The 68,817-nt window shown below is 51.9% G+C and overlaps 3 protein-coding genes and 1 long non-coding RNA gene across 6 annotated transcripts; all 4 read right to left on the bottom strand.

Annotated features, from left to right (window-relative positions):
* Positions 1–5,118: 5,118 nt before the first annotated feature.
* Positions 5,119–7,723, bottom strand: LOC137148280 (melanoregulin-like). Its single transcript, XM_067540924.1, has 5 exons — positions 7,653–7,723; positions 6,597–6,756; positions 6,073–6,163; positions 5,539–5,702; positions 5,119–5,334 (listed from the first exon to the last, which is right to left on the bottom strand). The coding sequence occupies exons 1-5, from the start codon at positions 7,721–7,723 to the stop codon at positions 5,119–5,121; spliced, it is 702 nt and encodes a 233-aa protein (XP_067397025.1).
* A 3,019-nt stretch (positions 7,724–10,742) lies between these two features.
* LOC137148435 (uncharacterized) lies at positions 10,743–11,992 on the bottom strand. The gene is made up of 2 exons (XR_010918523.1): positions 11,816–11,992; positions 10,743–11,326 (listed from the first exon to the last, which is right to left on the bottom strand). It is a non-coding gene; the product is annotated as an uncharacterized lncRNA (long non-coding RNA).
* Positions 11,993–13,082: 1,090 nt separating this feature from the next.
* STARD3 (StAR related lipid transfer domain containing 3) lies at positions 13,083–40,788 on the bottom strand. Its single transcript, XM_067541220.1, has 15 exons — positions 40,707–40,788; positions 27,942–28,223; positions 25,348–25,425; positions 24,955–25,032; positions 24,804–24,857; positions 24,591–24,708; positions 23,302–23,400; positions 22,519–22,574; positions 21,550–21,642; positions 20,702–20,764; positions 19,624–19,719; positions 19,001–19,080; positions 18,479–18,583; positions 16,816–16,909; positions 13,083–14,471 (listed from the first exon to the last, which is right to left on the bottom strand). The coding sequence occupies exons 2-15, from the start codon at positions 28,155–28,157 to the stop codon at positions 14,367–14,369; spliced, it is 1,335 nt and encodes a 444-aa protein (XP_067397321.1). The 5' UTR covers positions 28,158–28,223; positions 40,707–40,788; the 3' UTR covers positions 13,083–14,366.
* Positions 40,789–43,313: 2,525 nt separating this feature from the next.
* On the bottom strand, positions 43,314–66,923 carry PPP1R1B (protein phosphatase 1 regulatory inhibitor subunit 1B). Of its 3 annotated transcripts, none has more exons than XM_067541216.1 (9): positions 66,632–66,923; positions 62,465–62,525; positions 61,569–61,591; positions 59,491–59,566; positions 53,240–53,407; positions 50,060–50,212; positions 47,640–47,711; positions 46,591–46,740; positions 43,314–45,249 (listed from the first exon to the last, which is right to left on the bottom strand). In XM_067541216.1, the coding sequence occupies exons 1-9, from the start codon at positions 66,710–66,712 to the stop codon at positions 45,146–45,148; spliced, it is 888 nt and encodes a 295-aa protein (XP_067397317.1). In that variant the 5' UTR covers positions 66,713–66,923; the 3' UTR covers positions 43,314–45,145. The 3 variants fall into 3 exon arrangements, with proteins under 3 accessions (XP_067397317.1, XP_067397318.1, XP_067397320.1); XM_067541217.1 differs by having other exon boundaries at positions 50,060–50,170; XM_067541219.1 differs by having other exon boundaries at positions 50,060–50,140.
* Positions 66,924–68,817: the final 1,894 nt, after the last annotated feature.

Genomic DNA, 68,817 nt, shown 5'->3' with positions numbered 1-68,817 from the left:
TTTTAAACACTGGACACACAGGCTGCCCTATCTGCAGGCAGTCCAGCTGGTCCGCGGCAAGCCCTCTGAGGCCAGAAACGCTGTGTGGTGGATTTTTCCATTTCCCGCACAGAGACCATAACCTTCTTTCATTCTGTGACTTTGTTTCTGATTTTATAAATCCCTCCGGAGGTGTGTATGTTGCTTTCTTCTTCCCCCGAGATATAAGTGCATCCCTGTGCACACGTCGCCACCGAGTATAAACGGGAGAAATAAGTACTAGTTTAAATTCTAGAATAAGGGCTCGAATCAGGTTCACTGACCTGTTCTTAAGAGGACAAAGGCCAAGGCTGTGTTGACACAGAGAGAGTGTGTGTGTAATTGTGTGCAGTGATAGTGTGGTGGACAGAACATGGGGCTCGAAGAAAGTAAAATCCCCAAGGACAGTCCCTTAGGGACGGTGTTAGCAGCATGGACTGCGGGTAAATTACCGGTACAAAAGGGATTGTGGTGAACTCCCCAAGGTAAGCCCATTTTACCTTTTCTCTTATTACAACCCATGTGCCAGCAGATTCATAGCCAAGGGCACTATGGGGCGGCGGCCATCGCAAGTACCATCCTGCGTACACGGTTCGCTCCTAAAGTCCACAGGTGGCAAAAGAACTAACCCAATCCTGTCCCACTTGCCAAGCCTTTAATGCGGTACCAAAAAGCTAAAAAAAGAAGCCCAACCATAAACGGTTTTACCATTTAAAAACTTGCCATTAAATGTTATCTCCTTGCCGGCCTGCCAGGGTTACAAATATGTGCTGGTAATTGTTAATCAGTTAACCCACTGGGTAAAAGCTGCCCCTGCCAAAAATGCAACTGCAACAGTTGTAAAACATTTTCTGTTAAAGAAAATCATCCCTAGGTTAGGGCTCACTCAGGTAATAAACTCAGACCAAGGCAGCCATGTCACTAAAAAAACCCTAAACAAAGTGTATAAAGCTTTTAAAATCACCAAAAAACTACACACCCCATACCATCCACAAAGTTCAAAACAGGTAAAAAGGGTAAACCAAAAAATAAAAACCCTATTAAAAAAGCTTTGCCGTAAATCACAACTAAAGTGGCCCCAGGTTCTACCAATTGTTTTGTTTCAACTGCAAAATCGACCAAAAAAAAATATTGGTCTCAGCCCATATAAAATGTTGTTTGGGCACCCTCCTCCTATGGCAAAGCAATTTCAGTTCCTTACTAAAACTCTTATAAAAAAAAATCACCGATTATATAAGTATGTTAAATCCTTGCATAAGAGTTTCTTATCCTTACAGAAAGCAGGAGCTCTACTCCAGCCCGTTCCCCTAAATTGCAAGGTGCAGCCATACCAACCCGGTAACCAAGTGTAAATAAAAACGCCCGAACGTTCCAGTTCCCTAACACCAGTGTAAAAAAAACCTTTCCAGGTGCTGCTAACTACCCGTACCGCAGTAAAGGTTGCAAAAAAGTCCGCCTGAAACCACCATTCCCATATCAAGCCAGCTGTGTATAATAACAGTACCCCAAGTGTGGTGCCACCCTTGAAGCTAACCCAACAGCCAAACTGTAAACTGTTGCTGTATTAACCTTCTAGTTCTTAGGTTATGCTTTGGTGTCAGAAGGTTATTCTTATTATTGTTGTGGCTGTGTTGTTTGGTTGTATTATACTCATACTGTGTTAAAAAAATCGGCATAATAACAAAATCCCAGGCCTCCAGCTCCTTTGCCCCCAGTAAAGTATTAATTTTCTGTTTCTGTCTCATGCCCACCATGGTAATCGGTGCCTTACGGGATAAAAATGCGGTTATTAAACTGGCCAAGCAGGTGGCCGCTGCTTCAAATCGGTCTCACTGCTGAATTTGTATGGCTAAACCACTAGCACTCACAACCGCACTCCCCCTTTTAAAAAACCCCCTAAATTTATCTACACTTGCAACTGGTCTTAAGCCACAGTTTTAAAATCAGCCTAAGCCCACACACCCTGTTCCCCCGTGGCCCATCATAATGGCACACAGTGTGTCCGGTGCTTGTCTTAAACACAATTATTCTGCTTCCGGTGTCCTTGTGAAAAATTTCACTTTTTGTAACGCCTCCGGGGACTGAACCAACACAAACTATACTCCTGGGTGGTTTAGTAGAAAGTTGCGTGGGTGGTTTTGGCTATGTGGCACAAATGCTTACAAGCACCTGCCTCCCCCTTGGTGAAAATGCTGCACCATGGGGGTGGTTCTTCCCTTCATCACCATTTACAACCCGGACCAACTCCAGGGTTGGACAAGGGGCCCCCTCAGTTAGTAAAGCAGGCCCCTAACTCTTTAGTAAAAAGGTCAACGGGGTTTCATTCCTTTACGAGGTGGTTTCTCCCTTGGTTAAAAGTTAGTAAGTTAAAAAAAGGCTTAGTCAATGTGTCAGCTGCCTTAAAAACTTGGGCCAATAACACGGCAAATGCCCTACAGGCCCTACAAAAAAAAGTCACTCAATTATCAAAAGTAGTGGCCCAAAAATCGCATTGCTCTTAATTACCTCTTAGCCGCCCAAAAAGGGGTATGTGCAGTAATAAATTCATCCTGCTGTGCTTCTGTTAATCAGCAGGCTAGGGTGAAAACCAATGTTCATGTTATATAGCAGCAAGCCTTATTGTTTCATGCAGTTACTCTAAATAACACAAATTTTACCTTTCAAAATATCCGGCATTGGTTCACCTCTTGGCTACCCAACATATCTTGGCTGCAGCATTTTGTAGTGGTTATCATTTCGTTTGTTGTGTTTTTAATTTGTGTCTGTTGCTGTTTTCAGTGCCTAGGTACTTTACCCTCTGTTTGCTCTGCTTTTAGTCAAGTTGTAAAACCCCGGGCTCCTGCCGTGCAAATGTTAACTCAAGTTAAAATTGTTAAACTTAAGCAACAAGTAAATCGGGCTTATAAGTGAGCCAAACTGGTAATACAGTTATGGCTCAAAGGGGGGATTGAAGGAAAATACTTATTTGCTGAACCATAGTTACTCCATTTTAGTTCTTTAAGTGTGCTGCTCTCTGCTGAAATCACCCCCCTTCTCCTTTGTCCTTACAGTGCTTAATCTTCTGCCAGGGTCAAAGAAAGATTTCCTAGAGAAGGCAAGAAAACAGCCCCAACTGGTTTTAATTAGTCACACAGCCTTGAAAGATAGACCAGGCAACTTTAACAAATAAGCTGAAATCTTCTGTTAACATGTTTTCTGTTATGCACACCTTTATAATTAGTCAAAGTAAAAAAGTATAAGCCAATCGTAATAGTAGTAATCATTTAAATATACCTATACGCATCAAAAATGTATGCATGTGTAATTTCTTTGTCTTGTTTGTATAAATATGCAAAAGAGCATGCCTTCGGGGTCTCACACTGACCACGTGTTGGGAAGTGTTTAACCTCTGCACAAATAAAGTTTAAAAACTGCCTCACTACCCGCGTGGATCTCTTTTCGGTGCAGGGTAAACAAACCTCAATTAAAATCTTTTTCCAACAGCAGGCAGATTGACCCGCTCCCTGCCCACCCTGCCCCTTTCCAAGGAGAGGGCCTAGCGGGGGGCCCTGCCGCCCCCCCCCTCAGCTCAATGGCCACCCCTCGCCTCAGCAGCCCTTCAATTGGATTCACTGGGCTATGAGCGGGGCGCAGAGCACTGCACTGGCCCCGCCACACTGCAGCTCCGCCTGCCCAGGGACAGGCAGAGGCACGTCCAGCTGTGAGTGGTGCCCCCGCAGGGCTAGTGCCACGCCCGTCCAGCTGTGGGGTTCACACTCGGCGCAGGCCGCCCCCGCCCGCCAGCGAGCGCCCGCGCCTTTCAAAGGATGGGAGGAAGCTGGGCCGAGGCTGGCGTTTTATTGCAGGACAAGGATTCCCCTTCAGCTCCCCTGTGGTGGCCGCTTCGCTCCATCGCTTCCTGCATCGTCCTTCCCAGCAGGGGTGGCATCCCCCGTCCCCTGGGCACAGCCTCGCCTGGCCCTTCCTGCTCCCCTCCTGTCTGAGACCCCCATCATTCCCCTGCCCCCCACTTTCAGCCCTGCCCTCCCAGATCACAGCAAACAGGCTGGCCGCACTGAGGTGTCTAGCCTGGTAATGCTGGCTGCCCCATCCCTGCCGGGCCTCGACCCACAGCCTCCCACCGGCTCCCGGGGCAGCTGCTGCGTCCGTGATCTGGGTGCTAATGCTGCGCACACGTGCAGTGACACAGGCTGCCCGGGGGAGGACACGCGTGGGATCGCAGCTATGCATGCCCCCCACGCGCCCTCCGATGTGACTGCGCAGACACAGCCCGGCAGTGCCGGCAAAACTGGCCCCGGCTGCCGAGCGGGGCCGAGTTCCAGCGGCTGCAGGGGACCCCGGGTCGGACACTGGAAAAGATGCCAGTGGCTGAAACTTTTCTTTGCACCCGTGAGGGCTAGAACTACTTTGCTTTCCCAAGCCAGGCGCTTGTAATCCCCTCTGCCCCCCGGTTCCATGGCCTCAACACACACCAAACCCCCCCCGAGAGCGAGCCAGCCGCCGAGGGCCCCCGCCCCCACGTCCCCCGAACTGGCATTTGCGGGTAATATTTACACAGACCCAGCTGGTCCAGCACCGGATGAAAATCAACAGCAGGATCTGCGAGGACCCTTCCCACGGCGAATCTCCAGCCCCTCTCCCCGCAGAGAGCACGGAGCCCAGCTCTGCCTGTCACGGCGCTAGCAGTCCCTGCCTTCACCCTCGGGCCACTGCAGGGAGCGTGCGAGGACTCTCTGCTGCACGGCTGAGTGGCATCGCTGGTGTGCAGCTGCTGTGTTCCAGCCCAGAGCTGGCTGCATTGGCGTGGGGACGGGGTTGGAGTGAGTCCTTTGCCCAGAGCTGGATGAACAGGGGCATCCCCACCTTTTCCGTACTAGGGCCACCGCCGGCCCCTTGGCCCCAGCGAGTCGGCAGCTCGCCCAGCTTGGCAATATGGGACGGGCCAGGGGGCCGCGAAGCCAGCGTGGGAAGTGTGGGGCGGAGAGGGGCTCTGCAGGGGGGCGAGAGGGCAGCAGAGGGTAGCACCAAGGCAGCAGTGGGTGCGAGTTGCCAATGGGCCCCATTGCAGTGGGGGGCAGACGCCCCCCTGCTCAGTGCCGCTCACTCCATCAACTTGACCAACAGCGACTCTTCATCCATCACTGCGCCCTCCTCTTCTTCCTCCCGCGCCTGGGGCGCCGGGCTCAGCGTCACCAGCACGGGCTCCTGGCTGGGGAGCTCCTCCTCGCTGGGGGGGCCCTCCTCGGCCCCCAGGGGGTAGTAGCGCCGGGCAGCGGAGAGGAAGTCATCGCCCACATCCAGGACGAGCAGCCGGTCCTGGGGGGGAGGGGGAGGGAGACACAGTCAGGCTGGGATGTGGGGGGCAAGTGAGGGGCCATGAACCGAGGGGGGGACCCCCGGCAACTCAAAGCCCCTGTGAGGGGGGGAAGCAGCAATTACCCATCATCCCTCACTGCAGCGGCAAACACTGCACCCACAGCGGGGTGAAGGGGCGCCCAGGGGTGGGGGGGGGCCACGCACCAGGATGAAGAGGTAGCGCTCGGGGAGGCTGCAGTGGCGGTCGAAGAGGCTGGTCTGCTCGGCCAGGCTGGCGAGGAGCTGGCGGGCCCGCAGCGGGTGGCGCAGGGCGCTGTAGGAGGCGGTGGAGGTGATGGCGAGCAGGCTGTCTGCCTCGGCGCTGAACCCTGCAGCGGGAGGGGAGGGGAGAGGCCTTTAAACCCTGGCCCAGGCTCCTGCGTGGAGCGTCGCCTTGAGAGGATAAGAGCCCACTACTGCTGCCAGCCAGTGGGATTCCTGCCCCAGCCCCGCGATCACCCTGACTAGTGCTAGGAGGGGCCCGTCTCTTCGAGGGGATAAGAACCTACTGCTGCTGCCAGCCAGAGGAGTCACTCCCCCACCCGGTGCGCAGGAGAGGCAGGCCCAGCCGCGCTGCCTGCTGGGGAGAGGGCCCGGTCTAGCCCCACGCCCCTGGCTAGGGCTGCCATGCCGGGAGCGCCCCGGAGGGCAAAGCGCGCCAGGCGCCCCTCTCCGCCCACAGGGATGCGGGAGCTGTACCCAAGGCCTCCAGGATCTGCCTCCATCGGTCCTTCACCTCCCGGCGGATCTGGCGGTGGGCGCTGATGTCGAAGCTCAGGCGCCGGTAGCCCTGCGGGAGAGGGGCTGAACGTCAGGTCCCGGAAACCACCAGGCAGCAGCTCTCCCCCTCTGCCGCTGTGCACCAGCGCCACTGCTTGGCCCACAGCCGCGGTCCCGGCCCGGGGATGGAGACCGACTGGGAGTGTCACAGGCCAGTGCTGCTTTGGGGAGCAGAGGGCCCGGGACCCAGGACACCTGGGTTCTAAGCAGAGCTGAGGCACACGGGAGGTGTGGGTGAAAGGGATTTGCCAAAGGTCACAGCACAAATCAGTGGCACAGCCAGGCACAGCGTTCAGGTCACCTGGGCCCCAGCTCGGGGGGGGTCTACATGCCGGGCCAGCTTGGATCTCCAGCCCCAGGAAAGAAGAAAGTTCCCTGCAGTTGGGCGTGTAAATTGGGCCTTCGCTGAGTCTCAGGGGGCAGCCTGGGCAGGGGGCACCGACCTCCGAGCCCCGGCGCAGCTTGGCCCGTCTCTGCAGCAGGTTGTAGAGCTCGCGGTCATCGTCCCGCTCCATGTGGGTGTCGTCCGCCGGCTCGTTCCACAGGTTGGTGGCCTGGGCCCGTTTGCGTTTCCCCAGCTGGTCGAAGTACCGGAGCATCTCACTGCAACAAGAGGAGAGAGGCCCCAGGAGAGACAACGCGGGGCCTGGCTCTCCCTCCAGCCCCTGGGCAGCACCAGCTGGCGGCATGCAAACAGGGGCCACTTTCCTGGGCAGCAGTGCCCAGACCCCTTGGGGTGGGCCCAACACACCAGTCGTGGCCCCTCCCATCCTTAGAGCAGGAAGGTGAGCAAAGGGGGACTTCACAGAGGCGTCTGCCCGAGCGCGTCTTTCCCCAGCCTTGTTTTAACCCCTGCGTGGCCGCCCCGGCTCCCTGTGCGTTGAGGACTTCTCCTGAAACACACTCAGTGCGGGGAATCGCGTCACGGAAATGCACGTGGCCCTGCTACAGAACACGGCGGCTGGAACCGCGTCACTGCGTTCAGCAACCAGCTCAGGCCAAGAGGCGAGAGCGAGAAAACGCCTGCCCCACGTGTGGGCTGGGAGCGGTGAGGCAGCGTGTAATGAGCCACGCTGGGATCTGGCCAGGAAAACCGGCTAAAGATCTCTCCCCTTGCAAAGAGCAATACAGGATTTTTAACACAAACCCTCCACGTGGGTTGCTGCAGCAGGCTGTGAAGACAAAGAATTTTGTCTCTCAGGTTGCTACCCTAGCGCTGACACAGACACTGAATTCAATGTAGCACAGAGGGGAAGGCTGTGGTTTAAGGCACTGACCTGGGACTCAGGAATCCGACTCATAGCGCAGCCACAGATATTGCATGTCACCCTGGGCACGTCACATCCTTGCTCTGTGCCTCAGTTTCCCCATTTTCAAAATGAGGAAAATAATGCTTCGTTTTGCAGCCAATTCTTTAAGGAAGGGCCTGTGTCTCGCTCCGTGCAGCACCAAGCACAACGGGACGCCAACCTTACTACCCGCATAACATTCATAAATACCTGATGAGTGGATTGGTCTCTGGCTCGTCTTGTTCACAGCAGCAGCAGCAGAGCTGATGCCAGACACCCATTCTCCTCGTCTTTAAGGATGGATCCAATGCCGTGGAGCAGCAGCGCAAGTGTCATCAGGGGGCAGCCAGCTCGCTGCGCCTGCAAAGCCCTGGCTCTGAAGAAGAGCGAGTGAGCAGTTCTGCGAACTCTATAGTGCAGAAAAATGTGAGTCATGAGGCCTGATCATGTGAGATTCCCCCCGATCAGGACTCAGCCTCGAGCAAGGGGGACGGCGGCCCTGCTGAAAAGAGCTCGTCTCTGCAGCGCTTGGGGTTACTGAGCAATGAAAGCAGGTTTGTTTCTTTCCTCGCAGAACACAAACCCGTGCTCCATAGGGGCTGTAAAGACACGCGGGCCCAGGCCTGGCACATGATGCCGACGGCCGGGAAGGCGTGTGATGGGGTGCAAGGTCAGCGCTGGCACCTCTCCCAGTGCCCCTTGGGGGGCATTGCTCCGATCCCGGGGGAAAGGGGCTGCTTTAGCCACGCCAGGTCGTTCAGTGCTTACCAGCCGGGCAGGTGTAGGCGGGCTCAGCAGAGAGCAAGACGTGAGTGCGCCATTGAAACGGAGCGACCCCTCAAGAAGTCCTCTTCCCTGCTCGGGTGGGGCTGAGGGGGTGCATGGGGTGTGATAAACTGAGCTCTGCATGCACCGGGGCTGTCCCGTTAACCCCCATCACCAGCAATCGGCCTCCTGCTTATGGCTGTGAACACGGCCACGCGTGAATGTACCCCGGGCTAGCATGTCACGCCAACAGCTCCATTAGGCAGCTTTTATGAACATGGGGTCACAACCTTAGAGTCCCACAGGAGCCACCTTCCTTTGACCGATCTGTCCAGCCAAATGGACCTGCCAGTCATGCGCTACCGGACTGAAATGTCTCCTGGAGTAAGGCGATCCTTCTAGTTTAAACCCTTCCCTCCCCAGCACCCTGCCTGCATGCTCCACGGCTGGCACTATGTGAACCGGGACAATGCAACACGCTGGATGACTCGCCAGTACTCGCGGTGGATGCTATTTCTCAACCGGGAGAGATCTTAGCGCACTAGCACCAACTGAGGATCAGGGGAACTGTTATCTGACTAGTCACTTACCGTGGACAGAGACACAAGCCCTCGCAGGTTGCCCTGCCCGAGGGTCCAATCCCCTGGAAGACCCATCTATGTCCACAGAAGTTGAGAATTGCACCAAGGCCTGGGCCTGGGAGAGACAGACTCAGACCCACAGCGAGCATTGCCTCTTTGTACTCACGGCCCAAGGTCATGAGCATCTCCGCACGGTATCCATGATTCTTCCCCGGTGCCCACTCGCTGTCTGTAGAGGCACGGTGTGAAGGGGGCTCACCACCCGCTTGATGCCCCATCTCCCAGTGGGGCCCTGCCTCACAGCTGCCATCAGGCTTCGGTCAACTGTGTGCTCTGGGAGTGGTCATGGCTGTACCCATTCCCCGGTACGTGGGGTCCCTTAGTGTCACCCAAGCAGCCTGTTGTAGGTGGGGCCGGAATCCCAGCATGCCGAGGCTCTGCCACAGATGGGTCCCTCACCCGTGTTGGCATGAAGGGTGTTGGTGACGGCAGCTGGCTGCTCTCCCTCCTCCACCCGTCCCCTACCCTCTGAGCAGGCAAGGACCCCGCTGAGCTCCTGGCTGGGGGAGACAGGCTGGCATGGAACAGGCCGCTTGGCAGCAAAGGGGAGCAAGATATGGGGTACAGTGGAGCTGGTGTCAATCACCTAGCAAATGACGTGGCAGCAAGTTACTCCAACTGCAGATCTGGCCCCAGAGGATTGGGGCCTGTTGGGAGCAGCCCCCAATTTTCAGTAATCTTGGTTGGTTTGGGTTTTACACACACACAATTATGCAGTTACTAATTCAGGCCTAAATGGACAAATGGCGCTAACGCCTCCGTTCTGTTTCTCTAAATATCCCTCACTACAGGTCTCTCTGTCACCAAATCTGTGTTTCACCAAATAAGTTTAGAACGATTAAACCCAGTTCTAACCAAAACTCTCCATGGCTTGATAACCCCAGCGCCTGAATTTTCTGGGATGTTTGGGGAAAATCCCATGAGGTTTTGGAGTTGAGAGAGGGTGAGGGAGATTCACACATGCAGGGAGCAGGGCTCACCTCCACCCCCCAGCAGAAAGCAGGAGGGACACAGGCACGCACTCTGCCTTCCATGTGAGCTTCTCAGAAATACTGGCCATCAACAGCTCAGCTTGCCCAGATTGGGGCTCCTAAACCGATGCCCCCTACATGCTCTTTGACCTTGAGGCCTGGGATTTTCTGCCCCATCTAGGGGCTAGAAGAGGCAAAGCCTGCTGTGTGGCCTGATTTACATGCCATTTTCCCATAATCCCACCTGCCGAGTTTGGCTGTTGTGCTTAACCTGTGTTCACATGTTGGTGTGTAAATGTGACAATAGTTTATTATCCTTGCTGGGTCAGAGATGGGGCACAAGACTGAGGTGTGAAGTGGCATGACTGAGGGGTTGGCTGAGTAATGGAAATGAGTAAGGCAGGGGCAGGGGGGAAAGGTCTGGAAATGAGGGAGTGGATGGAGATTTGCCTAAGACAGATGGGCTGAGGATGTTGAACTGTTCGATAGCTTAACTCAGCATCTTGTGTTCTTGTTTAAATCCAATCCTTTGGGACCGTAGCAGATGGCGGCTCGTCCCTCTATTTTCCATTTTCTTTTAGTGAGATTGTGCTGCCATCCTCCTCCTCACAACAAAATTTCCTTTATTCAATATTTCAGGTGCATGGAGTCTATGGTGAAGAGCATCGTCTATATCCCTACCTAGAACCTGCTCTGAATATCACATACTCCCACATTCACAGACTTTAAGGCCAGGAGGGATCATTAAATCATCTAGTCTGACCTCCTGTAGAATTACAGGCTATAGAATTTCACCCATTCACCCCTCAATTGAGCTCAATAACTTGTATTTGGCTAAAGCCTATCTTTCAGAAAGGCATCCAGTCTTGATCTGAAGTCATGAACACATTGAGAATTTCCCAGGCCAGACTAGGCCCATCACCTCACTATAAAACAAAACTTTATTTACAACACCCCACCAATCCACCACACTGGCACAGAGGCAAAGGTAGGGGGAGGGAAGTGACATCATCTGGCTTGCGTCTGCAGCCCTGTCATGCCACCTTTCATGGGGAGGGGGCCAGCTCAGCCCACGGTTGAGGCAGAGACGGAGTTCAAGGCCTCCTTCCTGAAGGGATGCCTGGCCTAGGCAAAGGCGTGACTCCCATGCAGCCCCTCTGGGGTGGAGCGAAGCCCCCCCAAGCACAGTCTTGGGGTCACTGGAGCTCACAGAGCAGCTGCAGCTCAAAGACCTGGAGCTGCTCCTTGAGTTGGTGCCGCATGTATGGGGCCGCCTGCCACTTCTGTGGCAGCTCGCAGACGCAGGACTCTGTCCAGGAGGAGGTGCAACAGGCTGGCCAGGATGTCTTACTGGTCCTTTAGTTCCATCTCCTGGGGAAGGGGCCCAGGCAGGCTGCGATGTTCAGCCATGGGGGCGGCCGTAGGCGTGGCCAGCTCAGACTCTGCCTCCTCTGGGATGCATCAATGTCCACCTGGGCTGGGGCATCCTGCTCCCCTCAGCTCACGCCTGTGGGGACAGGAACAGGGTGGTCAGAGCCCATCCCACAATGCACTGCAGGGGGCAGAGTCAGCAGGACCCCAAACCCCCACAACCCTGACCCAGCCCCAATGCAAACTTGGAGCAGCCCCTCCCATACCTTGACCCTGACCCCACCCCCAAGACAGCTCCACCCCCAACCTAGCCCAGGGGTCAACATACAGGGGCAGCCCTGGCTCCTCCCACCCCCAGACCCTGTCCCTTCAATCTAGCCCAGAAGGCCACATCCAGGGTTGCCCCACCCACCCCAGACCTTGACCTCACTCCCTGACCCCCAGATCTGGCCTCCAATCCCAGCTGCTCACCCACCGCCCCGACACGACCGAGCCCGGATCAGCCTCCCGGGCCCTTTTGAGCCAGTCTGGCCCACACAGCCCCCTGCTCTGAAGCTCTGTCAGGAAATGACCCAGCCCCTGCCCCCTCCCAGCCCAGCAGACAACACACAGGCCGGGCACACACCTCCACCTCCTCCAGGCCCTGGCAGCCTTGGGGACAGCGTTCTTCTGCTCTGGAGGCCTCACCTTCACCACCCGGCCCCTCCTTGAGCCGGTGACAGCCGCTGGCCAGAGACATGGGCAGGCATGAGCCATCTGTAGCCCAGCTGTAAGGGGAGGCTGTGGGAGCAGGACCCGGGCGGCTCTTACCGAGGGAAGCAGATTCCTCAGCTGCGGGTCTCTCGGGCGTCCCGGGGGCAGCAGCCGGCAGCAGAGCCGAGCCGGGCACCTGCAGGAGACAGACGGAGGCGGGGAGGCCCCGAGAACCGCTCCCCCTGCCCTAGCGCCACGGCCCAGCCAGTCACCCCCGGACTGTCCAGGGCAGGAACCCCGGGGCCAACCCCCGTCACAGCCGGGACAATCCCCGCGGGCTGCCAGCCTTCCCCAGCCGCGCCCCGGGGCTCCCCGCCCAGCTCCGCCTTCCCCCAGGACACCCCCACACCCAGGGCACCGCCCCGCCCCCACAATAGCTCCCCCGCCTCACCCCGGAGCCGGGCCCCGCTGCCGACACAGCTTGGCCCCGCCCGTTCGGGCCCCCCCATCTCTGAAGCCCCCCGACCCGCGCTCACCCGCTGCGGCGGAGGGGCGGGATCCGGGTGCGGGGGGAGGGGCGATGCCGGGGAACGCGGGGGGCAGGGAATCCCCCAGGGAGGGGGGCGCCTAGCAACAGAGGGGGCTGTTGGCAGGGAATCTCCGTGCGGGGCGGGGTCCCGGGGCAGTGACGCAGCGGGGGGGGGTCCCCGGGCCGGTTCCGCTCTTACCCTCCCGCTCCCGTCACTCCCCGCAGCAGTACATCCGGGTGACCCAGGCTGTCGTGTTGGGGCCGTAGCGACCGGTGCGACCTCCAGGCGCAGGCGCAGCTTGTCCCTTTTCCCACGCTCTCGCGAGAGCTAGAGGCCGGTGCAGAGCGAGTGGCGCATGCGCAGTTTGGCCTCTTGCCTCGTTCCCGCGAGAGCTGGAGGACACCGCCCCCAGACCGAGCGCGAGTTCGCCCTGCGCCCGACACCTCGGGCAAGGGTGGGCGGGGTCGGCAGCGGCCAATCGGATTTCGGCCCCCTTCCCTATGGGGGAAACGTCGCTCTCCTCCGAGGAGCCCCGCCCCCCGCCACGGCTTCGGAGCCCCGAGACAAGCCGCGCCTCTTCCCGCCGTCATACCCCCCGCCACGAGCTCCGCCCCCCCAATATCTGCTACAGGCCCCGCCCCCTCGGGGGCGTTGCAGATCCCCCAGGGCAGCCCCTCCCCCCAGGGGCCTGAGGCGGCTCCCGTCTCTGCTCCGGTGCCGGGCGGTGACACGCCTCGGGACGGAGGCTCCCGCTCACCCGGCGCCGGGGTTCGCCGACACGCCAATCGGCCCCGCCCGCAGCGCAGCTCCTGCCCCTCCCGGCGAACGGCCCAGGCTGGGCAGCGCTGCTCGGCCCTGGTCCGGCTCAGGACCCGCGGGTGTCCGGCGCTGCTCACAGAACAAAAACTCCGACGGTTCCTCCCCTGGCCCGGCCCCGCACCGGGGATCTTTATTTCCGCACAAAGGCCCAGCAGCTCAGCCTGCGGCGCTCAGCAGGAATTAACCGGGGCGGGGGGGGAGCATGGCTGTAGGCCCCAGGACATGCCAGGCGGGAGGGACTAATGAGTCCACCGCACGTGGTAGCCAGGCTCGGGAGGGGGAGGCCCAGCTGTTCCAGGGCTGGGGCCAGCTGGGGGCTCCAGGGAGGCACTTCACCCTCAGCCCTTTTCCTGCTGGGCTCAGGGGTGGGGGCCGGGAACCTCTCCGCCTCCCCACTCTGCCCCCCCCCCAGCAATACCCTTATCAGGGTGCTGGCACAGCCCCATCGCTGGCAGCTGAGGAATGACGAGGGGTAGCCAAGTGCCCCCAGGGTGCGACCTACCAGCCACGCCACGTAAAGCAGGGCCCGGCAGCAGAACCGCAGCCAACGTGTCACACGCAGCCTGCGGGGGGAGTTCCTCCATCTCCCCCTTCAACCATCCTGCCCACCGCCCTCACTTTGCAGCAGCAGCAACATGAACAAGGCACCTAGCCTCACCCTTCACTCTCCTCTGACATGTGTACAGTAGTTCTAGATGGATGAAAGTCACACACAATTATCAGAAAATTTAAAAAAAAAAAAAAAGGAGGGAGGCAAAGGGGGTTGGGGTGCAGGAGTTTCCAGCAGAAACTGCCCGAAAGATTCCACTGATGCTCGCATTTGCTCAGTTAATTTGATCGTTGATTGGAGATGTGAAGAGGAAAGGTTCTGCGGGAGAGACTGAGCACCCATCCCCCTTTCTGCATTCCCGTCATGTTTGTTAGTAGCATTGCACTTATAGCCACCTTCCTCCCCCGCCCTGGTGCAGGGTCTGGCTCAGCCCTTCTTTCCTGGAGGGAAGAGGTTTCTGCACGATTCCACTGGCAGGTGGCTAGGGGCAGCTCTCCAGCTCCTTGGAAATTGTTCCTCACTCTCTGGCCATGCGTTAAGGAGAGAGGCAAAGGAATGTCACGCGGAGCGTCAGGCGCTGCTGCTCAAAGCCTGCCCAAGCCCTCGCTGACCCGCTGTCGCAGGTGGAACGCAAACTCGAACATGGTAGCTGCCAGGCTTTGATGTATAAGATAACGGGGAAGCCGACCCTACAGAAAACACAAAACAAACACAGGGTTTATTTTGCCAGTTAAGATCATGCCTGGTTCCTGTCATGCATCCAAATCCTGGGGAAACCCACACTAAGGATCGTGTCTCAGAGGCACCACTCATTTTAAATCCAGCCCCATGTTTCCAGCAAAAACCTTTGCAGCTGCTCAAGATGTTTCACTGAGTGTTAACCAGAGCATCTCAGAGCCAGCTGCTTTCTAAACACGACCACGTCTGTGCAGTAACAGGACGGGCCCTGTCTAGCAGATTGGAGAGAATCACAGCAAGGAGCAGTGGCAACTTCCACTTGCTTCCAGTTACTTTTGGGTATAATTTAAAGTATTTTGAGGTCTTAAAACCCCCCAAGTGGTTTGTGTTCTGAGCTGCTCTGGGCCATACTGCAGCAGTAGCAAGCAGCAGTGGCATTAAAGCCAGTACTCTCCCAAAGGAAGGGGGGGCAGGGGACTGGGGGCAGAAGGTGAGGCGAGGGCGATCTTTCTTCTGTGTTTGTGCAATGCCTTGCAAAGGGGGGGGGGGGGGCTGGTCCATGACTGAGGCGTCTAGATACTAGTGCAACACAGATGATAATTCACCAATGGATCCCGCCTGGATCCCCGACAAAGCCCAGGTTTTGTAACTTTGAGGGCATTCTGAAAGGTCCATTTTGCCAGCCCGTCCCCCTGGGAACTGCATGGAAAGGGCGGAGAGAGTTTTGTGGCAATTGGTGAGTGCTATTAATTATTTGCATTGCCATAGCACCCCAGAAGCTTGTCATTGAGCAGGACCCTGTTGTGTTTGGTGCTGGGCAAAAACAACAAAAATAAAGACGGTTCCTCCACACCCTGCATTAAGGAGAAGGATATTGATCCAACAGCATTTCATGGGGGTTTGTTTCTATAACAGATATGCACCTAGGGAATTTGGGACGGGGGTTGGAATCTTTGTTTCTAAACAAATTCGCAGTAGCTCTCAGCCGTCACCACAAAGAAGAAATTAACCATGGGTCAGTGGTAGAGGCATTTCTTTAGGGACCCAGGAAATGCCAGGATGGATGGACCAGTGAGTCCACCTAGCTTGGTAGCCAGTCTCAGATGGTGGCCAGCTCCAGATGCCTCAGGGGAAGATGTGTGAGCTGCATAATAAGCAATTACAAATAGCTTGCCTGCTGCAGAAGTTTCTTCCTAACTGGCAGTGGCTAACGGGCTGAGGCCCTGTCTCACATAACTGTGCCTGTTTTCATAAATCATAGAAAACAGCTGCTTTCTTTAGAGGCTGAACAAACATCAGAGCCAGTTCCCATAAAGGAAACCTGGACACAAAACACTGGGCACAACAGCAAGTGGGACGCGCGGCTGTTTTTTGCTGCTTTCGGCTCTATCCCCCAATTTGATTACCCAGCAGGACGGTTGATTTTGCAAGTGCTTTTCAATCATGTTACGAGCAACAGAATAGCTGACCCACTTCTCCTGGAGGGGTTGGGTGGGGAGATCGCACAGGCTGAGCACATTAATGAATGAGGTCTTTGTGCTTCCCTGCTGCAGCAGCGGGTTACCACATCAACAATGTGAGTCCTCAGTCCTTGGCAGCTCTGCCGGGTGCCTCTTATCTCACCCCCTAGCCTCCGCACCTGACCCCTGCAGGCAGCTCTTTTGTATGCTGCCCTTGTCCCAGCCCACAGCAGGGACCAAACACAGCAGTTCAGCAAATAACTCCAGACTGGCGTTTCGCCATGCAGGCAGAAGCTAACCCCACACGTGAGGGAGGCTTTCTACTGCAGGTTACTGGTGGCAATAGACACAAGGGTGAGCAAGCTTAGGACAGCAAGACAACAAGGACCACTTCCTTCAGGCACTGAGAAAGTACAAAAACCCTAACAGTTCCTCTCCCTAGAAGTCTATTCTGCACTGAGAGCTCAAATTGATGGCCCAGATGTTTAAGAACCAGAGTGATTTGGGGGGCCCATCTCGACACACTTGGAAGGGGCCGGATGTCAGAAAGTACTCAGCATCTACCCCTGGAAGCATCAGGCCTCGTTAAGGTGTCCCAAACTGGGAACCCGAGATCATGAGTCTCTTTGGAAAGTGGCCGACACACCCTATGTCGGTCCTCAAGGGCTTCGCAACAATGGTGTGTGACATGCCTGTGATTGGGGACAGGCAGATGAGGAGGTGGGTCTGGTTGCACTGCAAGCACCAGAGGTTTGAGTTCTCCTGGGCGGGGATTAGATCTCAGTTTGCTAATATTTACAGAGCAGAGAGCCAGAATCTCCATCTGGAAGCCCAGGTTGTGTTGAGTGCGAGGCACAGCGGCACCAGGAACACCCCGAGGTGGGACCCACTTTACCTTGAGGTCTGTGTTGAGTATCCAGATGAAGGTGCACACTTTTGGATTGCTGGCACATTTCAGGACAATGAAGCCTCCTGGCCCATTCTCACCCCTTGGAAAAGAAAGAGTACAAAGGTTGTACAGCTGTGATGCCCTGCAGGCTCCATGTCACATACACATGCAAACACACAGTTGCTGTGCAGACACATACACGCAGCCTAGATCCTGAATGTGTCAGAGCTGGAGCAGTCCTCGGGCAAGTCTAACTGTGAAACAAACAAGGAAGGAGCTCAGTAGCTCTGCTGCCAGAGAGAACGTCACATCTTCAGTTTCCATGAGGAGATTCCAGCTCATCGGATACCTGCAGCTTTTATTTCCCTCCAGAAGAGTTAAGTGAGGTCCAGTGGCTTGTATGAAGGCCTAATAGGCATGTCCACATCATAACGCACCCTGCTAGTCCACTGGGAGCAGCAGAGACACATACATGAATGGGCCGAGAAGACTCCTCTCCATACCTACTGGGGGCGCTATGGCAGGATTAGCTCACACTGGCAAATGTTGCCTTGCAGTACTGCTGTCTGGGCTCTGTTCCATGAACAGTGGGGCTTGTTTCACCAGAACTATGGCCAGGACAGGTACTGTGTGGGCAGCCTCCTCCTCCCGACCCTTGGTCTGGTTGGGATGGGCTACCAAAGAGATACCGACTGATCCCTAGTGACACGTGCTGGATTTGTGACTTAGAGGCAAGAGGCTCTGTATGATGTTACCTCCCCCATCCATCCAGGTACGTTGAAAAGGAGATATCTATTACCACTTCCCTGCTTTGCAGCACTAGGTATTTCTGCTGCATGTGGCCTTAAAAAGATTTTCTAGGCCTGAAAAGCCCCAGCACCTAAATAGACTGAGGCAGTTACTGAGCCTCTGAGTTAAATGTCAATTACTTTAATCAGATTACTCAGAAAAACAAAGTCAGTAAGAGAAGTGGCTCAGCTGGTCACTAGCCACCTGAGGCACAGACTGATTGTAACAAAGAGGCCTTGTTGGAAGAAATTCATACCCAGATTAATGCATCACAAGGCAGCCGGCCACTTTCGTTTGGAATTAGAGAAATGCCAGAGACCTTGGTGAGTGCTTTTAGAGAGACTCCGTATTGAAGGGCACTCTGTTTACACCTCCTGCTCCATCTCAATATGCCCTGGGCCTTTATTAAAAATAAGGCCAGTCACTTGAGAACAAAAGGGCACACGCAGGGTTTAATAAACAAAACACATGAGTTCGGCAGCTCTTTGGAGTTGCAACTGTCCATGCGTGACAGCTAATTCTACAGCAATAGGATGAGGAGTGGGTCAGGGTTTTTGATCTGTTGTCCTCCCTACCCTGTCCCCTCTTTCTCAACCTGAGCTGCTGCTGAACTCCTAAGCAACATGCTGGTTGCACCAATTGTTCTTTAAACAAAGGAAGAGGAACACAGGAAGTAGAATATTGTTCTGCAGACAGACTGGCTGGCAGAATTTTTGTGAAGTGGCAGTTTCCTTTAAAATTGTGCAAATAACTCCCCCCCCCCCTTTTTTTTTTTTTTAAACTCAAGCATCTGTTTGCACTGAACACACACTATTATACAGGAGCGTGCATTGTAAGAAAAATTACACATTTCCTAATACCAAAAAATCAGAACTCTTACCTGACATATCTGGACAGTGGAGGTTTCAAACTGTGAGTGGTTGACATCCCTGAGGAAATATAGCGGTCTCTTCTTCTTTCAATGCGACGCACATTTACAAAGTCCCTACATAAATAAAAGGGAAAGCAATTGCTTTGGGGTCTGCATGGGAGCTATATGACAATCTAAGCCCTTTGGAAAAGGTTATGGAAAAATATTTTAACATGGAGATACACTATGTCCATTTATGATTGTTAAAGGGACAGACCAGGTATTTAGTGATTTGGTCAGATGCTGGGAGCCAAGACTCCTGGTTCTATTCCTGGCTTGGCTATCAATTTGGCATAGGACCTTGGGGAAGGCACAACACAGACGTGGTATATTACCCACACATTGGGCAAGTTAGAAGCGCTCTTAGATCCTTTATACATTTCATGTGTAAAACGATGGGTGGCCTGGGGCTCCCTCACACCAAATCTGGAAGTGTCCTAGGGAGCAGCACAGGGGCTTGTTTAAAGAGGTACCGGAGCAGAATAAACTCACCTGGATGACACCACACCACCTGCAGCCCCTGCTGCAACATCATATGAGATAATGGTGTTATCTTCAACCCGCTGTAAGATCTGAGCAAAAGACAGACAGAATCAGAAGTTTCCTCTGACCCTGCTTGTGGATTTGTATGTGCCAACACCTAAGAACAATGAACCTCCCTTAAGATTGCCTCTGGATCCAAAACAAGCGAAGAGCCTTTGGTGGCAGATCTGCAGGCCCAAGGAATGCAGAAACAGGCCTTGGAGAGTCCAGCATTAGCATGGCCACATTCACCTTCTGGTGTTGAGAATGGTCTGCTCTTCCATTCTGTATAGCAAGCCGGCATCTCCTTCACATCCTGGACATGGCTACTGCCTAGGGTGTGTAAGCTCCTCCAAGTCAGGGGAGTGAGAATGACCGTGGCTCTGTGCCTCAGCCCATTCCTTGGCCTACCCCGGGGCTTTTGGTGCCACTAGCTACTTCAAAATGCTCAGATTGGATGGATGAGCAAAGCATCGGTATTTCAAATCCAGCCAGGCCCCCAGCTCCTACAGGGCCAGCCACTGCATGCAGCCTGTGCTGGGAAGTTCCAGCTCCAAAGGGTTATTAAAGAACCATCTTCACAAGGCACTTACCTGGCAAGCTGCCACTGTTTTATTCCACAGGATCATCCGCTCAGGTTGAAGAATCACCTCCTGGTAGACCGTTTCAGCAGAACACTGCATGAAGGCCTGAGGAAAGGACTAGACAGTTAACAGTTTGTCCCAGCTGCCTTCCCTTGGGCATGTGGTCAATGAGCACAAGATAAAGATCACTAGGGACAACCAAATGGGTGAAAGTCGTGCTCATGAGACAACATAGCAGAAGAACTGGCTACAGCCCAGACCGCACAGGCAGGAACTGGGTAAGCTTCCTCAGCATACCTCCATCCTGAACAGAACAGCCTTCACTACTCCACCCCAGCCTTCTCCTGAGTCTACCACTTATACCGAAGCAGGCAGCTGTTTTAGGAGATCAATGAAAGGCTACTAAGAGAGTCAGCAAAAATGAGACACTCATGTTCATCTGCAGCCTCATGGAGGTCTTTAGAGGCAGAAGGATAATGCAGTAACACGGGGTCACCCAGCTGTGGATGATCCACCTCAGGCCCATACAGGTAGTATACATATTGTGTGGATGAGGCCCACATAATGCAGAGAGCTGCATATGCGGCCCACAAAGGTAACTAGGTTGAGAACCACTGTGTTATAGCCAAGCCACTACAGTGAGTCACTTCCTAACGACTCCTCTTACTGCCAGATAGCAACTGAAATGGGATCAACCCTGCCCTTCCTGAGCAAACAGTCGCTATCTTGTAGTCCTAGAAGCTGGGGTTGGGGACAGAAGTCTTTGGTCACCTGCCATTGGACCCACTGTATTTGTGGGGGCTTGGATTGGTCTAGTTTTAGATGTCAAGTCCTGGTGTTATTCATGCTGCGGCACAGGGCTCAGTATAAGAAGGCAGCAGAGGTTTTGTTACCAACTCCCACAAACAAATAGAACCGGCTTTCCGATGCCACATCTGTTGCAGTTTGACCTGTATTACTGGAGCCACAGAAGAGCATGGGTAATGAGCTGGGTTGGAGCATTAAGCAATTACTGTACATGTGGGTTATGCCCATACAACAAAGCTGCAACTTACCAAGCAAGGCGCTAGAGGCCACAGAGCCTTACCTTTAAAATAAAGGTCTTGCCATGGAAAGGAATTTCAATGGTGTAAACTGTATCACCAAACTCCTGTGCAAGAGACAGTAAAGTCACACTTAACATGCACAATACTTTGTGTGTGTTTAGCACCTTTCACCCTAGGAGTTCCAAGGGCATCTTAGATTTGCTTCACCAGCCAGGCTGAACAAACAGCAGTCCCGCTCCAATCACTATAGTCAGTACTGAAACGCAACCCCCTCCATGGCAGGATGTTTTAAAAGTGCATATCAACACTATGTAGCAAGTTTAGGACAGGAAGTGAACACTATCTCCGACTGAATTTTAATATATTTCCAAAAATCCACACATACAGACAGCTGCAGCCAGAACAGACACGCTGCAGCATAAGTGTGACGAGACATGAAGTGGGATGAAGCTGCAGCTGGATGCTTGGCAAAAGGAAGAAGTCTATTTCATGTGACAGCTTAGTTAATGATGGGCATCGTGTTTTTCAAGATGGCACCACTCACTCCCTGATTTTCTCATCAAATGCCTTTGATCCTTTCCCACTTGGTCAACCACAGTTCCAAATTATAACTGCAGTTAAAGGCTAACCACACTCCTCTGCCTGCCTGTGGCTGGGGTGGTGGGAAAGACTGATGAGTTCTCCTGTCAAACAGGAAGGTAATTAAATGTCTAATTAAATAAGAGGCGGTTTTACATTTAACCGAACTGGAATAAGATTCCTAATTCAATCATGTCATTGTAATGCTTGTTCATTTTTCATGGTTTAACCGGTTTCTGAATGCCCCATCGTTCTGTGGTCTGTGCTAACCCTTCTATCCTCTCTTTGCCTACATACAGCAAATACTTGCATTGTTTTTTTCGAATTTCCAGTTTTCCTCCTGGGCTAGGATTTGGTCCACAACTTGCATTGCTTCTTTGCCTTGTCGGATATATTCCTTCTCCTAGAAGAAAACCCAATCAATTTACTGCCCCCTTGATTAATCATCTTGAGTCTGCGAATGAGTGATTTTGCCTCCTAGTGGCTGGCCCAACAGAGAAAGGGACCTACCACAAATGTATCTGCTACAGAAATCCTCTTTTCACTCAGGCGGCAGAGGCTTGTGTGTTGCACCTGGCAGGCCAGAGTTCTGGCCCTAGCTGCGTCATTGATACACTAGCTGTGTCTCTCAGCAGTTGTTAAACCTTTCAGAGATTCCGAAACCATTTTCACCAGATGAAATGGTACAAGCCAAACTGAGATCGGGTGAAACAGCAGCTGCTCAGCTACACAGCCGTTTTGGAAAGAATGTGAAGCATCCTGTGTCCAAGGGAACCTACAGTGGTACTTTAGAGAGGCAGGAGAGTGGAGTCAATACCCCTTTCCTCTTTCAGTAAAGCCACCACATAACCAGCAAGAGTAAAGGGAACTGAAGGGAGAAGAAAGGAGACAAGCTTCTGTCAGGGACACTGACCCCTTTAAAAGCCAACTAAAGGAGCACATGAGCTGAACGGTTCCCAGCAAGGAGAGGTGACTGGACATTGAGTCACAGCAGTTTTCCCCAGAGCACATGAGCAACACTGCTCGGCTGAGGGAACAATTTGTCCCTGTTTCTTGGTAGCCAGGAATGTATTTCATGACCTTCAGTTTTGAGAGAAGAAGAAAAGGGAGAGAATCATTTACCTCTCGATGTATTCAGCACCCTGATGGGTACATGCTAGAGTAATGATCATGTCAACATGCACTGGGCAGACATCAGAGCCAGACACCAGCAGATGCTTGGAACCAACAGGGGCAGAAGTGGGTTTTCTAAAATGGCAAGAACTGCTCCTCTGTTTACCTGAGCTGTTAACACTTTCCTCCCCACACCATCTTCATCAGACTCGTTATCGGATCCTAAAGAAAGGTAGAGTCAGGAGGAAGCTGGAGATTCTGCTGGTATGATTTTATGAAGGGGAGGGCCCACATAGGGTCCTCCCTCCCTCCCACCCCACTCCACCTCCAGATGCACAGATCCAGGCAGAAGAGTCTGTGTGTTCTCTTACAGGAACAGCGGCAGTGGTTCCAACTGGGACTGCACTGATCCCCCTGCCTCAGTGCCGTCCCATCTGAAAACACACCTCTCTGCAGCAAGCTAGTGTGAACTACGCTGCTCTTTGGATGTTCAGGATGGATCCTAGGTCTTCCCCAGAGCGACCCTCAGGCTGCGCATTTCAAACCCTCTGTCCTCAGGCCTGGAGCTTTGGTTTAAACACAGCTGAAAATGGATTTTGGTAGCACAGGAAAGGCAGGCATCAAACGCTAATTAGGGCGGCTGCTTCTCCACCGCCTGACAATCTCTCCGACCCCACACCTGGGCACAAAAACAGCTACAACACATACCCTTCCCCCGACACCGGAAGCAAAGGGGAGTTCATCGTACAGTACCTGTGCTGGCTGGCACTGTGCTCTAACACTGCGGAAAGGTCGGTCTAATTAGGCAAAGCTCAGCGAGGAACTTTGAAGAGGCAATAATAGGGAAAAGGAAACCCAGGGGATCCTGCAAGTGGAGCAAGCTTAGAAAACAACTCAACCCAAATACAAAGGTCACTGCTCGCCAAGAAGAGGCAAAAACATTCGTCACCTGCGAAGGACTCTGGAGGGGAATAGAACTGCCCGTCGGAGAGGGCTCCGGAGTAGAGCAGAGGGCCCCGGGAGATTGCGGCCTGCGCTGCCAAGTACCCTAGGGAACCAACAGACACAAATGGTTAATATTTACAGAAGCCAGAGGTTACTCCTAACCTCATCAAGGTCCCTCCTCCTCCAGGTTAAGTTACCCCAGTTAAATAATGCTTGGAACACACCTGTGTACTGGGACCAAGACTGTCTCTAGCACTGACACACAGGAGCTTTCAGTCCCTGTTTGCTCACCTTTCATTTGAGACACAGCTTTTTATCTGCATGGAGATCAATGAGCTCTTTTGCCTGTCAAATCTAAAGGTGATTAAGCGCCTAATTAAATAAGAGCATTCCCTCGAGTCAATCCAGAACACGCTCTTAATCCAATAGAAGCATTAAATACTTGATCATTTTTCATCTTAAAACTTCCCCACAAGACCCAAACGTCCTCTGGTTTTTCCCAACCCATCAATACATCCGTGATCGAGTCTCACTTGACAAATTCTTCCTGGCCTGTCTGCCATTTCCCCCCACCCTTCTGTTTGAGAAGACGAGCGTGAGATGAGAAGCTCCTTTCGCAATCTCAGGCACCTCCGCCACAAGAACTGGAAAGCTACAGGTCAGAGTGTGACCCTGGGCCGAGCACATTGGCCTAATTTTCAGTCAGGGTCAGCACCCACCACGCCCATTCAAGTCCATGGGACCTGTGGTTGCTCAGCATCTTGGAAAAATTCATCGATTTTAAGGCCAGAAGGGACCATTAGCTCATCTAGTCTGATCTCTCATATAGCACAGGCTACAGCATCTCAGCCAGTCTCCCCCACGTTAATCCCAGTAACAGGTGTTTGACTAAACCGTTTCTTCCAGAAGGGTTCCTGGTCTTGGCTTCAAGAGCTGGAGAATCCACCACTTCCCTTAGGAGGCTGTTCCAATGGTTTAATCCCCCTCACTGTTAAACATTGAGGCCTTATTTCCAATGTGGCTTGGCCTGACTTTAAACTTCCAGCCACTGGTTCTCGTTCTGCCTCTCTCCATTATGTGAAAAGTCCTTTTGATAAATGGACTTGTTTCCCTGGGAAGGCATTTCTAGGCCACCATCAAGTCAGATGGGGCAATTTATCTCCACAGCCTGCCTGGAGATAGCTTCTAATCCTGGTTCCCCTTCCCACACACCACATGGTGACAAGCTGCTGAAGTCCTGGTGGTTTTGTTTGCTCTACCAATTCCAGCCACGACGCGGGAGAAGCGACTTACATCGTTCCTCTTCTGCCTCTTGAGTCAAGACTTTAAAATCCAGGAACCAAGTTTCCAACCAGGCTATGACGAAAGAGACAATGGGAAGCAGGTAGCCAAAAGTCCCCTTGGCTAGAAGCTGGAGGAGGGAAGAAAAACACAGGGAGTTTACACAAGATGGGAAGTCACAGCATGAGACCAAACAAAACATTGGAAACCCTGACAGCAACTGACCTCCGAGAGGATCACCTTCACGATGAGGAAGGCACTTGACACCAGCGTAGTGAACTGGAAAATGGAAGAGGGTTATACAAATCTACATGCTTGCTTCAGTTTAGAAAGAGACAAAGTCCAATACATTAAAAAAAGGAAATTAATTTCTTACCGCTATGACCCACCAGTGGCGCAGTTTTAAGAGTGCATAGCCCAGAAGTAACACAGAAAATCGGAAAAAAGCCAAAACCTTTAAAAAACAAAAAGGCATTGATAAGGAGAGCGCCACTGCTATTTCCATTACACGCCTGCCTAGGGGCACCCACTGGTCACAGCCTTGTCATGCAGGGTGCCGCACGGACAGAGCAAGACAGTAAGATCTTCAGGGCAAGGATCATCTCCATAAACAAGATGAGAGGTGGGAGGGGAATGGCTCAAGGTCACTCGCAGAGCTAGGAACAGAAGCCAGGGCTCCTGAATTCCAATCCAGTCCTCTGTCTATTAAGCCATGTTGCCTCTATCTTAGAGAGAGATTTCTCTCTCTTTGGTTGTTTAGCATACTTACAAATATATCAAAGAATGAGGTTTTAAAGTGGTAATCAATGATTTCGATCTCCAAGTTCTTCTGAATGCCATTGGTGGTCTAGGATTAGAGAGATTGGAAACAGACAGATGTTGAGTGCAGAGATAAACTAAAGATGATAAAAATCAGACAGTGCTGTTTAAACATTAGTTAAACTAACTTATGCAACAAGGTGGACTGATAAGCAAATATTTAGACATGAACGTATGCAACAGTCCACTCACTTGGTGTGACACAGACAGTGAAATGGAAGTGGAGTATTACCTGAGTAACAGATAGCAGGCGCAGCACGCAGATGCATAAGAAAGTGCTTGAGTATGAAAAGGTACTGAAAAAACACCCACTGATTTGAAAAAAATCTCAGACATTGGAAACCAGCTTCCTTAAGAAAACTGCTTGTCTGTCTTTTTTCCACTTGACTCCTGATGCTAGCCAAGGACCCCTTGCTATACCACACCCATGGAATAAGCAGCCCCCTTGACCTGTAGGATTTCAAACAAGCATTTTCTTTTCTGATCCAATTATTAGAAGCATGCTCAATAGGACTGAAAAAATAACTGGTTTTCTTAAAGGACCATTAACTAAGAAAGAACCCAGAAGGTTGTGTGACTGATGTTACTTCCATAGAGTGCTGTCTACATAAATATTCCTTTTCTTTTACAAGTTGTTCCATAAAAGATCTCTTCAAGACTACTTCAGATCTGTTCTCAGAAGATATCTATTAACAGGCATTCCAATGCTAATGGAAAAGTACACTAAAGAAGAAAGACATTAGCACTTACCATTCAACTCTCAGGTAAGCATGATGTGGGTTGGGGCAGAGGGGGAAAAAAGGAAGCCATTTCCTACGCATTCTGTATAGGAATGCAATCAAGGACCTAATATCTATTGTGTCAAAATGACTCTGCTTCAAACCATAGTTAAGGGCCTGCCAGTGGGATTTTTCTTTTTTAAAAACACCAGGAATCCTATTTTTAGAGGCTTGGAACTGTGGCTTATGAGGGCCTGGCTGGTTCAGGTAATTGGAACCAGCCTTTCACCTTTAGGCTATTGATTGGAATACAGCCACGCTGGACTGGAAGTTGCTACAATCTGACAGCTGTTTCATGGTCTATGAAAAACCGATTGGTGAGTCTTCGTCCATAGCAGACGGCCACTCACATCATAAAAATTACTGCTGTTCTAAGCACCCTTTTGCTGGAGAGGCCAAGGACTGAGTAGGCAGCCATCGGGAAGTGTTCCCTCTAGATCAGGGCTGGGACACACTGGAGGAGAGTACTGGTTCTGCACTGCTGCTGACATGCTGTATCTGTTCTGCGGTGAGAGGGTTTCAGTCTCCAGGGCCAGCAATCCAGCAGATTTCATAGAGCTGCAGCTTAGAAATTCATTCCAAGATTGAATTTGACAAGAGATCTCACCACAGCAGGGAAGGGGCAAGGGCTTTGGGCTAAATTTCTTTGAAAAAATTTAAATAAACATCACTGCCCTGAACAAACAAAAGAAACTGTTTGGGATGTTCTTTTAACTCAGAAACGGATGTGCTTGGAGAATTCAAGTTTGCAGGTGACTGGTGCACTTAATGAGAACGAAATGAGCTGCCAATATTGCAACAAGCAAGAGAGAACCATTTGAGTTTTTTAAGAAGCATTATTCACTGCACAAGCCTGGCAATTTTCTTAACAGTGAAATAAGCCTTAACATTTTTAAATATACAGCTTCTGGGCTCAAAGCCCAAAGGTTGCCATGCCAGTTAGTCCCCAGTTAAGGGGACGCACAAGCTAAGATAGCTGTGAGCAAAACTGGTGCATGAAAAATAATTTGGTAGCTTGGACACCAGTTTTATTTCCCTGAGCCACATTGCAAATTAAAATACAAGCGTCCCTCCCCTAACCAACCCTGGCACAGGGCAATACCACATGGCAAAGTGAATTCACAAGAGGACAGATACCACATGGGGTTTCTACTGGCATTAGTGGAACACTGGCTGTTCATTGCTTTGCTCTTGTGGCTGCTTTTCAGACTCTCAGTTACTCATGTCATTTCTGGGGATGGGCGGGAGGGAGCGTGAATCAAACTGCAGACGGAGAGAAACTATTAAATGCAGACTCTGAATGAGGTAAACAGGACATGAAGATAATCACTGATAAGTACTCACAGGATCCAGTCGTAATAAATAAGGCCAGACCAGTGAGGGCTGCACGTAGAATTGGAGATGCATCTCTGATCATCTCCTGTCTGCTCCTACCATAACACGCTAGAACAGCAGCACATGCAGCTTCAAAGCCCAGCTGCCTTAGAGGTTTAAAACTAGTCTGGACAGAGCACAAGAAGCCACAGTATAAGTCACTATGTGCCCAGTGCCAAGCCAGGGAGTGGACAAGGATTTCTTTTTGTAACAACTATGGGCCAAATCCTCAAGTGGTGTACACTGTAGAGTGGCACAGTGCCCTGGAAATCAGCTGAGGAGCCAGTCCTAAGGTTTCAGAATGGGGCTGTTAACGTGGGTGGACTGTATCCAAAAACCAACAGGAGAGATTCATTCACTGCTTCCCCACCAGAAAGGACCCAGGACTCACATTCAGCTCAATTATCCACAGCAGAGAGACAAACAGCAGGTCGAAGGTGACAAAGAGGCAGAAAGTTCTCCTGACGTCCGAGATGGCTTTCCGTTTCTCCGGGGAGAAGTAATAGTGCGGGGAAAAGCTCTGGCTCTGTGAGAGGGAGGTGCTCATGGATGCAATGGCCGGGAGGCTCCGCTCCATGTCATGCTGCAAGTCTCTGGGCTTGCTCATCCTCAGCCAAAACAACTCTGTCCGTCAGCAACAGGGGCAGCATCTGTGAGCTTGTCACTGTATCATCTGTGGGGAAGATGGAGGGAACCCTGAAGACATGTAAAAGGATTCTTGGTTTGCTTTACTAACCAAGCCAATTCTTATTTAATGCCTGGCAACCCCAAAGGATCCCAAACTAGGAAACGGACGACTCCAATACATTCATCCCATGGAGATTATCAAAGGCACAAATGGAAGCCAGCTGCCTCACTGCCTTCTTCACCTGTGAAAATCACCCCATCCCCAATTCAACAGAATTCCATCTGCTATAAACAATACCTGGTAGAAGAGGCCAGGGTTTGCTCTTTGGTTTCTGAGCGCTCTCACGTCATCAGCAGAAAATGTTTGGGTTATTTTTCCTGCCCTGTTTCACACTTGTACCCCCAAGCCTATCAACATGAGGAGGAACCTCTCTTGCCTCCCCACTCCCCAGATTCACACTCACGTCAGGGAAGCAACGATGTGCGGCAAATGGGTCTGGTTAAAAAAAGAGTCACGGTTGTCACGAAAAAGTGCAATTTCACTCCAAACGAAATCTGGCCATGCTGTCCTTATTCAGAGCACGTTTGGCCAGCACAGAAAGCTTGCCTGCTTGCTTCTCTGACCTTAGAATCTTAGCATTTGCCACTGATGCCATTGGGATGCCATGGCACTGGTGAAAGATGCACATAAGATGTTTTTACATAGGCACAGGTATAGGAAAGAGGTCCTTTAATCTAGGTTTCCTGGAACAATCCTCAGCGGCTCAGCTGTGGTGGAACAAGTCAGTCTACTGGGAATGGATGAAAGATTCCCAAGGGCTAGCTGTTTCATTCTGCTCTTGGATATTCACGTGACATTGCTCCATTGGCTGAACACCTCACTGACAGAAGCACGGCCTGTCTTTAAGCCAGTAGTCAACTTGTTCCCTGTGCACCTGAGTCAGATCTGCTGACTACACAGACACTTTTTCAAAACTCCTGTTAGAACTGCAGAGTGAGGTGGATTTTATTCTGCCTACTGTATCAACAACCCTGACAGCCAAGTTCTGACTGCAGCATCTTTATTGCTGTATGTACAGGAAAGGAGGCAGACAGAACAGCTGCATTTTGACACCCAGAGAAAGTTGGCAGGACTGGGCATTTAGAATAAACCTGTGAGCTGAGCAAGTTTGATCAGAAAGGCATTAGAACCTGACTGCCCTACAACACATGGTTTAAATGCCCTTGTGAACTGTTGCACTGTTTGTTCCTTGTCTGTGTCAACAGAAAAATGCCACGATGCAATCACGTTAACGAACCCTGATTAACCCTGGTATGTACTCTGATACTGCTATCTAAAAATATTGAGGTGTAATAATTTATGAACACTGGATATGATTGGTCAGTGAGATAGTTACTGTAGTATTATAGTGAGTTATTAGAGTTTCCCGTATGACTATTGATCTAACTTAAAAGGGAAATGTGGGGAGAGCAAATAGGAAAGCAATGCAATAGATCTAGAGACATGCATACCAGCTGTTTTATTGTTTTTAAGATGTTTTCTTTCAAATGCTTTTGTTTTAAATCACTTTTTGCTGTGAGAAGGCTGTCTGGTCACTGCATTAGCACTGTCATTGCTCTCAGAGTGAGAAGACTGCAGGGTCTGCGCTTAGAGTGCAACCTCCTGACACCATCACATTTAGTACCAGGGGCCTGCAACCCAGAGTCTGGTGTGAGGGGGAAGAACCATGTGATTCCATCCCGAGCCAGGTGATGGCTCAAGGCCTGACAGTGGGTGCACTTAATGAAACCAGGAGGGGTCAGAGGTGTAGTTTGGCCAGTAACTGTGAGAGGTACCTATTATAAAAGATGTTCCTTAACATCATTCAAACATGTTTTTCCTGTCCATATATGCAAGAAGCCTCCATGTTCTAACACTGATGGTGCCCCACCATGATCCCCAGCTGTGTGGATCATTATAGGAGAGGAAGAGCCAGAGAGGGAATAAATATGGAGCTCTACAAGTCATTTTTATAGTCATGTTCCTGACAACAGCAGCACTTTAGAAGAAAGATGTCACTTTGTATAAAGAGTAATAACAAGCCATTCCACTGCTACGAGTGCTGGGGAAGAGTCTTCAACTGAAAAAAGTTAAGACATCTGTGAGTGCTAAATAATATATTGACACGTATACACAGTGCCTCATTCTCTATGTTAGAATGTCATTGTGTTCTCCCCTTGAACAACACTTTGCACTTACAGTCCTCTGCAACTTTCAAGTACTTTACAATCATCATCCATCAATTCCTCACAGCCACCAATGTGCCCCACCCAGATGCATAAAGAGCATTACCTCCCCCCCCCCCCTTTTTTTTTTTTTTTTTTTTAAACTGCTGGGGATAAGGAGTGGGAAGTATCTTGCCCAAGGTCACATGCAACCAGGACTAAAAGTTCAGAAATTCCTGATTCCCACACCACACTCAGTCTAAAACATCCCACTGCCTTTCTTGATAAAACCAAAATATACCTCTTCACTTTGTGGATTTTTCTGATTTGTTTTGTGGAAGACTTGACCTGCTATGAGACCAACACACTGATTAAGAACATACGAGAGAAAACCAGAAATATCTTCCTTGCTCTTCGATGTGCAAAGAGCAAATAGACTTTTGCAAACCTGTATTAAACTCAGCTAGAAACAGATCTGAGGGAAAGAGGACTTTTCATTTCCAAGCAATTCTGAAAATATGAATTCTAAAGCACAGGGACACAAAGCCAGGTGCATTCACAGGTTAAGGTGCTATAGAATTCTGATAAGCAAGGAAGTATATAATCTCATTTTAAGATCTGATATGATGCATTTCTTTTCTCTATGCTCCCAGCACTTGACTGTTCCAGGGACAGAGTTTGGAGAGGGAACAAAAGCGTGCCAGAGGGCTTTTTGTTTGTTTGTTTCTTTTACACAAGCTTTCTTCTGTGTAAAAGATTAATTATTGAGCGTCCTAGTGCTCTATTGCATATTTATATATTCTCTGAAGTCTCTCTTTTCGTAGCAGGAGGTCGGCTCAATCCAGAGCAGAGAGATACTACTCAGCTTTATGGTGCTGCTCAAGAGGTGATGCTCGAATATCAAACAAGACAGGGTTTGAGAAAGATCAGCAGGGAGTAGAGAAACAGCATTCGCTGTCTTGAAAAAGTCCATGGGGAACAACAACAGACTTGGAGAAGGCACCAAGAAGCTAGAATGCCCCTTTGATCCTTTTCTGATTAAAAAAAGCAGCTATAGCATTATTAAAATCTTTAAGGAGAAGGAGAATTTGTTTTTTTCCTTACTCCTCAGAGTTCCTATTTCAAGCATGGATCATACACGGGGATATTTCACTAACCAACTTTTCCTCTCTGATGAAGAAGTGTTTCTAGTGATTAGAGCAGGAATTTGGGAGACAGGAGGCTCCTGCATCAAACTTAAGATACTTGTCTTAATTTTCAAGGCCTTTAATGACCTATCCTCACCATCTCCCATTCACTGATCGAGGTATCGACTTCTACCTCCGACTGGCTCACGGCAGCCTCTATCGTCTACTTGTTAAGTTTTCAAACAATCACCTTCTTGCTTTCCCCCATGCTGCCCTCACTGTAAGCATCCACAAAGATACTTCATTATCTTCCTCCAAATCCCTCTTTAAACTCTCCTTTGCTGTGATGCCTACAAAAAACTTGACAACAGTGATGAGCGGAGACCACTGCCCGTCCTTCCAATCAGTACTGTCTTATTGTCTCCTTGTCCCCCCTCTTTCCATCTGCAGCCACCTGTTTTTTCTCATCTCATACTTAAATTGTGACAGAGACCATCTCTTTGTTCTGTGTTTGTACAGCACCTAGCACAACGAGGTCCCAGTTCATGACTGGGGCTCCTAGGTGCTACTACATAATACAGCTAATAAAAACCCAGCTCTGCCACTGAGCGTGTGGCCCTGGGTGAGTCACTTAGGTTAACTGAGGTAGAGTTTATCGGTACAAGAGTCAAAATATCTACTGCACAAAACTGTGTTGCAAGGATTAATTGGTGTTAATCGTACCATATGAAGTGCCAAGTATCATCTAGAGATGCCAAGAATTCAGATATGGTGGTTATATTGCAAGTGAAAGGGGACATGGCTCACCCTGGCCAGTAGCAGATCAATCTCTGCACCACAAAGACACCTCAGGATTCAGTGAGAATGGCAGTGGCTATTCATCGGTTTGAGAGGCCCAAGCCTGGAAGAGCATATGGCACTGTAGGTCAAGGTTGAGGCATGCTGGCAAAGTGGCTTACACAGCACCTGTCCACACTATTCCTGGATCTCACCAGCCCCTCTTTTTAATCAGCACCGAGTAGGCCCAAGAATCTGAACAGGATGCAGACTTGTCAGACTTTTCAAGTATCAGACAGACATTAAGAGAACACCAAATGCAAACATACACCAGGAACCTTTCACACAGATCTGTCCTATGAGGCCTGAAGGCTAACACACAGATATTATGACCCAAAAGAGACAAGTGTGTCGAAACACTTCAGGGGTTCACATTCAAGTGTGGTTATGTCATATCCTATGCACAGCATACTAGACACTCCAGGCCTACCGCCATGTCAACGTCCACTGGAACTGCCTTAAGTGCCTTGTTTCTGCTGATTCAAGTTATAACCTTCACATTAGCACGTGTTTGCATGTTAATTACATGTCTTGCAGTGAGAAGACTCAGTCTAATAAGACAGTTTCTCTTTGCTTCTCACTCCCTAGACTTCCTAATACTGATGTGTGTTCTCAGCTCATAAAACGGCTCTAACAACTAATTCTCAAGTCACCTCCTTTGATAGTTGCAGATTTTACACCAAATACTGTATCAAAAGAAACTGCCTCAGGAGACTATTAGACTTGGATCCTTTCAAAGAAATGAACTACAGAGGATTTACTAGAAGTTACGAAATGTCCTGTATTCCCTAGAGAATAGACATGTTTTTAAATGTAACCACCACTATACTCTGTAGAAAAGGGGATAAATCCACATCGCAGACTTCTCTGATTCTTTGCCAGAGCGAGTGACTTGACAAGCACCATAGCATCTACAGCTCAGCTCTCTCTGGATCGCAGAGAGGTAATTTTGTTAACACACAGCAATTACATTTTTGATGATAACAATAATTAGCACTTACACAGCGCTTTACAAACGCTAATTAATGTTCAACACCCCAGAAGGGAGGTACAGATTATCTACTGAATACACCTTCCCCTGGTGCTGGAATCTTATAAAATTTGGGGCGTGATTTTGAAAGCAAACTTTTGCAGCTTCTCTTTAAAGTTTTTCAAGACAAATTAACCTCTGTAACCATGTTTCCAAAGGTTACGGCCTGGGTCATATTATGTATTTGTTTCTGGTAGCTCCCACAAAATGCTAAGGCCTGTCCCCAAAAGCTAAAGTGTAAAGTGATAGAACAAAGATAAGGATGGAGGGAGGGAGGAGAAAGGTGAATAGCAAAGTAGCAAGGCAGTAATTTGGTTCTTGGTTCCATTCTGATAATACAAAGTTTTAACACAAGCTTTGGGTGAGGACTTATCCATAGAGACAGCCTCTCAAAATACTCCACAAACTCACTGTTAAAAGATGGATTACTTGAAGAGGTGGGTCTTTGGGCCTAGTTTAATGAGAAAGGAATGACCTTGTGTGAACTAGCTCAAGAAGGGTGCCTCAGACTCTTTGATCCTGGTTCATCTCATGAAAGCCCTGCCTGGGAGGGACAAAACTGCAAGAGGAAGGCCATAAAGAGGCAGTACAGGTTGGAGGGGCGTGTTTGTGCTGTATTTAATCCCTGAGTGGTTTCTGTACCCCACGCAAGAGCCCAGTTGAGCCTCATCTTGATTCTGCTCTCCCCCTCTGCCCTCCCCAACAGTTTTGCCCTTCCCCTGCAGGGCAGAACCTCACGAACTGCCACTACATCCCACCCCACGAGAAAGAAGAGCTCACATTGCTTCCTTTCAGAGACACCCAAACCTTGGTATTGCAGCCATCAGCTCTGACCCAGGGACATTTAACTTCTTTGGGAGTCAGACAAGACTCCTTAGTCACCCACCCAGAGCAGGGATGGCTCATCAGTGATATGAGGATCCCCCCACCACTTCATGGGAGGTACATGCTGCTACTGCGGCACTCCAACCCCCTCATGTCCCAAGAGGCAGCACAAAGTGCAACCACTAGACTGTATATTTTACTGTACAATGCTCAACTCTTCAGGTCCTTATTACCCCCTCTCATTCCGCCACAGAACAGGGTGAATTCCCCTCATGTAGCAGGCATAACACTAATCAAAGGTGGATTCGTTTGATGGGCTTAATTTCCCTCTTCCCAATTAAGACTTTTGCTTAGACCAGGACATAGCAGACAGGCCCCTTGTTTCTCAGCCCCACCCCTTCCGTCAGCAGTCACAATCCCCGCTACCAGACAAATTGCTGTCAGAGTTATATCGATATGATACACTCATCACCACAAAGCTCAGTTTCCACTGGTGACTTTCCTTCCCACACCCGGTGAGACTTTCCATCACTGAGCTAGATACTTCCAAGAGACGTTGAGCATTACAGTCATTTGACTTACGAGTAATCAAGTATTTGGTGTTAGAGGAAGAGGTTAATCAAAACTCAAGGACCTGTGTGTCCTCCCCCACAAGCAAGAGAACGGTGAACTTTAAGCTATTCTCTCTCTGGAGTTTCTTTCACTAGCCCCAGTAAAACATCTAGTGCAGCAGGAAGACCAGGCAGAATTCACAGTACACTTCTGGCCAATGGGCTTTTTAAAAAACAACGCAGTTGTGGTTACTCAGTCACACACCGATTCAACAGCAGCACTGGAAAAGACAGACTAAGTTTCTTCTAATTCCTTCAGATCTTGACTCCCTCCTGCTGTGACTCAAAACGGACAAGACATCAGCAGTCTAATGGCCCTGGCTCTCCACCGTGCCTTTGGTAAATTAGGGAACTGAACCCAAACTGTAGAGTTCAATTTGGATCCAAATGCTGACGTCTGACTGGGGGCTTGGATTTGGTGTTCTGGTTCATGACCATCTAGCACAGTGATACCCAGACCTCAGTGATTCTTATTTTATCAGCTACAATTGGTTAACAACATAGTAAAAGCATCCTGATTGGTTAATAATTAAATCACACAGTGTTTTAACATCCTGTGCTGCAAAGAGCCGCAGGAGACAATTAAAGAGTCACTTGCAGCTCGCAAGCCTCAGTCTGAGTATCACTGATCTAGCAGAATGATGGGATAAGCCCCCCAAAGAACTGTTTTCTGGCATTTAATCTCACTGCGCCAGAGATCCTTCCTCCAAAGCCCTGTGTTATGAGCCATACAGCCTACTGATCCTACAGAGCTGAGCATGCCTGAAGGTAGCTCACTCCTTCTCCTTCCCCAGGGCCATGCTAACTGCACAGAGTGACTTTAAAGATGGATGGTACCTCTCAACTGTGCTCTGTAACTAGGGGATCAAAACAGCACCCTTATAAAAGACTCGTGGCTTACCTCCTTTATCCAACATCCCTTGAAACCTATAGAAAAATCAGGATCACACTATACAGCCACATCTAGATACCTTCTTTATTCAAAACTACAGTAGCCTTTCTGCATCCAATTTGCAGTCACCACCATTCAAACTAACACCCCCCAGTGCAGCCTCCTCATTAGCCCTTCACACTATCAAAACAATTTTCAGAGCACTTCAGTGGCAACTTAATCATTCAAGCCTCTGATTCACACCAACTCCTAGCTAGCATCATGCTCTCTGATCACAGCAATTTTGAGTCCGGGGGTCTACGCCTCTTCTCTTCCCTCCTCCCACAACTCTCCTGGAGTTTGCTGTCTGACACCGACCACTTTGCTTCCATCCCCATGCCTGCAAGTCAGCAGAAAAAACAGCCTGCCTAAATATTCGGGAAGGCTGATTTCCTTGCCATGGCAGATCAGCTGCGAGACTCCAGCGTGCAGACTGGCAACTCAAGGTCTCACAACAGTGTGATGAAACCTCAAGGTCTGATGTAATTAGTCACTGTTTTTATTAACAATCACCAGCAGCTCCCAGCTTGAGTTTGGAGAGACACTTTAATGAGGAGACTCTCCGGGCCTCATGTAAAGATTAGAATTAAACATGCAACAGATCAAATTTGTCCAGAAGTAGGTTTAGGAAACATAAGATTTGCTATTAGGCCATTACTCCATTAAATTTCTGGCCGCTGGCAATGACCAATATTGGATGTTTTAAAGGAAATAAATTCACCTTCCATCCATAAACTACTCCTAGCATTAAGGGGTTCATGGTGGAGAATCGTCATGACCCCTCAGGCACCACCACAGCACTTCAGATGTTATTTTGCAGTCCCGGATAAAATCTGATTTGCAACTAGCTTCCTGGAACTGTGAATGCCACAGGCTGATTACCAACCATGTGAAGTAGCATTTCCTTTTATTTCATCTAAATTTAATCTGCCATTAATTTTACCCAAAGATCACTTATTCACTCCAGGCCCTGGGTTCAGTCTGTACACAGCTCAGAACAGGGAACTCTGGATGTATTTGTTTATGAAGTTTCATGTACCCAGTAGCAATGTATCAATAATAAAGTACACAGTGTAAAGAGACTGATCAGTTTCCACTGTGCTTTTAATGGAGATGTATTTAAAATTACAATCTCCTCTCACTTGTGTCCTTTATGGTGGGTGCAATCACCTTTTGCTAGGTGCTCAGATCCTACGGTGATCCATGTGATACCAATGCTTAGAATGATTCCGATTAATAAACACGTGAGGAACTTTGCACTATTTGAACAGTATAAAGTTCTTCTAGACCTTAACCAGCATTCCTGCAGGGTGGGGACAGTTCGGAGAACCATCGCAAAGTTAGGTCACTTTGTTTGCTCATGTGCTGCTGAAATCACGCCTTTGAATCTTTGCTTTCAAGCAGACCAACAAGAAGCACGTGGCATTGTATGTGCTTTCAAATCAATGCAGCAGTTAAAGTCAGACAGCAGCATTCTCCTCACACCGTCAAGTTTTATGGCACCCCAGTTTGGACAAAGCTCACATCAGCACTCAGTGAAACATCATTAGCAGCAATGGCAGAAGCAGACATGTCCAGCGCCTCTGCTGTGCAGGGATCCCAGGGCTAAAGTAGCAGGGGTGTCACATGTGAACACTAAGGTACATCAGCAGAGGCTGGGCATGGGGGGAAGCAGGGACATTACCAGTCAGGTTGGAGAGGCAGGCCGCTGAAAGTTCTGCCATCTAACCTTGTCCTTAGCTTGAAAAGTCAGGGCTGCTACAGTGCAAGAACAGGAAAGTGAAGATTCATAAAGGCTCTGAGGTGATGACTACACATCCCGTTGGAAAAACAGGACAATTTAGGGTTAATCACAACCAGCTAACATGTTTTTTAAATAATGAATGTCTGTCCTCATTAAGGACAATATTGCATTGATTCATATGATAAACATTTCCTAACATGAGTCATTCTCCCAGTATAGACATAGTCAGACCCCTGTGAAATGCCCTCACCACACCAGCCTCCTCCACGAAGAAGAGAAACAATGGTAGTATTTAGACTTAAAAAAAATAGTACCAAGAAAAAAGAAAAACAAAGACAGAACTCTGACAAGCTGCCCAGCAAAGGCAGCCCGCAGCTGTTTGGATCATTCATTTGCCTGCATAGTTCAAGGTCTCTATATGTTTTGCAATACAAGCCTCTGAAAATAGCACAGCCCACTGAACCGGACTACATAAGCACCAGCCTTTCATGTTACATGTTACAGATGAGTGACTACCACGTAGCTTTATCGGCACTGGAAGTCACAGTAAGCTCTAGGGATAGTCTTGGCTTATCCCTTCCGGTAAGCGTCGTTCAATGGATAGAAGAAAGGTCTGCAAGTCAGGAACCGAGCTCTACTCCCAGCCAGTGATTTGGTGTGACCTTAAGCAAATCACTTCAGCTCTGTATGCCTTAGTTTTCCCATCTATAGGAAGGAGATGATACTATTTTCCAGGAAAGGTTGAGAGGTTTAACTAGTTAACATTTATAAAAGCACCTTGAGGTCTTTGGATGGAAGCCCTAGATGTTATTAGTAAACACTGTTACAGCTTTTAGCTCCACATCTTTGTCTCTGTACACTCCTAATAAATGTTTATCGTCGAGAGCTTTTTCCTCTCTGAGTCCTCCCTGCTAGGTCGACTCGCCTGTTCATTGTCACTACTGCCAAAAAATAGATCAGATAGTTTTAAGCCATTTAAATGTAATGGCGCCCTTGGCGAATTAGTACATAAAGCAGCTTTGGAAGGATTTGATTTAAATCAGAAAAAATCATTGGTAATCATCAATTTCTCTCTCCACACAAACAGCAAATTCCATTGTCAATCACGATTTACAAGACAACATGAAATCATAGCACTGCTGCACTTCTACACAACTGGTGTCCCTTATTTGCTCTCAGTTTTATCTGGTAATCAGTAACTAGTGTGAAATATGATCAAGTGTGATTTTACTCCCTCATCAGTGGTGTTGCAAGGATAAAATACATTAATAATTGCAATGCACTCAGATACTGATGATGATGAGGGCCATGTAAGTACCTAAATAGAGATTGGTGCCCTGTTATGCTAGACAAACAGAATAAGAAACAGCTCCTGCCTTAATAGTTTAAATTATACAACACCCAGCACAATAGGACTCCAATTCTGCACATGGCCTCAAACTTTTCTGCAATACAAATAACAGTAAGAAGTATTTAGGTGGGTTTTTTTTTTTTTTTAATTTCCTGATAATACAAAAATGTCCAAAGGTCAAATTTGCCTCAGATTTGAGTTCCATAACAGTTTTAAGAAATTCCAATAGAAGCCTAATACAGTCTCCTGAAATGACTGAAGCCAAACTTTGTACAACTGAAAAAATTAGAAGTGAAAGTGAAAGTGACTAAAGACTAACTAGAAAGAGTGAAAATTTTCATAATGTCTGCTTAAGTATTTATTTGCAGAGCTGTGAGAAATATTTATAAAAACTAAAAGAAAAAAACTTGAAAAGTACATTTTTGAAGTGTTCCGTTTTTCTAATCTAAAATTACTAGAAATTTAGGAATTTTTAACCCTACCAAGAATCAGTATAATAATACAGTTTGAAATAAACACTTGCAAACACTCAGGTATTATTCACAGAAATTAATGTTTGTGTGTGTGTGGGGGGGGAGGGGGGGAATCTAGAATCTGAGCCCACAGGTAAACCAGAACACCATGATAGCTGGTATCAAGGAACCAGTGCTTCTCAAAGCCTTTTTGGGACCACCAGAACAGAAAGAATATGAAGGTAGTGTATTGATAGTGACGGATGAGAGGAATCTCTCTTATATGGAGTTGTCCTGCGAATGAGAGGGAGAAGTGATACATAGATACTTTTTCCCCTGCAGACCTCGAAGCAGTTTACAAGGCTGTGTTAGTACCATTACTCAAACACACACACACAAAACTGAGGTACAGAGAGGGGATGGAACTTGCCTCGTCACACAGCCACTCAGTAGCAGAGCCAGGAGTCCTGACCCTCAGCCCCCACACACTGTAACATGTGTCCCCTCCAGAGAAGATTTGTGGGAATCAGTGATCTGTTATTTCTCCCCTCCAAACTAGCTGCTTTTCCTGGGGCTGACAGATATATCGTGCACAGCTAGGACAACACACCAATGACTACCAAGGCGTCACCTCCGGGCCATGCAAAGGGATCAAGAGGGCCCCTTGGGCAGGTGCTGAACAAACAGAGATGACATTCAGGGATCCCCCTAAGTGGGGAGCCTCCATCAGAGCCCGCTAAGCACCCTGCAGCTCCCCATGCCCGGCACAGGCCTCCCTCAGCAACCCTGCCCCCTCCTGGATTAGAGGGGGAAGATAACTCAGGAGAGAGAAAACAAGGAGAGTCCTGTAGCACAGGTGCCGAAGTGGGCTGCAGCCCACGAAAGCTCACGCCCGCCGCAATTAAATGTGTTAGTCGATGAAGGGCTACAGGGCTCTCCTTGTTCTTGCTGTATACAGACTAACAGGGCTACACCTCTGGGGCTCTTCAGGAGAGAGGGAGAGTTCCGGGAGAAAGTCCGAGCCCTGACACACCCACCCAGCAGGGCATGGCAGCGAGGGGGACGGACGGACGGAATCTGGGGGGGGGAAATCAAGTGTGTGTGTGGGGGGAGGAGGGACAGAAGGGACTTGGGGCAAGTGTTCGGAAGAGGATAGCCAGAGACTTAGTGGGGGGGGGAGGGTGCAGGAGGCAGAAGGGACCCTGAGACAGACAGACACCCAGTGGTGTGTGCGGGGGACAGACAGACACCAAGTGTAGGGGGGGAATAAGGGGCCTTGGGACAGACACCGAGAGGAGGTGAGACGGGGCCCCGGGACGGGCAGGTGGACGCTGGGGCCGGGGGGGGGGGGTAGGGGGAGGCGGAACGGACGGACAGACGGACGCTCTGGAGGGGGACACACAGACCCAGCGGTACCTGCTCATGGTCCCGGCCACCTCCCGCCCCGCGGCTCCTTCCCTGGCCTTCGGCGCGCGCGCCGGTGACAGCTCCAGCCAGACCGGAAGCAAAAACCGGCTCGAGGCGCGTGACTTCCGGCCCCTTGCGCTGCCCATAGGGCGCTGTCACGTGGCGTGAGTGTGACCCCCCCCCTGACCCCCGTGGGAGAAACCATCCGGCATGCGGGGGGTGGGGGAGCGACAGCGGGGAGAAACCATTGCGGGGAGAGAGACGGGGAGGCGAGCTGCTGGGCACTGAAGCACCGCCAAAGCGGGGGGAGCCCCTGTTTGTGGGGGGAGGGGACCCTTTGGGGGGCAGGGGAGCCCCTGTTTGTGGGGGGAGGACACCCCTTCATGGGGAGGGGGAGCCCCCCATGTAGGAGAGGATACCCCTTTGGGGGAGGGGATCCCCTATTTTGGGGGAAGACACCCCTCTGGGGGAAGGGGGAGCCCCCATTTGTCGGGGGAGGACACCCCTTGGCTAGGAGCGCCTCCCCAGGGCGATGGGCGCGATGCCGACAGCTGCTGGCGTCAGGCAGAATCTCCTGAGGCTCAGGAACCTGCGGCGGTGCCAGCGTCCTGGTTCCTGCCTGGCTGCTGGAGACAGGTGCCCCGGTGCCCCCCGCCCCGATGACACAGCGTGACTACAGGCTGCTGCCTGCTCTGCATGTTGCACGTGGTTCCTCCTGCCCTGATTTGCCACCTTCTCAGCTGACCGGGACCAGCTGTGGTCCGAGCATGGGACCCGGAGCCAGTCCCAAGGCCCAAGCAGCCGGAGGGGGGGCCGGAGGACTGGGAGAATGGACGGCTGTCTGTCCAGACGTTGTCCAAGGCTTGCATCAGCCTCCATTTCTCCCTTCGGAGCCTCAGCATTTTGCCTCGAACTCATCAGGCTTGGTTCCCATCTTGCTCACACGGTGGTAGATCCTGAGTAATTAGGGAAGCCAGTGGCGTTGCTGTGCTGCGAAGCGAGCGTAACGGAGAGGAGAATCGTGCTCCTCAGCCTCAGGTGTGAGCACAGGTGCACAGGAAGAGCTGGATTGCATAGCACCCGACTTGCAGCCCATTTGCCGGTAGCTGTTGCTAATGAGGCAGCAAACCCTGGCTGGAGAGCCTGTGGGGGGAAATCATGGACGTCAATGGCGTCTGTGTGGTTCTGTGGCTAGAGGCACAAGATAGGGAGTCAGGAGATCTCTATTCAGCATCACCTTGGACAGATCCAGAGAGGTGAAGCCTCTCTGCCCCAAAGCCATGTTCCCTAAGCGGCAGTGTAGTATGGTAGCCAGCCCTCTCTGAGCCAGAATTTCTATCACAGAGACCCAGGAAGCCCATTGCATTCCTCATCGGATCAGCCCAGAACAAAAGCTTCTGAGCTGCGCAGGAGGGGGTCAGGAAAAGAAACAGGCCTGTGTTGATTGGAAAATGCAAATTGAATTTGTTAATAACATGAAACCTGCCCTTGTCTCCACAGTGGGACGGGTGCCAGGCTCCTGCACCTTGGCAGCCTTATTTATTTCCTTGTGGAAAGTCAATTGCTGGAATGAGGGTATTGCTGGCTTCACTCAAGACACTCCTCCTGAGCAACAATGGCCTGGCTGTGAGCAGTTCCAGTGCCAGCCAAAGCAGAAACTGATTGCTGTGCAAACACAAAGGCACCCCTTTGACCACACTGCCTTGGGATGCCAAACCCGTGTGTGTACTTAAAATACAGACTAGGAGGAGCACGTTAAGACGTAGTGAGCTGGGATGAGCTGGACTAATAAACTCCAGAGGCAAGACAACAGAGCAGGGTCCAGATCTTCAAAGCTATTTATGCACTTAACTGTTGTTGATTTCAATGGCATCTATTGCGTACAACCCATGGGTCATGGGACTTAAGGGTCACCTGTTACCAATAGCACTGTAGAATTCAGAGGGCTGGCAGTGGGTTACAGGAACCATCAGACCTAGGTCACTGCTTCTACTCCGGCCCAGCTTGGGTGGGAAGCTGTTGCTATCTGATCCTAGCAGATGTGGTTCCACATCACAAAACCCCACCATGATTACACCTGCTTGTTGGAAGACTCAGCAGTGAGGCCAAAGACTGAGTGGATCCTGAATGCCCCTCTCACTCCTAAAGGGGAGCCAGGCAGGTCAGTATGAAGAAGCTTGCACAGGTGCTGCCCACCCTGTACCTCCCCCTAATTCCCCTGCCTTTCCCATCCGTGTACAGAGAGCCTCACAGTCATTGTTCTGAGGCTCAGACAGGAACATCTTTAAGCATCTGGCAGTGCAGTAACTCCAGCCCACGCTCCCTCTGTCACCATCGCTGTGGCTCTCCGAGGCCCTCGCAGCCTACGGAACATGAGAAATCGTGAGTTGCGCCCGAGTCTGCTGCTAAGCAGGGAAGCATTTAACCACTACACCAACCCCATAGGTAGGTTCCAGCCTCGTGTACTTACTGTACCCTGGCAAATCTGCTCCTGGGAGGTCTTGGAGTTGTCCCTGGGTGCTTGGTGATGCAAGAAGGAATAGTCAGACCTATTGTATCTGATCTGCTCCTCTTTCCCCTCTCCCAAATCTCTCCCCCAATAAAACACACTGCAAATATTTATTTACAAAGCTTTATTACAGCAGCGAGGAGCTGGTCTGGTGCATGGAAGGAGCATTGCTCAATACAGGATCAAAGGGTACAGAGAGAGAGGAGAGAGAGAGACCTAAACTAGACTAAGAAGCTGCCTCTTGCTCGCAGCCCCATTAGGGATGATATAACCCTGGAAAACAGCATTTGGGATTCGGCCAACAAGAACTTCTTGCGTTTTCCATGTTATTGCTCCCCCTAGGGGGCTGGTTCAAATCCAGCTCAAGCCGCTAGCCATTGTAAGCTGTGTGGTGGCTCCTGTGACATAAGTGAATGGGTTCTTGGTTCAGGTCCCAGTAGATAAGTGGCCGCAGGACAAAAATCACCATCACTGGCACAAACTGGCCTCTTTTGTTAGGCAGTGTCAGCGGAGAAGTCAAGCATCGACTGGGCTGTGGAGACTGAACTCCTTTCTCCCTCACTAGAGAGAAGGGCTCAATGGGAGTTAGGTACCTACAAAACCTTCGAGGATCTGGGCCAGGGTCCATGCTGCAGATCCAGCTTGAAACATGTTGGTGGGGGAAGCTTGCACTGACCCTATCTGCCCTAGGGATATAAACTAGAGGACTTCAGTCTTCAGGGCTGATGAACCAACTCTGTGATTTGGCCCAGTGTGACCAGATAGCAAGTGTGAAAATTTGGGACACTTTTTTGGGGGGCGAAGGATAATTCCATATATAAAACAAAGCAAAAGGGACATCTGGTCACCCTAATTTGGCCCCACCTCTATTCAACTGAGTTTCACTTTACTCTCCTTCCACTACTATTTCACATTTTAATTTTAAAGTATTCCTGCCTGCCCTGTCTCCCCTGTGTTCAGTATTCCTACACCCAGCCTCTGCTCCACTGAAAGCTCTAGTAGGTGGCATGATCCTGCATGGATCATCTTCAAGCTTTATCCTCTGGTCAGCACTCCCTTACTAGCACTGGGCTTCCTCTGCGACATGGAGCTGGAGTTTGCTCCAGTGTTCCTCTCTCACTCTGTGGTCCTGCAGAGAAGCTGAGGGTGTGTTTGCTTAAATGAAATATACAAACCAGGGGAGTTAAAGACCAGATCATCACCCCTCTGGAAGGAAGGAATTCTTGCCCAGCTTTGCATGTGCACACACCCACAAATCAGGATTTCACATTCTAGAGCAGCTCATGCTAGAACAACTCCAAGATTCGTGAGTCTCAGGGCTATTCCTGGTGGGGAGGGTCTCCACCGCCCATGCACCACCATCACTGACATTAATTGCTCCCCACCTCACTTGTAGCAGTCTTGAGCAAAGAGGGCAAGGACTGAAAGGACCAAAAAGACTGAACTCCCTGAAGGAAGGGCCTTTCTTTGCGGTTGAAGACCTGAGAGAAGCTTACATTGCTGCTACCTGTACTTCTTTGGGACGTGTGATTGTCTCCCAAGGGAAGGGAGTGGAAGCCCCATTGTTTGGCACATTTAAGCAGACTGGCCAGAGCACTAGTAAATGGAGAATAGGGAAAATCTTGCAGTAGCCTCCCGGCCTGGGATGGATTAGATGCCCCGCAGCAAGAGGACTTGCCCATCCCTATCATCTAGATGGGCACACACAGGCTTTCAAACATCTGTCACGCTGGCACCTTTCGCCAGCACTAAATTCACTTAACAGAAACAAGCCAACCGTTGGCAGGTGACAGGAAAATCAGAAAGATGAGAAAGGAAGGGGGGTAGGGGAATAAAATAAACGAGGCTGTTAAGGAAAGAGGATCCATCACGTGGAGCGGGAAGATGAGCGCGTTTCACCTCCGGGGCTGCTCCCTCCATCTTCCTTCTGCCACCCAAGCTAACTGGTGCCTCCCAGCGGGGAGGTGGCAGAGTGGCTCTCCACATTAACGGAGCGTGGGGGTCTCTCTGCAAAACCAACGTGTCTCCGCTCCTTGACGTATTCTGGGGAGGGGAAAAAGGGGAAAAAAAACAAACCAAAAGATGCAGCAGCTGTAGATTGTGAGCTCTCCGGGCCAGGAATCAGTCCTGTGCTCTGTTTGCATGCTGCCTGGTGCGCTGAGCCTTGATTGCCTGCAGTCCTTAGTTTAAGGCTCCGAGGTGCAGATCTTTGGTTTGTCTAGAGCCTGGGGCTGTGGAGGCCCTGGGTCTCTGACATTGCCTTGTTACCACCAAGGGAGTCAGACAAAGCAGCACCTCACCACCACTCCTGATTCCTGGAAGGTCAGGTCCCACAGGAAGTCACATTGGAACAAGGTGTATGGCCGCCTGATTGGCTCGCACCACTGTTTAAGCCAGGAAGTGAGCTGAGTGAGCGTCTGAGTGATCGTGCATGCCCTATGGGTGTTGCATCCAATCCCACTCTTGTCTTCCTCCTGCAGTCTGCCTCCACCCCCTGTTCCCACTTCACTCCTGCTCTTGCCCCCAGTTTCTGCCTTGCTTCAGCTCCGGGCCTGACCCTAGCCTAGTCTCTGGTTACTGCCCGTATGCTCTGTTCTGCTCCGGACCACTGGCCAGCAGTCCCGGCACTGATCCTGACTCGTCTTCTGCCTCCTGATTCTGACTTGACCCCAACCACTTACCTCAAGTCCTTCCCATTGGGCCAGACTGCCTGTGCCCGGTTTCTAACACAGAGAGGCTGCTGCGAGAATAAAAATGAATGTAGCTTTCCAAACTGCCCCAGGCTGAGATCCCGTCGCAAAACAGTGACCACACGCAATCAAAATGCTAAACTGTTTGAATGATTAAGGGGGAAAATCCAGTCCCTGGATCCCACCAAGTGAACCTCTGGGGCAGGGATCCCAGCTTATCGCTGGTAAAGAGCCACATGGCTCTTTTATAAGAGTCTGGGTGTTAAGCAGGGTGGCCTGGCCAAATTCTAGTTCAGGGAAAGCCTTTCTGCTGAGCCAAGCTTCTCCATGTGGTTTCAACAGGATGCAGGTTCCCCCCTTCACTTTGTGTTCCCAGCTGTTAGTTGCTTTGCACTTTGAAAACATTAGCCATATTCCACCCCAGAGGTGGCTGCATTTCAGAGCTGGGGTTGTGGCTCTTGTATTTTCCTTTGCTTACACCACTGTTGTGGGTTAGATGAGGCTTCTCTAATGGATGTTTGTGAAGTTCTCTGAGATCCACGCAAGGAACGGGTTCCCCTGAAGTGCTGGTGTGCTCTGCCCTACCTGGCTCTACTTATGGACTATGCATCCAGCACTGATCAATTCTGTGGTTGCTCCTGCTACATAACATCCTCCCCACCCCTGTTCTTGCTCCACAGGCTCATGACCTTACCGCTCGGGGGAGGATCGTCCTGCCCTGGCTCCGGTTCCTGGGCCTTGGTCCCGTCTCCTTCAGTTGCTTCAGGTTTCTCCCACTCAGTGAGTGAGTTCAGCTCATCTCCGAGCTCCTCTATCCCTCCAGCGAAGGACACTTTCTGGCCACCTAATGGGAGCAAACACCAGCATGTCAATCCAATGATGGGCGTCTCCATCCCCCATCATGAGGGTTCAAGGCTTCCTGCAACGATCAGACACGTGGTTTAAAAGGTCACAACGAATCAGTGAAATCCTGATTATCCATCGAGGCCAGGGCAGATCCAGATCCAAGCTCTCCTTCCTCCAACATTAACATCAGGGTCCTCTGGAAAGACCCTTCCCCTTTGCCTCCTGTTTCCAAGGCTCCAAAGTGCCTCTCAGCCAGCCCACCAATCTACCCGCTCCAGGAGGAAAGGCACAGCTGGGAGGCTAATGAAAGACCTTGGGGAGCCTGATTAATTTGCAGTCACAAAACGCCACTGATTTGGGGTGTCTCCATTTCTGAGACACCTGGGGCCCAGCTTGCAGAGGAAGAAGAAGTCAGATGGATACATTGATGGGAGCGGTGGGTGGTGGATCTGAAAATCAGGTCCAGCCTGCCTCAGGCCTTGTCCACAGAAGAAATGCTGTGCTGGTACCGCTGGACGAACATAGCGCCCTGGTGTAGATGCAGCTTGTGCCAACAGGTGGCATTTCTCTGCTGGCATAGGCGCAGCCCCGCCCTGAAGGACATTAGCTATTCCGACAAGGCTTGAGTGGAGATCTGACCTTAGACCTTGGGGGTTTGAAAATGGTGCTAATTTTAGCTTGATGCGTCATGCAGGTCAGATCAGAACCCAAAGGGAGACTAGAACCAGGGCTGATAACATCTGTGCCCCAGGCTAGCGTCATGTCAGGTAGGTGCCTCCTCTGAAAACATAATGGAGATGCTGACAGACCATTAACCCTGGAAGCATTGCTGGGTCTCCCACCCCACAGCAACAAATCATCACGGCTCCTCTGCTACCTCTCACACCAGCAGCTTACCTTTCCGTTTGTGTGATTTGACGACGGCTGGATAGATACGTGGCTCAAACGCTTTGGCCTCACTTCCCGGGGCTTCTCAGGGGTGCAGCAATGAACAAGAAAAAGAACAAAAGACGCATTGCACAAAATCTCCATTGGAAATGTTAACAAAGGGGATAAATAAACCGGCCAGGGGGCCAGACTCATGTCACAGCTCGATGTGCCCTGACCAGCAGTCCTGCAGGTGTATCGAAGGGCTCCCCTCTCATAGCTAAGCTGAACGGCAAGACATGCTCACTACGTCCTGATGGTTCGACCACTTAGCTAGTGGCTGTTGGGCAGCACAATATCAGGCAATCAGATGCTCAGTGGGAGGCCCAAGTCAGAGTCGTGAAGAACCCAAATCCAAGGGGAACCAGCTAGTTTGTGAGAGCCAGAAAGCTGCGATGGGCGAACCTCCAAAAATGGGTTAAACTAGCCCCTCCACACACCAAGCTTTGGGGGCTGAGGGGGAAGAGGAAGGGAAAACGGGACCCAGAAGGGAACTGCCTCTGGTTTGAGAGTCAAAGCAAACTCCTGCTGAAGGAGGTTTTGCAAGCCCAGGGTATGTCACCCCTACAGTGTTAACTCAGGTGTTGTCCCTGAGCCCTCTTCCAGCCCACAAAATCCTTTCGCCCAAGGGAGTCCGTCTTCACTGCAGTTTTAGCTCAAGCCTCCCCTCGCTCGAAACCCCCTCTGACCTGGGTTTGGAGGTGCTTTAAGCCCAGGCTAGCTGACCGGGATGGGGGTTGCGTTAGACCCTGGGCTCTAGTTTAACGCAGGCCAAACCACAAGTGCTGATTGTCTCCAAAGCCTTCCCACAATTTCCCTTCGAAGGACCGACAAGTTCTGCCATTGGCTGGGAAAGGATCCCAAAGTGTCTCAGCACAAAAAACCCCAGGGCTATGCCCCCAGCCACGTTCATGGGCAAGTGCAGAGACCCACTGATTGTCCTCCAGTGCTCTCTCAAATTCCCCTCCCTGCGCCCAGAACGACAAACAAATTCACTCCACAGTGGACTGGCAAAGAATCCTAGAGCGGCCCAGCTTACTGCACACAAAGAACCTCTTCTTCCCCTAGCAACACACCCGGGAGTGCAGCACCGCCAGTGAGAAGCCAGTAACTGGGGCATGGCTGCTGCTCACACCTGGGTGAGGCTAGAGGGCAGAGAGAACTGCAGTGCAGTGCAGCCACACCCCCCCAATAGCACATCTGGGCTTTGTCCCTTGCTGCTGCCAAGTCGGGTGACCGGATGTCTGTATTTCACAGGGACAGTCCCGCTATTCGGGGCTTTTTCTTACACAGGCGCCTATGACCCTCCACCCCCAGCCTGATTTTTCCCACTTGCTATCTGCTCACCCTTCTGCTAAACGAAACTGACTCGTAGCAGAAAGCAAAACCAGTGAGCTTAGTTTCCCCATGCATGTGACTGTGACTGCTGCAGACTGGGCAGGCTGTTTGCCCTCATCGCCCTGAGTCAGCACACTCCAGAAATGGCAAAGGAATTCAAACAGAACCAGCCACAAAAATTAAACTGAAGGTTGTTGGGTTTTTTCGAGGCTTTCAGTTCTAATCCTTGAAGGGCTTTGTAGGGACACAGAGAAGGAAACGTCGGGTCAGATGCTGATGTCAGTTAAACCAGCATAAATCTGGTGTAATTCCATTGACTTCACTGGTTTTACTCCAGATTTACATGGGGGGTAATGAGATCAGAAACTGATTTTGTTACCATGCAGAGGGACCAGTGTCCGTTGTGAATTATCCCAGTGTAAATCCAGAGCAAGTCCATTAATGTCTCTGGTTTGACCCCAGAGGAACTGACAGCAGATTCTGACCCCCAATTTCTTTCTTGGCAGTCTCCCTTTCAGAACAGAACGGCACCAGCCAAACCACCGAGCTGTTGTGGTAGAAGAGAGACAGGACTCCGGGGCAGTGAATGGAAAGGAGGTTCCTTTATCAAGGCTGCTGGATGCAGACAGACACCAGGGTTTTCTCTGACTCCAAGACTTGCTCACAGCTTGCCTTCCCTAGTGTCAACCCAACCCTGCCGCACTCCACCTGCTCCCCCTGCACACACACCAGACCCTCTGGAAGTTGTGTTTGCAGGAGGCCTGGACACCAGCGCAGGCGTGAAACCCCAGGCCCTTCTCCCCGAGCTGAGAGAGCCACTGTGATGACACGTGCCTCCTGTCCTGATAAAATTTCTCCCTGCTATAATCAGCAGCTTCCCGGCACCTCTGGAGCGTTGCGGCACAGTGGGAAGTGTGTGTGCACACTTGGGAAGGGGTGAGAGCCTGTGAAAAGCAGCGTCAGCTGCTTCCCAGATTTGGTTTGAACCGTTCGAGTTACTCATTTTACAATCCCTCTCCCCGGCCTTTCACAAGAGGGAGCCATTCCCTTACCAGAGTGCTGCTTTGGCAGAGCTGGCTTCGGACGGATGGCTGCCTCAGGTGTTGGAGGCAGCTCCTTCATCGCCGGGGCTCCTGGATGAATACAGTAGCGAGATAAGCCATCTGGGGAGCGACCAGCGAAGGTCAGGGCGGCTGGCGCGCCGTCTGCAAAGCACAAATCCCGTCTCTCCCCCTCCGTTACCGGCAATTTCAGCCCAATTCAGCCACGATGAGATTCGAGCTCTCTATTACCCCCGCCCGCCACTGCTTCTCTGTGGTTTAACCCCCAGTCACTCTTGCTGGCCTCTGATGGCTGTTTGGTGGGCTGAGTTTGGCAAATCTCAGCCCACTTGCAAAGAAGACAAGTGTCTCCCCTGGGGAAAAATCTGCCCCTGCCAGCAGCTGGCTCTGCTCATCTCCTTTGTCTGCAGCCGCAGCACGGCAGCCAAGGACTGAATGGGGCCTGGAGACTGGATGCCCGTCTCAGCCTTAGAGATGATGCTGCCAGGTCAGGACACAGACCCTTTGGCCAGATCCCTCATTCCCTCATGGTGCAGACCTTGGGGCTTGGACTCAGGAGACCTGTGCTCTAGTCTGAACTCTGGCAGTGGCCTCAGGCAACTCTGTGCCTCAGTCTCCCCTGCCATCCTTTACCTCGTCTATTTAGATAGTCAGTAACTGGGGGGCAGAGGCTGTTTCTCACTATGGGTACGTACAGTGCCCTGCACACTGGGACCCTTGATTGCTACTGTGGCCTCTAGGTACCACTGTAATACATCTACATCGCAACGCACTGCCAATAGCCTCGGCAGCTGCTGCCCTCACTTCCTTCAGATGCCTCCGCTGCCACGCTGCCGCTCGTAAATCAGCCAATTGGTGGTGGCCGGAGGGGCAGGCTGGGACAGCTGCTGCTCTGCCGATTGCTAATTGCAAAAGGTAGCTATCAGAGTGTAGCTGTTCGATGATATCCCTTCCACCCCTCCCCCCGGCCCCCCAGCTCCACTTCATACATGACTTGTCCTCTTAGACTGTAAGTTCGCTGGGACAGCTGCTAAGTCTTCCTAAGTGTTTGTTCAGGGCCTCACTGAGCAGGGCCCTGATCCTGACCGAGGCTTTGAACTGCTAGGGGGACACAGATCTGAAACGGACACGCAGCTGCTCTGGGGAGGGGCACGTTACACATTCCTAAATAGATTTCACTGCAGTTGTGTTGGCAGGGCTGTGTGTGTGCGGGGGGAGCCCAGGACTGGCAGGGCAAGGGGATGCAGGGCAGGATGAAGGGGCACCGTCTGAGCTGTGGAAGGGGGAGCCCAAGGAAGCGGGGCAAGTGGGGGGAGGCGGGGCGGAGGGGAGCCCAGGACTATGAAAGAAACAAAGAACTTAGTAGGAAAGCCAGCCGCCTTTCCCCGGTTCTCACTGCCCGGAGCAGAAGCCGCGCTGCTCGGAGCTGAGTGGGCGAAGTGCCAAGAGAAACTTTCCCAATGTGACCCGTGGCAATCATGGCTGAGGAATCTCAGTGATTCCCACACCCCTGAATTTAACTGGGGCGGGGGGGAAATCTCCACACCCCCCGCCGGTGCCGGGAAAGCAGGTGGGTGGGTTGGGGTGGGAGCGTGTCTCTGATTGAATGCCAAGGCACTGCTTGTTCGTGCCAAGCAACAGAGATGGTTTCCTAGGTGACGGGTGGCTCATTGTACCAGGGAGGGAGCGTATGTATGTGTGGCGGCGGTGGGGAATATTTACAGGTTTCTCCCTAGCAGCACAGGCGCTAAATGAAGGGCTATTTCAGTATGCACAGCGGGTCCCCAGCGAGTGGGATCCAAGGAAGGCGGGGGGGCTGGGGGGGGAATAGCAAGGCCTTTAAATAGAATCTTGCTACTCCGGCTACCTTCCACCTGCTTCCAAATCCCTGGAAGCCCCGACTCCGATCCAGGGAAAACTGCCCTGGACTGAAGCAAACGAGCAGGAATTTCCTTCCCAACTGCTCTCCCTTCCCCCGCATCACTTCCTTTCTGGGCTCAGAGGGGTTAAAACACCCCCCCCCCCCAAATGGCCAAGAAAGCCCCATCTACCCTCTGCCCTTCTGATTCCACCCCAGGCCCTTTGACCAGCCTATTCTGCGCTTGTTCCCCCCGCTCTGCCCGGGTAGCATCACCTAGCCAGGCTGCACTGTTGTAACTGACCGCACCAGGGGCACGGCTGGGTTCCCACCCGTCCGGCCGCCTCGGCTGGAGCTTGGCACTGGAGTACCTGAGCGTCTAGGGAACCCAGCCCTGCACAGGGCTGTCTCGCAGGGCACTGGGCTTGGACACCTCATTCTTTCCAAGAGGAATCTCAGTGGAGCAAAGCCAGCACCATGCCCTTGGAAATGCCCAGCCGCCCTTCGAGCTGCAGAACAGATACAAACTCTCCTAGAGGGGCCACCCAACGAAATGGCAGCGTCATCCCCGAGTTACCGCTGAGCCTAAACCTGCAGGTCATTGTCCCTGCTGATTCGTCCCGCTCTCGGGTTCAGGGACGGCTGATCAGGCTCTGGGGTCCCGCGGGGATGGACTCAGCACAGGGAGGAAAGCAGCGACTCCCATCACCGTGCTAACAAACGTGACGACCCAGCTAGCAACAGAGCTGTGATATTTGCTGGCGTTAGACCGGGATGGCAGGGATTATCAGTGTCCCCACATGGAGAAACTGAGGCGCAGAGCGGCTCCCCTAGGTCAACCAGGAAAGCTCGCAGTAGAGCATCTCTCCTGCGTCCCTGCCTCGCGGTGGAAGGAGAGCCAGCTGCCAACCGTCGGCTACGTCTGTTGGGTGCTTTCACCCAGGACTTTTGGAAACACAGCCCCACTCTTACAGGATCCAGGACTCGACTCCCGTCTTTCTAGCTCCTTGGCCTGTCCTCGTAGCACATGATCGCTCTGCATTGTCCGGCCCTGTGCTCCCCTCCTTAGGGAAAATCGAACGACCTGAACATCTGTCTCAGGGTTGTGCTGCCACTGGGGCCATCAGGCTTCTCCCGGCCTTGGAGGCCCTACAGGGGATTTTGGGCGCGGCAGGAGGTGCAGGATTGGAGTAGGGACTCTGGTGGGGGCCGAGTTGAGGGGTGCCTGCCCATGCCCTCTGCAGCCCCTCTCCACCTGCTGCTCCTGCCCCCTTCCTCCCCGCCCGGGGATATTTATAGTGCATTTCACTTACCAGGAACGGTATGGCTCTCTAGTTCACACGGGCCAGGGATCTCGGAGTCCTCGTCGTCCGGGTCACACAACTTGCTATCCTCGGCCTCCCCCTCGGAGCTGTCCTCCTGCTCCCCGTCCTCCAGGCCGCTGCTGGCTTCCAGGTGCGACTGCACGATGCGCTGCATGGCTGGAAGGCACAAGCAGGCCAGGCCGTTGCATGGGAGGGCAGAAGAGCCAACTCCTGCCAGCGGGAGCCGGGTCCCGCCAGCGCAGCTTCCAGCCCAGCAGGCGACCCAGCCTCTATTGTCTCTGGCAGCGAGTGATCCAAAAGATGGGAGCTGCCCCCCACTAGCGATCTCTGTGCGTATTGTACTCTACGCTCCTTCTTAGGATCTCAAAGCACTTTACAAACAGCAGAGCACACTCACAAACTCCCTCACAGCAGGTCAGTGTTAACCCTGCTGCACAGATGGGGAAACTGAGGCAGAGAGAGAGGATGTTACATACCTGAGATCACACCCTGTCAGTGGCTAACGCTGGAACAGAACCCAGGAGTCCTGACTCCCAGTCCTGTTTTCTAACGACTTCACCCTTCTCTTGGTACTTCACACAGATCAGATCCTTCTTTCACTCACATCAGTTTCATGCCTGTGTAAACCCCCTGATTTCAGAGGCGTTAATCCTGATTTCAACTGCCGGCAGAATATTACCAAGCCTGGTATCTATAAAGGACATTACCACCATATTCTTCAAACCACTGTGGTTACAGTAACCACAGCTGTGAACCTAAAACTTGTTTCATGATCAGGCTTTTTCCTCCATCACCTGCGCATGCTGGTTTGTTTATTGTAGGGTTGCTTGTAAGTGCTGTGACGTGACCACTACTTAGCTATTGTGCAGCGGCTAGCGCACACAGAGCACGGGCACTGGTTGTTATCGCAGGGCAGCTCCCGGAGTGGTAGGCTCAGCAGGCGGTGCCAGGCCAGCTCCTCCATAGCAGCATGAGAGCTGATACCCCGAGCGCTGGTTGTGCTTGCGGAGTTGCTCTTCGGATGCTCTTGGTTTTCCTCTGAGCAGCGGATATAGTGGAGCAGACAATCTCCTCCTGGGAGCGGAGAGGCCTGTTTGTGTGCAGGGCCAGCCCTGCAGATTGTTGAAGCAGACGTGTGTGCCTGTCAACCCAGCCATGACAATCCTCTGGGTACGCAGGCTCTGGCCAGCACACAGGGCAGCCCTACAATAACAAATGTCAGTGCACCTATGCACTCAGCGCCCCCCCGGACAGATGCATCTAGTATGCAAACGGACTGACTGGCAGATCAGAGACAGACAGCTTCAAAATAGCAACGCAGCTGGCAACACCTTCTCCCCAGCCTGCCGGGGGATTGTCCGAAAGATCAGCAGACGTATGCCTACACGGCGATAAAAACCGCCACACCAAGTCTCGGAGCCCGGGCCAGCCGTGGCCATGCTGCAGGTCTTTGGCTGCAGTGACCCTCTTTGAAGGGAAAGGTTCCACAGCATCTCATTAAGTATAAAATGAGCCAGAGTGGAAAGCCAGGCCGGGAAGGGAGGTGAGGAAGCACCAAGGAACTTCATGCAGTCCCAGCTTCCACCAGGATGATGATGATTGTCCTGTTAGCAGATCACGCTGCCTCTCTTGCCGGTTTGGAAGTGAAACAGACGCGGCACATGGGGCAAAATCATCCCTCCCTTGAAGGAATCCTGGACGGTGCTGGCTCAGTGCATTGAGCAGACCCAGCCCTGGACATGCTGATGGGGTCTGGGTCTTCATCCACCTCCTCCTCTTCACCAGGGGATGAAGTGAGCCATCCTACCTGCTCACCCTCGCTGCGACACGGAAGTAGCACAAAAGGGTTCCAAGCAGCGCGGCAGCCTTCATGAAATCCGGCTTCCCATGGGGTCTAGTGACGCTGGCTGTGCCTGCCACAAGCTTCCCGGCCAGGAGAATTTGCAGTGGGGTGACCCTGGGCTATAAAGCTCCAGGCTGCCCCAGGCGAACGTGCTGGGTCATGTGCACACTGCAGCTGGGAGCCAACCTCCCGGCCCAGGCAGACAGACTCGCGCAAGCGCGTTAAAAATAGCTGTGTGGACATTCTAGCACAGGGGGTGCTCGGGCTTTTGAACCCACCCGACTCTTAGGCTTGAGATTCACTCCCAGTTGCAGTGTAGACAAACCCTCCGTGCCCTGCTATCCTACACATCCTCCCAAGAAAACCCTGGGGCTTTATCAGTGACCTTGAGACGGTCAGAAGAGCATGATATTTCCGCACTGTCCGAGCCAGCATGTGCCATCACAGGCCCGAGATCTCCCCTGTCTTTTGGAAATCTGGCCGTCGACTCACAGCGGGGGCTGAGCCCATCTGGTTCTTTCGGAGAGGCCTAAATGAGAGCTGAGCTCCGCTGAAAAATCTGATCCCGACTGTGGCTGCTGAGGCCTTGGGAATGCGGCCAGTTGGGGGAAATCTGATCTGATTTTTAGGGGGAAGAACTTTCTGCACAAGCCAGGGCTTAGCACAGACTCGGAGCCTTTTGTAAAAAACAAAAAACCAGAAAACCGCAGCAGTTTAAATATCTACTTCATGTATGAAAAAATAAACTGATTCGGGTTAGGTAAAGTACAGTGGGTGTGTTGGGTTAAGAGGGAGACATTGGCAGGAATTGGAGGTGGAGATAAACACCACAAGTAATAAGCACTGTCAACAGTGGACCATTGTCTGTGTCTCTCGGGCCTGTTTTTCTTCCCCAACGAGGCTGATCACATTCCTCGCTGAGGACTACATCCCTGCTAAGTCAAGAAGAACAAGGAAACATTTTCTGTGGGTGAGCTAAGGGCTGGGTACAAAGGACAGGGCAGAGGTGGTTCCAGGCACTTGGAGACAGGGGTCTGAAATGCAAGCGTTATCGCATCTTGGAGCGGAGGGAAAACATTGATTTGGGGATAAAGTGGCCCTGACTCACTCCCGTGCTGGAACTGAGACTGAAGGGAGATCGCGATGCGCCTCCCCCATCCTGAGGCCTGCCCTGGCCCCTGGACAAAGTTAGAGGGGCCTTAACTGCTGCCCAGACTTGAGCTCCCATTTACCACGGGCATCACAGCAACTGCGGCTGGAACAGCCCAGGACTGTAGGCCCACCTCCTCCTGCCCCCATCCACCCTGTCCTGCTCCCAGCACCGGCTGCGGGAAGCGGGGGACTCATGGAGCAGGGGACTTACAGATCAAAGGGGTTGTAGGAAACTGAATAATTGGCCCTGGTGGGGTGGGGAGGGTCATTTTAAAGCCATGAGGGGGTAGTATTTCCTGGGGGGAGGGGTACGAGACACTGGGCTCAGCACAAAGCTAATGGGGTGAAATTTACAGGAGGCCAGTCGAGATGATCCAACTGTCCCTTCTGGCCTTCAACCTGGATGATTCCTGTGACTCTGTGGGTACAGCCGCACTGCAACACCGGCACAGCCGGCCCAGGGCAGCTGACATGGGCTCACGGGACTTGGGCGGTGGGGCTATAACATGGCAGTAGAGGAGGGTCCCAGTGCCTGGGCTCCAGCCCAAGCCTGAATGCCCACCCTGCTATTTTCAGGCCCTCACCCCGAACCCCGTGAGTCAGCTGGGCTCGGAGACTTGGCGCCCCGGGTTTTTTGTCGCAGTGTGGGCGTACCCTCGGACATGTGCAGCACGGGGCATTTAAATCTTGGGAGTGAGACTTTGCCCTGGCCACTGTGGATTTCACTGGGTGGAGCTGAAACAAAGCAAGCTCCAGGGCGAGATCCTCCACTGCACTGGAGCTGCACTGGTTCCCATCAGCGGAGGATCTGAACCCTGGGCTCTTTGGGGTTTTTCCAAGCTGTACAGCCTTTGCTGGCCCAGGAACATCTAGTCTGGGCCCTTCTGTACCCAGTGTGCCCTCTGGGACGCCCGTTTTGTGAGTGCTATCGACCCAGGGCAAGATTTCCCCCTTGCTTTCCCCGAATTACAGGTCCCTCTGTAGCCCCATGGGAATCAGCTCCAGCTGAGCAAGAGAGTAACCCAGCCCTCCAGCTATGCCTGGGTCCTTCCCTCTCTTGCTGCCATGCAGGAGGCAAAGCGCCTTCGAAGGCAGCGAGGAGGGAACAAAGCAGAGGGCGGGGAACACGGGGGAGGGAGAGCAGGGCCTGAATCCTGCCAGATTTCACAGAACCCGAGATGTTAGAGAGAGAGGTGAGAACAATAGGTGTGGGGATTAGGTGGGAGCAAGCGGTGGATGGGAAATTGCTATGCACGGTGCAGAGCACGTGTGCGTCGCTGTGTGAGTTTGACGCAGTGCATGTGTGTGTGTGTGTGTGTGTGTGTGTGTGTGTGTGTGTGTGTGTGTGTGAGAGAGAGAGAGAGGTTCTGTGTGCACGCGTGTGTATGTGCATGAGTGAAACGACGTGACTGTGTATGTGAGACAGGGAGGGAGAAGTAGCAGAGCAAGAAACATGCTTCCTAAAGCCACTCCTCATCCCCACTATCTACCCCTCCTGTCCCCGCTCTGTGCCTCAATTTCCCCATCTGTAACATGGGAGTTACTGCATTTGCCCACACTGCAGTGAGGGGCGAGCCTGAACTCCAGGATGTCTGCTACGCACACGGAGCTCACTGGGATGGCAGACAGAAGAAACGAGCTAGGCAGAGCGATGATCCTCTCTCTGCATCTCACCCCTCATCGCCACACACCCTGCAACGAGAGTCCTGCGCTGCAGTAAACTCTTAAATATTTGGCAGTGTCTGCAGCACAGACAGCTTGTCGAACGCACACACGGCGTCAAATTAAGGCTTTAAATAGATCGTGTCAGTAAACACGCTGGGCCTGATTCATCTCCCTCTGACAGTGATGTGGTGCAACTCCACCGGCTTCAGGCACGCCGCTCCTGATTTACACTGGCAGGGAGAGAGAGGAGAACTGGGCCCTCTGATTTTGCCATTGACACTCGTTAAGATCAAAAGGTGCTAATGAGAAATTTGAGTTTGGTATAGGGTTGGTACCTTACACTCTTCCAGCTGGTAACATCTGACAGCCCAGATAGGGACACTTGCTGAGAAAAACAGGGTCATGCCCCTTAACGCCACTGAAATCAGTTGGCAGAGGAGGCAGGGACTGTTATTTGCTCTGTGTTTGTACAGCACCTAGCGCAATGGGGCTCAGTTTGGTTGGCCTCTACAAGCGACCGTAATATAATACTGGGAAAGAACTTGGGAGGGAGAGAGAGAAATTCACCCCGGTGGAGAGGTTCATTCACAAACCTCATGTACCAACTAAGTCCCCCTTAAAGACCTCAAAATAAGGTGTGAGTGGCACATGTGCAATGCACCAAATACATGCTGGCCCATTGCTCAAAAAAGTTAATAACGGTAATTATTTTGCTGACAGATAAGGACAGGCCAGCTATAGGAAAACCCGCAGAGAAAAGCACAGCTCTTTAACCCTTGAGATCAGACCTTATAATTGTCAGTCTCAGAGGGAACAAATTCTGGATCTAAATCTCTGTCTTTTTAACACAAAACCTCTGGAAAGAGGGAGCAGGGACTAGTCAACTGAACAAGGGACGGGCAGCTAGCATCTTTCTGTTCTAAGCCCAGCCGGGACGCAGACTTGCTGCATGGCTTTAAGCAAGTCACTTCCCCTCTTGGTGCCTCAGTTTCCCTACCTGTAGAATGGAGATGGAATTATTTCGCTCCCTCTTAGGGATGCCGCTGGGCTTATTTGATCTTTGTGGAGCTCTTAGCTTTTTCACAGGGCTGCACAATTATTGTCTCCGTTCTGAGGCATTTAAAATAAAACACACTGGCTATTTTTAACAGGTTATGGGGTGGGGGGGAACCCAGTGTGCCAGCTCCCCCTGCTAGCCCGGCTATGCAGCAGTAGCGTGCAGTCCCCAAGTTACGACCCGAAGGGTTTTGTGACCTTTAGGGATTTTAGCTTTTTCCTTATAGCTTTTGGAAACCCAAACCCAATAGAGGGAAATGTGAAACTGACTGAGTAAGTTTCATTGCCCCCAATGGTGGAAGACCAGTAAGGTGTCCAACAACCAATACAGACATGAGTAAACGAGACTGAAACACACCGCCGTGCAGAGGGAAGAAAAAGGCCACCCATCTCTAGGAGATGAAGCAAGACTTGAGTGTTACACAGACCTTGTAGACCATACGTAATGCCCTCTGCACAAAGGTGCATTTCACCACAGCTCCCGGCTTTCTTTTTGGAAGGGATGAAATGAAAGCAGCCCTACCTTTGAGAGAGGGAGGCGTGTAGACACATGGGTTGGTCCTCTTTGTTTTAAGGAGGTGGCCCTCACCTGGCGTTCTCTGGAAAGGAGGAGGAGGAGAAAGTCAACAGCACCAGAGCAGAGCAATCAAGAGAGTCTCCAGGTAACATGGTGGGACGGGCCTAAGAATCCAAGGCCGAGCTCAGGGCTGGGATAGCAAGTCGAGCAGCCGCCCAGCCAGAGGCCCCTGCTCAGCCACCTTCTCTTGCTCATCATGGGGAGACCCCACATTTGCTGCCCCGTGCTCCTCTCACCAGTGCCAAGGACAAGCGATGCCGGCTGTTAAGCACAGAGGCCCGGGTGGGGGTAACGAGAGCAGGGGCAAAGTGCAGGGAATCCAAAGCAAATCTGGGGCTCTGAGCAAGGCCAACAAGTTTTGAACAATGCGGAGCAAGGACTTTCGCACCCCTTTGCAAATGGCTTCACCACGGCCCTGGGCCTCACATTGAAAACAAAGCGCTGGGCACGGGTTTGAGGCCGGTGAAAAGCCCTGGCTCGACGGGCCTAGACACTGAAGTCAAAAACTGCAGCCGTGTTCTCTGCCCACTGCATTTTGAATGGTCTCTTGCAAGACATCTTAACTCCTTATGCTTAGCAAGCCGTTCCACCTTGTCCCTAGCTGTGACGCTCCAGATACCTTCCCCTGGCCTGAAGAAGGGCCTGGTGGACCTCAAAAACACATCTCTCTCACCAACAGAAGCTGGTTCAATAAAAGACATCACCTCACCCACCTTGTCTGTCTCATATCCTGGGCCCAAAATGGCTTCAACACTGCAAGCAAACCAAGGTATTTAGGGGGTGGGCTGAGAATTCCTGAAGGAGGAACCCTAGGCGCTGCCAACTCTGAGGAAAAGGGTTTGAACTGAACTTTGTCTTACTGTCAACTCCCAAAACACCAAAGAGTGGTGGGGGTCGGGGTGTATGTGCGGGGATGAGTTTGGATTCTACTTCAGGTGAGCAGACTGTCTGAGAGCAGGTTGTGGGATGCCCCTCCTCAGACAGGCCAGTGAGGGCCACTTGCTATTGCGGGATTGGGCTGAGGCCCAGCGCATTCATGTCATGTAAGTTGTCAAAACACCCATCTGATGATTACAGGTTTCGTTCACTGTCAGTGCCGAGCTGGGGCAGGATTTGAACTGGCCACATGGCGGTGAAAGGTTCCATGTGGCACGGTCCATGGACTCCAGCAAGGGGCTGGCTTTCTGAGTGCGCTGCGAGGTGGCGAAAGTACGCAGCAATTACGAGATAAGTCGCAAATCTGCTACAGTAACGAACTGTGATTTCTCTGCATTGTGGCGTGGGCTTGAAGAGCAGCCAAACCATTAACCAGTTCCTAAGCTTCAGATTCCTGGCTCCTGTTCCCTCCTTCATCTTCCATTACAGCTTAGCTCTTTGTCATGCATTAAGGAATTTAATTTTAGTCGAGATCAAGGAGAAGTCGTGGAAAATGTGGGCAGAGATAATCTCTCGCTGTGAGCTCATGGAGCGTGGGGGCTGAGCCGGGCTTTGCGGCAGCTAAAGTTGTTTGGGAACTTCCAAGGTAACGTGGCACCACGCGATCTATCCCTGTCGTGCCGGCTTCACAAGGGCAAGCAGTTGTTTGTGCCCTGACGTTTTCTCCCTCACCCAATTGGGAATAAACGCGGTGAATTTTAGCGCGACTGAAAGGTGACGACTGAAAGCAGCGGCTGGACGGGACCAATGCAAGCTTCCCCAGCAGCTCTGCCAGCGCCCCTCAACCCTGACCTGCCGTCCCCCCGGCTCTCCTGATCTTTGGCCCAGGCCCCGGCCCCTGCCCCCCAAACTTGCCAGCTGCTATGGGGGAAGAGGGCAATGCCAGCGTGGCAGATCTTTCCAGCCGAGGGTGAACTGGGCATCCACGCTGCCGCCACCTCCCACCCTCTCAACCGACTCCCGTGGAGGGGCCTCCCCGGGGGTGCAGAGACAGGTCTGCCTGATTGTTTTACTGCATCTCCATTTACCCGGCCCATCCTCCCCTTTCCCTCCGCGCAGGGTCCCTGCCTCCTGCCCGCGTCACTGACCTGGTACGAGCAGTATTCTTCTTCTGCCAGAGGACCGGGGGGAGAGGAGGGAAGAAGAAGAAAAAAAGACAGTCAGGGCACAAGCCGGGGCAGCAGGACGACAGCAGGGGGCACACACTGCGGGTCAGAGAGGGGCCAGATCCCCAGACACTTGGGGCTGGAGCCTCTAAGAACGGAAGGCAAACCCCACTTTGGTTCAGGGCCCAGAGGCCAGGCTGGAGCTGCCCTCCTTCGCCCCACTCCCTCTCGGCAGGGATCAGGCCCCTACCCTCCATGCCAGCCTCCGGGCAGGGCTGGGGCGAGATCAAACATGCAGGGAGGTGCCCACGAGGTGGGGAGAGGCACCTGCCAGCACCTCCATGGAGCTTCCCAACGGCCCCTGCTGCGGGCCAGCGCGGCCCAGAGCCAGACCCGCTCTCCTGGGCGCCATCTCTGGGGTCTCTCGAGGCCTCTCCATCTGGGATTCAGCCCCACGCGGGGAGGGGAGAGGGGTCCCCTGGGATCAGGATGGGGGGTTGGGGTGGGGAGTCCTCAGGCTTCAACCCCAATTGCTCTTCTAGCCGGGAAGGCGTCGCTCGCCTGCTTCCCGGGTTCTCCTCAGCTAATCGGCGATGGCCACGAGAGCCCCCCCCCCAGTCCCTGTCACCACCAGCTCTGGCCTGGCAATGAATCTAGCTTCCCCCCCCTCAATCGCTCTCCTCCCCTCCAGAAAGGCTGAGGAGGTTCCTGCACCCAGGGAGAGGCATGGGGGGAAGAGAGGGACCCGATGGTGGCCGAGCCCCTGCCTTTGTGGAAACCGCGCTCTGCCTGGCTTCCCCCACGCTCCCGGCTACGTCCCCCTTGGCTGGGATGGAGACCACGACCCCCTCCCTGCCCCCTGCCAGAGCAGACCTCACCTGGGGACGAGTGCTCAGACATCTGGAAGAGCATGGCAGGCGTGGGCCTCCGGCGGCGGATCTGAAGGGGGGCGTGAGGGGGAAGAGACGGGTTTGAGCGTCACTTGATTGCCCCATGGGGGGGTGAGGAGAGGCGATGACGCCTTGCCCCCCTTTCCTCCCCCTCCCTTTGTTCTGGCCCACAAGGAATGGGTCCCCCCCCCCAAGCAAAGCCATTGCTGTGGTCCCCAGGACTCGGCATCGGGGCCACCCAAGACATGGTATCACAGTGCTCAGCCAGGAAGCTCATCTGCTATCTTTGGTGGTGGTACCTACGATCGCCGTGGTAACGGTTAGGTCACAGGGGCACTGATGTCACAACTGACCCTGCCAACCAAGATTGTCTCCTTGTTTCCCGGTGCTCCCCCGCTGCCCCCACTCTAAGTCACCAGCTCCTTGGGGGCAGAGATGATCTGTTTATCGTGTTTGCGTACAGCACCTCGTGCAATGGGGCCTGGGCCAGGACTAGGGCTCCTGGGCGCTGCAATAATACAAATAATAATAAAATCCGGTGCCCCCCAGATAATCCATCAACATCACATGCCCTCTCCAGCCCCCCACTGGCCCTCTAATCACCTCACTCTAACCAGACAATTTCCAGTCCACTTCCCAGCTGTGCCAAAAATCCACAGCCAAACCCTTAGCATGTATGTATCACCACTGCCCTCTGTTGGGCAGGATTGGACTTGCACGTATATACCCTCTACAGGTTATAAACCATACAACAGCTACAGCTAACAGGGATTCCCCAAGGGGTAAGAGCAGGTTTCCAGCCCTGCCATGCCGCCCTGGAGATTGCATGTCCTCCAGGAGCCCTTTAAAGATCACAGAGCAGCCACTTCTCACGATTTTATCACGAGCTTCTCGACAATGGACGGCCCCTGGAATCATGAACATCTCAGATTTCCTTTTTTAAAAATAAAGATGTCTGCAGCACCCCTGGCTGCTGGGGAAAGCAAGGAAAATGTGACACAGGTAAAGGCTCAGAAACTGGCAGGCAAATAAAAAGAACCTCCACTTTATTTACTTTTAAAACAATCTTATGATTTTTGAGCCAATCTTGTGATTTTTTGGCCTCTGACTCATGATTTTGGAATGCCCGGGGCTGGCCATGCAGTCTGAGCTGGCTGCAATCCTAACGTTTCCATTACACTTTCTCCAGGCTTTCCCCCACACCTTCCATCAGTAGCGCCAAGGCTCTTGAGTTAGGGGTCACCTTCCCCTCTCTGTCCCTGGGGTGGAAGGGGCTCTGCAGGGTGTCATTTAGGTCCACATTTTGAGAAGTGGTCACTGATTTGTGGGATTGAAATCAAAGGAGAGGGATGGCCTTGTGGTTAGGGAGACACGGCTTCAACTTGCTGCTCTGCTGAAGACTTCCTGTATGATGTTGGGCAAGACACTTGGCCTGCCTGGGGATAACAGCTCTGCCCTTCCTCCTAGGGGTGCAGGAGAGTAAATATGTTAAAGATTGTGCGGCTCAGAACCCAGGGTGGTGGGGACATAGCAGTGCCCGAGACAGAAATGCATTAAAGGGACCTGATTATTCACAACGTGCTGAGTCCCTCAGCTCCACCGACATCCCCGCACTCAGCATCCTCCAAACACCTGGTCCCTTTAAGGCATCTCAAGCTGGAGATCCAGAACCTGAGGCACTCAAATTTAGTGGCCAGCTTTGAAAAAATGGGGTTAAACTTCCTTTTAGAAATGTGCACCCAGCTTTCTCCCTGCCCTGGCATTAGCTACCCAAACTGCTGGGGGGAAGGGAGGAGTCGCTTTGAGGTTTGTCCTGAGAGAAAGAGACAGACAGACAGACAATTGGGTTGAGTTGACTTGTGCTCCTCTGAGTTTGCCTGGACTTTCTCTGCGTGTGGCTGTTTAGTGTGTACATGTGAGGTAGTGCTGTGTGCACGGTAAGTGAGCTGGTGTGTGCCCGTGCACTCGTGTGCGTTGATCTTATGTGAAAGTGGCTGGTGTGTAAGTTGGGGTGTTAGTGTTGTGTATCCATGTAGAAATGGCAAGAGCTGTGCATTGGTATTTTGTATCAGTGTGTGTGTTCATGATCTATTGTGTGCGAGTGAGTGTGAGACGGGAGATGTAAGAGACTCGGACTTGGGGGGGCGCGGAGGACTCAATGTCCCCAGTTTGCTAAGCAGGAAGCGTCTAAGCCCAGGGACACGTTTGACAGGCGGTGGTAGGAGAAAGGTTGGTAGAGGATGAGACAAGCAATCCAGCATCCAGAGGGATGAAGGCAGCTGGGCCGTGACACCCAAGGTTCTTCTCCTTGCCTTCGGAGATGCTTGAGATGAAAGAGCCAGAAGTGGGTTTCGCTTTTGGGAGAAAGGCTGAGACGCAGGGAGAGATGTGGGGAGAAAGACCGGCTCTTACAGAAGCAAGGTTGGGGCAGGGGGAGCCATGCACATGGAAGAAGTGAGATCGATGCTGAGTGTATCCTACATGGGGCAATTCTGGGGCACAGGTGGGGTCTCTGGGTGGATTTAGCACCTGAAGATGTGCCTGATTAACAGCCCTGGGGAGCGACATCCCTCTTCATCCACACAGCACTGGCAGCATCAGGGAAAGCTGCCGGCAGCCGGCCTGGCTGGCATCCCCACTCAAAGAGAAGGGAAGGGAAGTCAGTCGGAAGGGAAGGGAAGTCAGTTTCCCTAGCCCTTGGGCCTCACGATTGAGGCCACTAGCAAAAGGGCCAACCGGTGCTAATGGTGCCATTTGTCACATGGACACAGGTCCACCAGCCCCAGGCCCCCGAACCCAATTCACATGAGGCTTCCGACACCCATGAGATGGTAACTTCTCAGGCCAGTGGGGACAGAATTTCCCCGACAATGGAAACCAGGTTTGTTTTTTGACCAATTCCCAAGAGGACAATGTGCTCACAAGATTAACCCACTGGCAGGGAGAGGTTCTGTGCACGGCGCGGGGCGCAGGTTGGCTAGACTTGCAATTCACGAGGCTGAGCAGTGCAAGCGGAACCGGGTCGTTTGTGAAATTGCACTGCCGTACCCTTTGATCGGACGCCCTCCCCCCCTCTGATCTTTGGTGCGGGCTTGTGGGACCTGGATCCAAATCGCAGCTGGACTCAACAAATCCAGTCCTCAGCGCTGCCTGTTTGAAGGCACCAGGGCTTGACAAACACAACTGGTTCTCACCTGTGCAGCTGGCATGGGTTTCTGCAGCCAGAGTTAACCCTGCGTGGTCACTGACAGATGCTGTTCTCTCCCCAGGGGCCTGGTTCTGCAAAGAGCTCGGGTTTTGCCCTCCTGGCTGCTAAGGAACTAGGCGCCTTTTATGAAATTCTATCTGCTTATTGCACAGATGCCTTAGCACACTGACCGGCTCGGGGACAATCCCGGCTCGGGGAATCCTGGGAGGGAAACAGAGTTAGTGCGGGGCATGGAAGAAAAGGATGGAGATGTGAGGCTTTCAAGGGGATGTGATCGGCCCTGGGCTGACCAGAGATCGGGTTCAGGGGGGTCATTCCGGATACAGGGTCTGATGCTCAACTGGTGTAGATCAGTTGCACTCATTCACACCAGCAGAGGATCCGGCCCACTGTCGCTTGGTGTGTGAGTGCGAAGGATGCACGTACATGTGTGTGCGCGTTGGGTTTGGGGGTGTTGAGGCGGCGTGCGCACCGGAGAGGGCTCAGATTTGTTTTTTAAATGGAGGGGTGTCTGGTGTGCCGGTGTCCTGTGTGACTGGGCGTGCGAGGGATGCAGTGCACGCACAGCAGTGTGCACTGTTGCACATGCATGGGAATGTGTCCGAACCTGGGGTGTGCACGAGTGGCCTAGGGTGTGAGTTTGTTTGCACTGGGTTTTGTGGATGTGTGTGAATGGTTAGGTAAGTGTGTGCCTGCGTACGAGTACCTGAGTGACCAGGTGTGTGAGTTGTGCGCCCTCACCTGTGTGTAGACGAGTGTGTCTGTGTGTGTGTGTGACTGTATCTGTGAGCGTGTTTGTGCATGTTCCTGTTCAGAGCAGGGCACGGGTGCGTCTGTGACCCTAGCAAACAGGTGCCAGCCCTGGAATCCAGCCTTTCCCCTCCGTGTCACTCCTCGCCCCCCGGCGCTCCCAATCGTGAACGAACCCGCTAAAGCGCTCCCCTTACCATTTCCACTTGCCGGGGATCCAGCTGGCTGGGGGGCGCGGGCACCGAGAACTGGATCTTCTTGCGGTCCTTGGGGTCCATCGCGCCTCGAAGAGTCTCCAAGTCCTCGTCTCTCTCTCCAGCCCTCCTTCCCCAGAGCTCTCCGGCTCCCTCTCCCCTCAGCTGAGTGCAGGGAGAACGGTGCTGCTGGCTCCCCTCTTCCAGCCCAGGCAGACCCTGGCTTAGCCCAGCGGGGTCTCTCACTCTGCTGCTCTCCTCCCCAGCAGAGTTAGACAGCTCCTGAATCCCGCTCCATCCCCGCTGCAGAGTGACTGGTGCTGGAGGTAGGGAGGGGAGAGGCAGAGAGAGAGGAGGAGGAGGAGGGGAGGGAGGGAGAGTTGATCTTCTACTGGCTGTCTGGAGTCACGGCCTGAATTATTAATCTCCCCGGGCAGGGGGGCAGAGGGCTAGCTTAATGAGCCCTCCCGGGGAGCCCACTGGGGGGCTTCGAACCAAACCACCCACGTCCAGTCTTAACCCTTTCACCGCCCAGCCGGGGAGATGTCCTCCAGCAGCTAACTGATTCTGAGGAGATTCAGGCAGCGTTGCCCAGTGGGACAACCAGGCAGTGGATGTTGTCCAGTAGATCAAGCAGTACGCTGGGAGTCAGAAGACCTGGGTTTTATTCCTGATTCTGCCACTGAACTTAGGCAAGTCATTTAGCCAGCCTATGCCTCAGTTTCCCCATCTGGACAGTGGGGGCAGTGATTAGAGTGGGGTGGGACATTTCAATGAATTGTTTTTGCAGTCAAAACATGCCGGTTAGTGGAACGGGGTCGGGTGCTACAAATTTACCAGCTTGAAAATAATGTCAAGGAAAAAAAACAACCCCCAAACTTTCAACGTTTCAGAACGTTGACATTTTCCAAATGGAAAATTCCGTTTCTCTGGCACAAAACAGCGTTTAATTTCCAGCTCAAAGCTCATTTCATTGAAAAAAAGTACAGAGAAGAACGGTTGAAATCTAAACAAAACACTTCAAAACGATCGGAATGAAAGTTTTCAATTGAGCCAAAACAAGAAGAAAAAAAGCCTCTCAAAATCATTAACCGCTTCCCCCCCAAGCCCTAGAGATATAGCCACTTATCCGCACTGTGTAAAGCATGGAGATCGACAGGTGACAAGTGCTATCGAAGACCTCGGTGGTATTATTGTAATGTGCCGTGAGTATCTACACTGGCTGTGGTTGTGTACCTAAGGCTGCTTTGGGTGTGCACGGCGTGTGCTCTTTGCATGTCTGTGCATTGGTTTTGTGTACGTGTGTGTGCACACATCTGAGCGTGCATTGGCTGAAAGTGTTGGCACAGTGAGTCATGTTGTGTACAAGGGCATGTGTGCACCCTGTTTGAATATGTGCGTGTGAAAGCATGCATCTTTTTCTGCCTGCAGGTGTGCTTGTGTCAGTTGTGTGTTTGTGGAGTAACGCAAACCTCATTAAAACAACTTCCCCCAGCAAGAGGCTGCTGCATTTCAAAGGGCCAGGCAAATAGGAGTCGCGGACACAGCTCTGGACAGGAACAGATGAGACCTGGCTCTGCCACTGATTCTTTGTGTGACTTTAGCAAAGTCACATATCTCCCCCTGCCTCAATTCCCCATCTGTAACACAGGGACGACACCTGCCTCCCAAGGCAATTGGGAGGAAAAACATCCATTAATGAATATGAAGACCAGCTAAGTATCTGGTAGAGCTGATTTCCCTGTGGGAAATTCTGACATTTTCATGTTTCCTTCTACCCCAAATCAGAAGAGAAGGTCAAAATACGAGAACTTATTTTGGAAAAAAAAAGTTCTAAAAACATTGATTCAGAAATGCTGACACGTTGTGGTTTAGGGGTCCCATGATGCACAGCGGCAACTCGGGCGAGACCACAGTGCATCCTGGGAGATGCTGTCTAGCTAGGGAGCATGACTGATGGGGCGATTGGAGGGATGAGGGACCTGGTACTACAACTCCCATGAGACACTGCAGTGGCCTGGGCAGATGCAAAGATTAACGGGTCCCAAACTAACCATTTTGTGTTGATTTTCCACACAAAAAAAATTAGATTTTAAACAAAACCCCCATTTTCTGATGGGAAAAATGTTTCACTTGACATTTTTCTATTGGCCCTAGCGTGCGGATAGCTAGAATTCACTGACATCATG

The sequence above is a fragment of the Emydura macquarii genome, unplaced genomic scaffold, assembly GCF_026122565.2.
Source record: "Emydura macquarii macquarii isolate MOO-44397 ecotype Brisbane River unplaced genomic scaffold, CSIRO-AGI_Emac_v2 contig_629, whole genome shotgun sequence".
NCBI lineage: Eukaryota > Metazoa > Chordata > Testudines > Chelidae > Emydura > Emydura macquarii.
This window is presented reverse-complemented; position numbering and strand designations above follow the sequence as displayed.

What these genes read in the sequence shown, in the direction of transcription:
- LOC137148280 (XM_067540924.1), bottom strand. Translation starts at nt 7,723, where the DNA reads ATGGGTGTCTGGCATCAGCTCTGCTGCTGCTGCTGTGAACAAGACGAG. An exon ending in GAGACCAATCCACTCATCAG is followed by an intron (nt 6,757 to 7,652) that starts GTATTTATGAAT and finishes CTCTTGTTGCAG; the next exon opens with TGAGATGCTCCGGTACTTCG. An exon ending in GCAGATCCTGGAGGCCTTGG is followed by an intron (nt 5,703 to 6,072) that starts GTACAGCTCCCG and finishes CTCCCGCTGCAG; the next exon opens with GGTTCAGCGCCGAGGCAGAC.
- PPP1R1B (XM_067541216.1), bottom strand. Translation starts at nt 66,712, where the DNA reads ATGGACCCCAAGGACCGCAAGAAGATCCAGTTCTCGGTGCCCGCGCCC. An exon ending in GTCTGAGCACTCGTCCCCAG is followed by an intron (nt 61,592 to 62,464) that starts GTGAGGTCTGCT and finishes GTCCTCTGGCAG; the next exon opens with AAGAAGAATACTGCTCGTAC. An exon ending in CACGCCTCCCTCTCTCAAAG is followed by an intron (nt 53,408 to 59,490) that starts GTAGGGCTGCTT and finishes TGTGCCTTCCAG; the next exon opens with CCATGCAGCGCATCGTGCAG.
- STARD3 (XM_067541220.1), bottom strand. Translation starts at nt 28,157, where the DNA reads ATGAGCAAGCCCAGAGACTTGCAGCATGACATGGAGCGGAGCCTCCCG. An exon ending in TGTGGATAATTGAGCTGAAT is followed by an intron (nt 25,426 to 27,941) that starts GTGAGTCCTGGG and finishes CTCTAATCCTAG; the next exon opens with ACCACCAATGGCATTCAGAA. An exon ending in GCCACTGGTGGGTCATAGCG is followed by an intron (nt 24,858 to 24,954) that starts GTAAGAAATTAA and finishes TCCATTTTCCAG; the next exon opens with TTCACTACGCTGGTGTCAAG.